Below are 60,993 nucleotides of genomic sequence, written 5' to 3'. Positions count from 1 at the left end.
TCCGTTTGAGTTACAGGGATCTTAATAATGTCAAGAGGAGATTTTCTAATCTTGAAACTCAAGATGGACTATCCATTAAAGGATTTCCATGGAGGACATTGCAATTACCCACTAGAGAATCGAAAAGCTGAAAATTTGTGGTTATCGAGTAAAACTGAAAAGAGGAGAAACAAAACTTTGATCTGTATTACTTAAAACTGATTTTACAGAAACTGTTTCTTGTTTATACAAAATCAGAAAAACACTTTCCAGTTCAGCTTCTCATCTTCATGTGAAGCTTCTGACTTGGCAACTACTAACTTGACTCCAGAATTACTTACGACAGAGTTTGCCATTCTATCACATTGCAATTACACACTCGATGATTCCAACTTGCAATTTAATTAGTTCGTATTAAGTTTTAATTCAAATATATATAATTCTGTTTATGAGAAAATTAAGAATTTGAATAGTGAACAATCTAAAGAGTAATCAAAACCAAACAAGTAAACGCTCACACACTGAATCCTTTATAATCCTTTTATAACTTCATGAAATGTCAAAGTCTAATAAATTATTTCACATAAAACTTGAATTTATTTTTTATACAATTTGATTTTGTTGAAACGAGACAATTACTTTAGATTGTTAGCTATGATATCATGTAAAGTTACTACTTAATCTATAAATTTTAGCTACTATTTTGAGACTCTACATTAATATCTAAATCCAATATAAATTAATTTCTTCTACTCATCAGATACTTCTACAATGCATGATTATCCTTTCACTGGACAACCCATATTCCAGGAATTTTGATAACCTTTTATTCAATGGAAAAGTCTGAAATTTTTTTGAGAGGCTAATTAGACATTTAGACGATTTACCAGAAAAAAAATTCAGCTTAGAACAAGTCAAAAACCCTTTTAAAATATGAAGCTATTTTTCATATAATCTGAATCGTGTATCTTTTATGCATTGTCAACAACATATTTACAGTTTATCATGCAATAAAAAGCTATATACTTTGAGTCCGTGACCAGAAAATTTTTCAGATTTATCATATTGTATGTTAATAGTTCATATAAACTGATTTTTTTTTTTTATTGTATTTATTTATAACACAATTTTTTAACTATAGTTTAAGGAATAGTATGCTATATCCGGTAGAGTTCTATACTTTATATATATATATATATATATGTGTGTGTGTGTGTGTGTGTGTAATAACCCTACACATATCTCAATTCTTACCCAGCAAATGGAATCCAATCAAAAGGTAATAAATAAATTTTGTACTTACCAATTAAGATTGCCAATAGATATCTTCGCTGTTCACTGTTGAATTCTTCTCTTAAACACTAAACTTGACCTGGTTCGACTTCTGCCGCTCAAGAAAAAATAATGGTAAAGTTAGAGAGAGAAAAGTTATTTAATTATACGAAATAAAACAAACCCTAGGAAACCCTAAAAGACATAAGGAAAATATGACTTCGATATTCCTTTCCCAATTAATTTTTTTTAATCCAAGTCTATTACTCACCTTGTATATATTTGTATATGCCAGCAAGATTCAACTAAGAGAACAACTATTAATCTGGGAAATCAATTGCAAATTTCACATGTAATCCATTGAAATACAACAGAAATTAAAGACTAATTGCACGTTATATTTGGTAGATGTACCTTTTCTGTCTGGCCAAATCACCTATTTAAATGAAATCAATATAGTCGAGCTTACTACACAGCTCCATCTTATAAACCTCATAAGCACAAATGCAAATGATCGATGCTCCATTTAGATGAATACTGCTTCTCAAGGTTGTCTCTGCGTGAATTTGAGAAGAGATATTGCATAACAGAATTAGTGAGCAAATCTCCTTTGGCAAACAGTCTCTACTTCACAGAAATCATTGTCTTTATAAATACTGTAGAGCGGCGGTCTGCCAAAGGAGAAGTGCTCAGTAGTTCACTGCAGTGAGTGTGAATTGCAAATGCGGAGCTTCGATCAGAGTCCCAGATTTATAATTACTAAAAGGTGTACGTACATATCCCACTAAGCAGAGGTACAGATATTGTATAATCCCTGAAATTTCTAGATTTATTCTCTTATCTATAAAGCATCCTCGTACGTTCAAAATCTCACAAGGAGATCATCTCTGAAACCTTGCGTGGAAATAAAAAAAATCCGGAAATGTAACATCATTGAATAGTGAATTTCAACAAACAACATTTAGTGTAATGTTTTCGACATTTGTGCAACACAAGAGAGAAAGAAGATATAAATGAGAAGATGAAAAATTCCACAAAGGTAGTCCACATGTATGTAAATATGTGGTCCTTCCAATGAAAGGTAATTCCATATCATGCAAATTAAGGTGAAGACAGAGTTGGCTACCCACCCCTTTAAGATGAGAATCGAAACTGATGGTTCACTTTACAGGAGGATTATCTCGAAGCCAGCCTGAAGAAGGATAAAATGAAAGATGGACAGGACAATAAGGGAAGATATCCATCAGCATCTTCTAAAAAAATCACATCTTTCTAGCTGTATAATTAATTAATTAGCTTAATCCTATGACGCCTGTGACCACGTGGGCAAAGCTGATTCGGGAATTGTTCATGATCTTTACTCTCAAGCATATCCTAACGTTTTATGCCTGCTGGTGGAACTTGCATTTTACCAATGTGCATATCGAATGTGCTAAGTTTATAAATCTTATACCATATACTAATACAGATTGCGGTTAGTAATGAAAAAATATTCAACATTCTTATTTACTTCAACATTTAAAGGAAATTAAACAGTATTGATGGAAATTAAACTGAAATTGGGCTGTATTAAACCTGAAACATCACATCATCCATTTCCTATGCTTGTAATATGCCTTGAGCTATGAGAAAAAGAAGTTTCAGGAGGCCTTTTCTAAGGGAGGGCGGACCATGATGGCAACATAGAAATGAAGGGAAAGCTCAAAAAAGAATAATCCCTAGCATATACCAGTTAGTTTTCACCGAATATCCAGATTAATGTGCGAATCCGGCGACAATAAAAGTGGCAGAAGAAATTAATTCCGGCAATACATGAGTTGGCGTGGAAGTTCTAAGAGTAGAGAAGAATTACAGTGCAATTCTCCTTTGGCAGAAAATATTGCACTTGGTGAAGAGGTGCTATTTGCCGCCAAAGGAGAATTGCCCTGCCATTCAACTACACTACCATTGTTGTTTAGGAGTGCCAGTTTCAAATTATGCACTTTTCTTTTTCTTGGGGATATGTCATACGTGTTGATTAATTTCTGTTTTTTGTTGTATTTACTGACAGGTGAAGGACTGGAGAGGAAATGATGACTTAGTAGATGAAGAAATTCGATGCAAGAGTTGTGGCATGTTACATTGGAGCTACTCTAAAGCCAAACATAAAAAATTTTCAGAAACAAGAGGAGCTATTATCATCTGAGCTTTGTCAACCCAAATATAAAGACATATCTTGCTTTAGAGCTAAAGGCCTGCACCAATTGTGTAGCAATGGCACTGAAAAGAACACACTGAATTTCAACCCTTATTGAATATATACCAATTATCCTACGCTTCTCGTTTTCATTATCATAACTAAGTAAAATAAAACTCTAATACAAATATGTTAAGCAGTTTCAAATTTTCAATTAACTGCATTGGCGCTTAGCTATACGGCCAACAATCTAATCTGCCACCAAGATCTGCAATAATTCGGAACATCGTCTTTAATTACTTCCCAGGAAGTCTTAATTAAAGCAAGAAAATAAGATCATTATATAATTTGTAATGCTAGGGTTAGCAAATTAGCAGCCCTAGAAGAGACTTCTTGAGCTGGATAATTTCTTTGAAATTTCAAGAAACAATACCTTTTTTAAACTAATTAACTGGATTAATAAAACCTTATTAATTATGTGTATTCTTCTTTCGTATTTAATATATGAAATTCATTGACTTAATTTTGTCAGAGCACAGATTTTATACGACCAAAATGACAAAACTAGCTCAAAATCTTACATATAAAAAAATAGATACTGCGACTTTCAACATAACAAAAGAAATGATTTCATTGTTCTCACAAATTAGTGAACCAGAAGCCACTCATCTGAAGGATAACTTTGACTTATGTTTGTGATACCTACCACAACTATCGATCATTAAATTTGACTTATAGATCCTGGCTAATTATGTAGAAACTTCTCAAATCTCAATGCTTCAAATCCCTATTTAGGTAGATTTTGCTTTGAAAATTAAAAACTCCTAAAAATCACATTTATTACGGCAAATTAGGTCGATTCAATCCGATCGCAACTTACTAAAGCCTTGGTGTATGTTATTGAAAAATCAATGATGATAACAAATCTTCGTTTTGCGAATTGTGATAGTCTGAGCACAGTTGTTTAATCTAGCTTAGAATTGTGGGAATTCCATATGTCACAATCACTTCTCTTTGGTATGATAAGATATTACTTTCTCAAAACTTCTGTTAGAGATTATTTTTGCAATATTAATTACATACAATTAGTTAAATAGTTCAGAATTGAATAAAGATTTCGTGTGTCAATGTTTTGTTTGTTGGTTTTCTTATACGATGTAATAAAATCCTAATAAAAAGTTATACCATTGTAACCCAGAAAGATATATAAGTGTGTCAACTTTCTATTGTCAATGAAGAGCGACATTTATTTGAGGCTGTGTTTTGGCTGAAGCATATTGTTGATAAGGTAAATTGAAAAATGTAAAACGACCTTTTAAAGTGAAAGAGAATAGGCCATGATATATGCTTTATTAAAATGGAAGATTCGGGAGAATGTTCATCTTATCTTCTATTTGTATCTTCTTTTCATGGTGGTAAAGAGCGGCGCAACTGGTGATCCAACAGATGTTTTTTGTTGGCAAAGCTGGATGATATTTTTATGCGATAAATTCTTGTATTATTCCTTTTGTACTGTTCAAAATGTGCTTAATCTGAGGGTAAACGCATCCAAGACAGACATATATAGAACACACAGTATTTAGCCTACAATTAGTAAACAAATGCAATCTAAAATCTTATATTGTGGAAGGAAGAAAAATCTTTTTACCAGTAAGTGCAAAGTCCATTAAAGAAGGTGTATGCATCTTTAAGGTCTCTGAGTTTCTGGCAAGTGCAGTTAATATGGTTCCAATTCCTGCTGGACACTGCTAGGGAAGAAAAAGTACCATGCAAAGTTGTATTGATATGAAACGATAAGATGTATTAATACGATTCAAACTAGTTGTTCAACTTTAAATGACTCTGTTTATTTATTTGATGGAAATGAAAAGATTTACGAGAAACCACCTACATGAATTCTTCCACTATCTACCCATATTCACTCAATCGCCCAAAATATCCTTTTCTTAACACCTTCTTCGTCACTGATATAGGGATTGATACTTAACACGCTTCATAACATGATCGTGGAATATGATGTGTAGAACAACACATGACAAGAAGCTATCAAATCGTAAAGAAGGTATAAATATTGAGATGAGTAGTTTCTTAAAAGTCCCCAAAATTGCAGTTATTACCATTTTTTGTCTTATTTCTTTAGATTAAGTTTAAGTAGAGCGAAGTAGCCCCATTGTGTAGTAAGAATAAATAATCCTCATACCATTTATTATCTATTTAACTAATTAATATCATACTTTTCTAGTTACATGTTGGAAATTTCTTAATATTAGAATTCACTGTAATATATTGTAATTGAACTATATATTCTCAATATTTTTAAAAAATTCAAATCAATACTTTGACTAAATTTTTTATTAAATAGAGATATCATATTTAACCTCTTTCAGATGTTTATTTGGGATAGGAAATCAGAAGTTAGAAAATTCAACTATTATCAAATAGAAAGTATGTGGAAGGTCACATTGATGCCTTGAGATGGAAGATCAACGAGACACAAATTATGTTGGTCCAATAATAAAAATAGTGACCTCTCCCATTGTAGTTGGAGGGAAAACCTTTTAACCTCAGTGATTAGATATACTCAAAGGATCTTGTTTCCTATCATGGGAAAAACACCTAAGATATAAATCCACATTTTAGTTGGTACGTAAAATTTCACATGTGCACTGACATCTCACACAAATTGAAGGTGCATATATATGCTGTCGTACATCGATAAAAGACACCGCAAGCACAAGATCTTATTGTCTAGCCGGAATGATTGTCATATTTAATTCTATATCGACTCTAAAATGTTGAGTAAGTTAATGAAGAACCAAATTAACGTATTAATTGCGGGAATTCTTTTAATTATAAAAGCTTTTAGGAAATATAATTATAAGTTTTAAGGAAGTTATCAAGTGATTAAAACTTATGCAGAATGAGTTGCTTGTTCATTTTTAGTGCAAATGAGTTTTGAGAGACATAAATCAAAGCAAGTAAAGAACACATTCATTTTTACATGATTTGACATCATGCCTACATCATGGGATCAAGTTCAGAGGAAGCAAATTCACTATGAAATACTTATAAGTTTAAATACAAAGTAAGATAATCAAAGTTGCAAAACATTCCCTATTTTCCATGTAACAACTATATCTATCTTGGTTGAACTTAAAGGCCTCACAGTAAGCTTTACGCACACAACATCACCATGATGAAATTGAGTTCCTCTCAAGTTTCAACTACGAAGACCAATCTTCATAACAACAGCCTGCACACAAGCACTCATCAACAAGGAATCAAGTTCCAAAGTCATCACACAAGAAGAAGAATTGAGGATAATTTTAAGTTTACCAAAACAAAATGAAGACCTCAAAGAATGTTTAGAAAGGAAAACAGTGGTAATTAGATTTCTTGAAGAAGACGCCAGAAAAGTATGAATATATAGAGTTCAATACGTCAAGGGTAGGGGGGAAAAAAATTAAATATCAACTTTTGTGTTTTTCTTTTTGTAAAAGAAACTTGAGACCACAAACAAAAGCAAGACACATTTTCTTACACAACGAATAAAAGGTGGACAAATGAAAAAACACCATAACAAAATATCATCAAGGAATATAATTGTCGAAAAAGTAAAACGAGTGCAAGATGTGTTTATAGAATAATATTTGCCAGGTGTACTGTGACCACACAGACTTTAAAGTGTCCAAACTGGTAAAGATTGTCACCTTTAGAGAGAGTAGCCACACTGACAGATAAGGCAAAAGATTGTGGAAGACTCAAAACAGAATCATAAGAGACAAAAACACTTATAATAGTAAAAGATTATAAGCTGCCTCCTCAGGGAGACATCGAACACAGAATTGCACTGCTGATTAGAAAGTCACATCATGTGAAGTTCCTTAGATCTATAATGCCCCTTTCAAGCATATAAATAAATTCAGATTTAATATTGCATAAAATAAAATAAATAAACATTAGAGCGAGGATACTTCTAGTTCAGGACTAGCGTAATATCAATTGAAAAAATAATTACAATAGACATCTTGGTTATTAATTTAAATATATCTATTGCATTCTTTGAGTACATTTTTAATTATGATAGGCTCACGTGTGAAACAGCCCAGGCTTTCAAGTATAGAAAACAGTTAACAGTACCAAACCTCCCAATTGTTTGGTATGAATCAATCTTCCAATTAATAAATGAATTAGCATTAGTGCAAAACTGCAACTTCCATGCACATAGCATTAGTGCAAAACTGCAACTTCCAAGTGCATGCTATGGATAACATTTCTTTGGTAGAAACCTAACTGAAAGTCCACTGCGTTGGCTTCTTCCAATAATGTAACTTTGCACCCGGCCATCCATCTCAAATTAATTAATTAACGAGTTTCACATGTTTAAGCACCAATATAATTAACTTCTCTCCCCTGATGATCAGTAGTTTATATGCGTACTGGCAGTGGGCTTGGACTCCAGGTGAAAAAAAAAAAAAATCAGTTGAAAGTGATAACATTAAAGTATGTTAGAAGATCTTAGAAGTGATTATGATACTTTACGTGTCTAATTGAAACGACACTACTATATATAACTGCAAATGCATACTTAACAGGCCTGGAAATATATGCAAAAATGGTTTTCAATGGCAATGCCTTATAATTAAAATTCTCCCTTGATAAAGAGTTAATGCTGTAAATTATTTACAAAGAGCCAAGCCTGATGATACAAGGAGCAAGAAGAAAGGGCATTAAAACGAGAAAGAAACAGAAGTAATGATAGCTACCTGGTTTAAGCTTTACTCATGTCGAGTAATTAATAGTGAAACTTCCCTGGAGTAACTGTTCGTCAAAATGTGCATTTGAATTGACACACTGTGCACTAACCTTAATTATATATGCTAGAAAGTAAAACAATAAATTTTGACGGATGAATCTCGATATTGCGTCCAGTAATGGTGGGAATTTTCCCACATATCAGTTTCTTTGTATCGTGGGAAGTGATGATGCAGAGGAATTGCCGGGCAAATCTTCTTTGGCAGAGGGCACACTAGATTGAATGCATTAATGCATGTCTAGCGGCTGCCTGCCAATGGAGATCTTGCCCTGTAATGCAACTGCACCTGGTTCCGGTTGCAGAGACACCTGGTTCTGGTTGCAGATAGACGTCAAAGAGCCCAGCTATTTATGCCATCTTACACCCGGCATATCCTTGGAACAATGCTTTCTGTTTGTCTCTCATTACTTTATTCGGTCAATATCTATATCTTATTTACCCCTTCAGCGTACTCAAATTAATTTGTTATGTAGAAATATTTAGTCAGAAATTAATGTCCACGAATAAAAATCTTCAGAATATAGATTAGCTTTTCAACTTTTTACCACGAGTATAGGTTCACAAAACTTATTATAAAGCAAAGTAGACTTAAAATTAGCTTTGTAAAGTATGAAAAGAAATAATACATGAATATCTTTCCTCACGTTTCTACCTCAACTAGTTTAAGCCTCTAAGGGCATCATTCATCAAGTTAGAGCTATCATTTCAGCATAATATAAGTCTTAACTAAATTTTATTAGGACTTAATTAATGCAATTGGCAAATTTTTTTATAGAAAAATAAAAAAGAAAGAATAAAGAGAACCAGCTGTAATGGATGCTTTGGTATGGAAGATCCGGAGAAAGTTCCCACAGTCTTTAAGTGGTAACCCCAGGACCATTCAAATGGACCCAAAAGTTGATATATGCAGAAACTCGAGGTTGCATGTAGACAAAAGGCTTGATTATTACTGTATTATTAACAGATGAATTGAATGGATTATTCCTTTCTTTTGCTTTATGTTAGTCCATGTACGGATGTACCATATATATAAACTGGCTCTTCACAAATATGAATGGACGTTTTGGCATCTCATGCTACAAGAAGACGTTAAATTATTATTGTTTAAATAATGTCGGGCGGAGGCCAGTTCAGATTTGGGGTGGCCATGTGTGTTCTTATGGTGTTTCCCCGTTACACATTGACATTGTTGATTAGATGAAATTCTTGTGAAGTTTCATTTCATCTCACATTTATGCTAGTAATGATATATATGGTGCAACTAATCAATGTATGATTTATGAAATTGTAATCCATCTTTTTAATTTTAGATTTTAATAATGTTATGGTCTGTACAGGAAAATATATAATGAAGTTGATTTAATATGAATTTCAACTATTATTACAAATATGATTGATTATAATGCCTTAGATAAATAAATAAATATATTGTTTATTCTTTAGATAATTTTTTTTTTTTCCAAATTGGCAAATATCATCTTATTATCTATCTCTGGGTAGCCGAGCAGTTCGATAGAAACTCTTAGATATAGGGTCAAACCCAACTCCTTTGTGGGTAGGCCCACGCCTACCCTCATATTTAAAAAAAAAAAAAAAAAATTCGTTAATATATAGGCCTCTAAAAAAATTACTATTAATATATATACTTAGGCTTATCCTAAGATTTTAAAAAAATGGGAACTATTATACATATATCCAGGCCCACAAAAAACTTGTTATTGATATATATATTCCAGACCCACATAATATTAAAAGTTTAAAACTCTCTCCACTCTTCTCCACCGCTCCACCTACTTTTTATGGTTTTATCTCTAAAATTATTTACTCTCTCATTCTATTTCTCATGTTATTCTCTCTTAAAACTTTTGAAGACTAAAATTGTTGAAGCTTTCACTACTCAAGGTGTCATAATTAGCTCCGTTTTCTATTTTATCAGTTTTAGGTATGTGTATTACTCTTTTCAATTTAGTTTATTTTAAGAATGAATCATGCTAGTTTTTTGGAAGTTTTTGGTTCTAATTTGATGAAAAAAGGCATAGATCTTGTGAGTTTGTTTTGTGTTTTGTGTCTAATAATGTTCCTGCTTCCCCAAATTAAATATTAACTATATTTTACTGGACGTTACTCTTCACCCTTCACACACCACTTTCCTACATTTCAAACGTTACCATTTAGCTGATCAAAATTATTAAAAAAATAGAGTTATTGTCTATGATTATACCAAGAAAATTCCCTTTTTTAATTAATTCATATTAAAAGTCAACGCAACATTGACTTGATTTAAGTTTTAGTTGAGTTTACCTTAGATTAGGTCTGATCAAAGTCATGAAAATTTATATTATAATCTTTAAAAGCCAAAAATAAAAAAGGAAAAAAGGAAAAATAAGAAATTTGTGTGGAATATTTTTGGTGGATTTCCTTTGTTTAAGGTTTAGTGATTTTTTAAAAGTTTTCACTAGTTGTTTGACAAACATTCACATGTGCACTGACATCTCACACAAATTGAAGGTGCATATATATGCTGTCGTACATCAATAAAGGACACCACAAACACAAGATCTTATTGTCTAGCCGGAATGATTGTCATATTTAATTCTATATCTGCTCTAAAATGTTGAGTAAGTTAATGAAGAACCAAATTAATGTGTTAATTGCGGGAATTCTTTAATTATAAAAGCTTTTAGGAAATATAATTGTAAGTTTTAAGGAAGTTACCAAGTGATTAAAACTTATGCGAAATTGGTTGCTTGTTCATTTTTAGTGCAAATGAGTTGTGAGAGACATAAACAAAACATACATCAAAGTAAGTAAAGAACACATTTATTTTTACATGATTTGGCATCATGCATACATCCATGGGATCAAGTTCAGAGGAAGCAAATTCACTATGAAATACTTATGAGTTTAAATACAAAGCAAAATAATCAATGTTGCAAAACATTTCCTATTTTCTACATAACAACTATATCTATCTTGGTTGAACTTAAAGTCCTCACAGCAAGCTTTACGTATACAACATCAACATGATGAAATTGAGTTCCTCTCAAGTTTCAACTACAAAGACCAATCTTCAAAACAACAGCCTACACACAAGAACTCATCAACAAGGAATCAAGCTCCAAAGTCATCACACAAGAACAAGAATTAAGGGTAATTTTAAGTCTACCAAAGCATAGTAAGAAACCTTAAACAAAACGAAGACCTCCAAGAAGACACGTTTTCTTACACAACGAATAAAAGGTGGACAAATGGAAAAGCACCATAACAGAATATCATCAAGGAATATAATTATCCAAAAAGACGTGTTTATAGAATAATATCTGCCAGATGCACTGTGACCACACAGACTTTAAAGTGCCCACACTGGTGAAAGATTGTCACCTTTAGAGAGAGTGGCCACACTGAGAGATAAGACAAAAGATTGTACAAGATCATAAGATAGACAAAAACATTTACAATAGTAAAAGATTATAAGCTGCCTCCTCAGGGAGACATCCAACACAGAATTGCACTGCTGATTAGAAAATCACATCATGTGAAGTTTCTTAGATCTATAATGCCTCTTTCAAGCATGCATATAAATAAATTCAGATTTAATATTGCATAAAATAAAAAAAATAAACATTAGAGCGAGGATACTTCTAGTTCAGGACCAATGTAATATCAATTGAAAAAATAATTACAATAGACATCTTGGTTATTAAATATATCTATTGCATTCTTTGAGTACATTTTTAATTATGATAGGCTCACGTGTGAAACAGCCCAGGCTTTCAAGTATAGAAAACAGTTAACAGTACCAAAACTCCCAATTGTTTGGTATGAATCAGTCTTCTAATTAATAAATGAATTAGCATTAGTGCAAAACTGCAACTTCCATGCACTTAGCATTAATTAGTGCAAAACTGCAACTTCCAAGTGCATGCTATGGATAACATTTCTTTGGTGGAAACCTAACTGAAAGTCCACTGCGTTGGCTTCTTCCAATAATGTAACTTTGCACACGGCCATCCATCTCAAATTAATTAATTAACTAGTTTCACATGTTTAAGCACCAATATAATTAACTTCTCTCCCCTGATGATCAGTAGTTTATATGCGTACTGGCAGTGGGCTTGGACTTACAGACAGCTGGATCCATCAACCTTCATCGACTCCAGGGGAAAAAACAAAAAAAAAAATCAGTCGAAAGTGATAACATTAAAGTATGTTAGAAGATCTTAGAAGTGATTATGATAATACGTGTCTAATTGAAACGACACTACTATATATAACTGCAACTGCATACTTAACAGGCCGGGAAATATATGCAAAAATGGTTTTCAATGGCAATGCCTTATAATTAAAACTCTCCCTTGATAAAGAGTTAATGCTGTAAATTATTTACAAAGAGCCAAGCCTGATGATACAAGGAGCAAGAAGAAAGGGCATTAAAACGAGAAAGAAACAGAAGTAATGATAGCTACCTGGTTTAAGCTTTACTCATGTCGAGTAATTAATAGTGAAACTTCCCTGGAGTAACTGTTCGTCAAAATGTGCATTTGAATTGACACACTGTGCACTAACCTTAATTATATATGCTAGAAAGTAAAACAATAAATTTTGACGGATGAATCTCGATATTGCGTCCAGTAAAGGTGGGAATTTTCCCACATATCAGTTTCTTTGTATCGTGGGAAGTGATGATGCAGAGGAATTGCCGGGCAAATCTCCTTTGGCAGAGGGAACACTAGATTGAATGCATTAATGCATGTCTAGCGGCTGCCTGCCAAAGGAGATCTTGCCCTGTAATGCAACTGCACCTGGTTCCGGTTGCAGAGACACCTGGTTCTGGTTTCAGATAGACGTCAAAGAGCCCAGCTATTTATGCCATCTTACACCCGGCATATCCTTGGAACAATGCTTTCTGTTTGTCTCTCATTACTTTATTCGGTCAATATCTATATCTTATTTACCCCTTCAGCGTACTCAAATTAATTTGTTATGTAGAAATATTTAGTCAGAAATTAATGTCCACGAATAAAAATCTTCAGAATATAGATTAGCTTTTCAACTTTTTACCACGAGTATAGATTCACTAAACCTATTATAAAAGCAAAGTGGACTTAAAATTAGCTTTGTAAAGTATGAAAAGAAATAATACATGAATATCTTTCCTCACGTTTCTACCTCAACTAGTTTAAGCCTCTAAGGGCATCATTCATCAAGTTAGAGCTATCATTTCAGCATAATATAAGTCTTAACTAAATTTTATTAGGACTTAATTAATGCAATTGGCAAATTTTTTTGTAGAAAAATAAAAAAGAAAGAATAAAGAGAACCAGCTGTAATGGATGCTTTGGTATGGAAGATCCGGAGAAAGTTCCCACAGTCTTTAAGTGGTAACCTCAGGACCATTCAAATGGCCCCAAAAGTTGATATATGCAGAAACTCGACGTTGCATGTAGACAAAAGGCTTGATTATTATTGTATTATTAACATATGAATTGAATGGATTATTCCTTTCTTTTGCTTTATGTTAGTCCATGTACGGATGTACCATATATATAAACTGGCTCTTCACAAATATGAATGGACGTTTTGGCATCTCATGCTACAAGAAGACGTTACATTATTATTGTTTAAATAATGTCGGGCGGAGGCCAGTTCAGATTTGGGGTGGCCATGTGTATTCTTATGGTGTTTCCCCGTTACACATTGACATTGTTGATTGGATGAAACTCTTATGAAGTTTCATTTCATCTCACATTTATGCTAGTAATGATATATATGGTGCAACTAATCAATGTATGATTTATGAACTTGTAATCCATCTTTTTAATTTTAGATTTTAATAATGTTATGGTCTGTACAGGAAAGTATATAATGAAGTTGATTTAATATGAATTCCAAATATTAATTGATTATAATGCCTTAGATAAATAAATAAATATATTGTTTATTCTTTAGATAATTTTTTTTTTCCAGATTGGCAAATATCATTTTATTAACTATCTCTGGGTGGCCGAGCAGTTCGATAGGAACTCTTAGATATAGGGCCGAACCCAACCCCTTTGTGAGTAAGGCCACGCCTACCCTCATATTTGAAAAAAAAAAAAAAAAAACGTTACGATATAAGGCCCCTAAAAAATTACTATTAATATATATACTTAGGCATCCTAAGATTTTAAGAAATAAGAACTATGATACATATATCCAGACCCCACAAAAACTTGTTATTGATTATATATTCCGACCCACATAATATTAAAAGTTTAAAACTATCTTCACTTTCTCCCACCGCTCCGCCTACTTTTTATGGTTTTATCTCTAAAATTCTTTACTCTCTCATCTCGTATTTCTTTCTCATGTAATTCTCTCTTAAAACTTTTGAAAACTAAAATTGTTGAGCTTTCATTACTCAAGGGTCATAAATAGCTCTGTTTCTATTTTATCAGTTTTAGGTATGTGTATGCTCATTTCAATTTAGTTTATTTAAGGTTGAATCATGTAGTTTGGGAGGTTTTTGGTTCTAATTTGATGGAAAAAGGCATGGATCTTGTGAGTTTATGTTGTGTCTAATAATGTTCCTGCTTCCCCAAATTAAAGATTAATATTTTACTGGACGTTACTCTTTACCCTTAGTCAACGTAACGTGACTTATTTAAATTTTGGTTGACTTTAGCTTAGGATTATCTGATCAAAGTCATGAAAATATATATTATAATCTTTGGAAGCCAAAAATAAAAAGGAAAATAAGAAATTTATGTGGAATATATTTGGTGGGATTTCCTTTGTTGTTAGTGATTTTTTTAAAGTTTTCACTATGTTTGACAAACAATTGGGGGCAAAAATCCAGGTCCGCCCACTGCTTAAATGTATTACTCAAGAAGTCTTAAATTTGAGTCCCTTTCGGGTGCTAACAGGGGTAACCACTAAGTCTTATCCAGTCTGTAGTTTCAGGATCTAAGAGATTAGTTAAAGTAAGCATAAATGGCTTGGACAACTATGGTCATCAAAAAAAATAAAAATACCACTTTATACTTTTAATTACCCCACACTGGCACTCAAATTTTTACTTGAAAACACTAAATTCACATTTTGTTCTTATTTTCCTTTTATTCAAACATGTTACTCTACATAATTTTTTAGATGAAATGCTTTAAAATAAAAATTTTTTTTTTTTTTAGTGAATCTTGTTATATATTATTAGCATATGTATCTATATTATATTATGAAGACTAAAAACTGTTACCTTTTTTTTTTTTCATAATAATGCATTGTTTATTAGTATAAATTAATATTTGGCCGAACGACTTCCAACTACCCAAAGTTTGGCATAAAGACAGAGTGATACCCAAAAGATTTGGAAAGGACAACTAATACTTCTGTCATATTCTATTAGGGATTTCTATTGCTAAAAGACAGTATAATAATTCATTCTTACCCCAAGCCTGTTGCTCAGCCCTCTCACGTCACGATAGACTTTTTGATGGAGTTAGCATTTTTTTTTTGCTAAGTTCGGTGATAAACAGTGGCACTGGCCTTGCTAACGCCCGTTGGGAATGGAGATTGATAGATTCCAGTCTTTTTACCATTTTTATCTTTTAGCAGACGGAAATTTCTAACAGAACATGACAAAAGGGGTGTATCATTTCCAAACTTTGGGTGCCACTTTATCTTTACAATAAACTTTGGTATGTGCAAGCATCCACCTTAATATTTTCTTTTATCTCTCACCTCTAGGCCAAGATGGGGCTTGCAAAGCTTTAACAGCTTGATAGTAACAGTGGTGGCAGCTTTAGTTTCCAGAACCTAGGAAAATACTATTTTTTCACTAATCCTCAGGGGCGACAAGTAATTATAGCTTAGTTTGTAAGTATATTTTAAATTAATATACTAAATGTTGTTACAAAAACTCACAACTGAAAATACCCAATCAACTTTGGTGGGATTGGGTATGACGCGTGCACAATTAAGAATAACCAGTTTGGGATAGATTAGAAAAAAATGATAAAAGAATATATACTATTTTTAAAGTAGTTCGGCGGGTTAGAATCAAATCTTCGTCTACTGTTATCTTATTGCTTTATATTTACTTTACACAAAGTGATTGCAGAGAAAAAACGAAAAAACAATATTAAACTTTCTCTAAGTGGATTTCCTGTTCTTGTGTGAATAATCGATCCCCCAAAACGAATGTTATTCCTTTTTATACACTGTTTGACGGCGATTGGGAGTTGTTGTTATTGGGTGGATTACACGTATAATTCTCCATAATCCGAATCTGAGTCAAGTCCACCCATGCTTAAATCTGAAGACTCATGCTTAAGATCGATAACTTGAGGTGAAATTATCTCCTGTAAGATCGACATGTGGGACAAGTTTGACTATTAGATCTCGACATGATGTAGAGGACAGATGGCACAAATCTGATTATCAAAAAGACTGCATGACACTAATAATTATTACATTATTCACATTATTGATTTAAAAACTTTATCAATAATGACAATTACATTAAAAGAAAAAGTTACTTAAAATTTATTAATGATCATATCCCGTTGAGATTGTAATTCTAACTTTGGAAGCCAAAAATAAAAAAGGAAAAAAAAGAAATTTTGTGGAATATTTTGGTGGATTTCCTTTGTTAGGTTTAGTGATTTTTTAAAGTTTTCACTAGTGTTTGACAAACATTTGGGGGCAGGAAATCCAGGTCCCCACTGCTTAAGTGTATTACTCAAGAAGTCTGAATTTGAGTCCCTCTTCGGATGCTAACAGGGGTTATTAGAGTTTTACCAGTCTGTAGTTTCAAGATCCTAAGAGATTAGTTAAGTACGCATAAGTTGACTGGACAACTATGGTCATCAAAAAAAATAAAAATACCACTTTATACTTTAATTTCCCTCACACTGTCACTCAAATTTTAACTTGTAAAAACTAAATTCACATTTTTGTCTTATTTTCCTTTATTCAAACATGTTCTCTACATAATTTTTTTAGATGAAATGCTTTAAAATAATAAATTTTTTTTTTTTTTATGTGAATCTGTGTGATATATTATTACCATATGTAGTTTCATATATTTATATTATGAAGACTAAAAACTGTTACCTTTTTTTTTTTTTTTAAATATGCATTGTTTATTAGTATAAATTAATATTTGGTCCGAACGACTTCCACCTACCCAAGTTTGGCATAAAGACAGAGTGATACCCAAGATTTGGAAAGGACAACATAAATACTTCTGTCATTTCTATAGGGATTTCTATTGCTAAAAGACAGTATAATAATTTATTCTTACCCCAACGCTGTTTGCTCAGCCCTCTCACGTCATCGATGACTTTTTGACTGGAGTTAGCATTTTTTTTTGCTAAGTTCGGTGATAAACAGTGGCACTGGCCTTGCTAACGCCCGTTGGAATGGAGATTGATAGGTATTCCAGTCTTTTTACCATTTTTATCTTTTAGCAGACGGAAATTTCTAACAGAACATGACAAAAAGTGGGTGTTTATCATTTCCAAACTTTGGGTGCCACTTTATTTACAATAAACTTTGGGTATGTGCAGTCATCCCCTAGTCTAATTGAAACGACACTACTATATATAACTGCAAATGCATACTTAACAGGCCTGGAAATATATGCAAAAATGGTTTTCAATGGCAATGCCTTATAATTAAAATTCTCCCTTGATAAAGAGTTAATGCTGTAAATTATTTACAAAGAGCCAAGCCTGATGATACAAGGAGCAAGAAGAGAGAGCATTAAAACGAGAAAGAAATAGAAGTAATGATAGATACCTGGTTTAAGCTTTACTCATGTCAAGTAATTAGTAGTGAAACTTCCCTGGAGTAACTGTTCGTCAAAATGTGCATTTGAATGGACACACTGTGCACTAACCTTAATTATATATGCTAGAAAGTAAAACAATAAATTTTGACGGATGAATCTCGATATTGCGTCCAGTAATGGTGGGAATTTTCCCACATATCAGTTTCTTTGTATCGTGGGAAGTGATGATGCAGAGGAATTGCCGGGCAAATCTTCTTTGGCAGAGGGCACACTAGATTGAATGCATTAATGCATGTCTAGCGGCTGCCTGCCAAAGGAGATCTTGCCCTGTAATGCAACTGCACCTGGTTCCGGTTGCAGAGACACCTGGTTCTGGTTTCAGATAGACGTCAAAGAGCCCAGCTATTTATGCCATCTTACACCCGGCATATCCTTGGAACAATGCTTTCTGTTTGTCTCTCATTACTTTATTCGGTCAATATCTATATCTTATTTACCCCTTCAGCGTACTCAAATTAATTTGTTATGTAGAAATATTTAGTCAGAAATTAATGTCCACGAATAAAAATCTTCAGAATATAGATTAGCTTTTCAACTTTTTACCACGAGTATAGGTTCACAAAACTTATTATAAAGCAAAGTAGACTTAAAATTAGCTTTGTAAAGTATGAAAAGAAATAATACATGAATATCTTTCCTCACGTTTCTACCTCAACTAGTTTAAGCCTCTAAGGGCATCATTCATCAAGTTAGAGCTATCATTTCAGCATAATATAAGTCTTAACTAAATTTTATTAGGACTTAATTAATGCAATTGGCAAATTTTTTTATAGAAAAATAAAAAAGAAAGAATAAAGAGAACCAGCTGTAATGGATGCTTTGGTATGGAAGATCCGGAGAAAGTTCCCACAGTCTTTAAGTGGTAACCTCAGGACCATTCAAATGGACCCAAAAGTTGATATATGCAGAAACTCGAGGTTGCATGTAGACAAAAGGCTTGATTATTACTGTATTATTAACAGATGAATTGAATGGATTATTCCTTTCTTTTGCTTTATGTTAGTCCATGTACGGATGTACCATATATATAAACTGGCTCTTCACAAATATGAATGGACGTTTTGGCATCTCATGCTACAAGAAGACGTTAAATTATTATTGTTTAAATAATGTCGGGCGGAGGCCAGTTCAGATTTGGGGTGGCCATGTGTGTTCTTATGGTGTTTCCCCGTTACACATTGACATTGTTGATTGGATGAAACTCTTATGAAGTTTCATTTCATCTCACATTTATGCTAGTAATGATATATATGGTGCAACTAATCAATGTATGATTTATGAACTTGTAATCCATCTTTTTAATTTTAGATTTTAATAATGTTATGGTCTGTACAGGAAAGTATATAATGAAGTTGATTTAATATGAATTCCAAATATTAATTGATTATAATGCCTTAGATAAATAAATAAATATATTGTTTATTCTTTAGATAATTTTTTTTTTCCAGATTGGCAAATATCATTTTATTAACTATCTCTGGGTGGCCGAGCAGTTCGATAGGAACTCTTAGATATAGGGCCGAACCCAACCCCTTTGTGAGTAAGGCCACGCCTACCCTCATATTTGAAAAAAAAAAAAAAAAAATCGTTACTATATAGGCCCCTAAAAAAATTACTATTAATATATATACTTAGGCTTATCCTAAGATTTTAAGAAAATAAGAACTATGATACATATATCCAGACCCACAAAAAACTTGTTATTGATATATATATTCCAGACCCACATAATATTAAAAGTTTAAAACTATCTTCACTCTTCTCCACCGCTCCGCCTACTTTTTATGGTTTTATCTCTAAAATTCTTTACTCTCTCATTCTCGTATTCTCTTTCTCATGTAATTCTCTCTTAAAACTTTTGAAAACTAAAATTGTTGAGCTTTCATTACTCAAGGTGTCATAACTAGCTCTGTTTTCTATTTTATCAGTTTTAGGTATGTGTATTGCTCATTTCAATTTAGTTTATTTTAAGGTTGAATCATGCTAGTTTTTGGGAGGTTTTTGGTTCTAATTTGATGGAAAAAGGCATGGATCTTGTGAGTTTATTTTGTGTCTAATAATGTTCCTGCTTCCCCAAATTAAATATTAACTATATTTTACTGGACGTTACTCTTTACCCTTAGTCAACGTAACGTTGACTTAATTTAAATTTTGGTTGACTTTAGCTTAGGCTATATCTGATCAAAGTCATGAAAATTTATATTATAATCTTTGGAAGCCAAAAATAAAAAAGGAAAAATAAGAAATTTATGTGGAATATTTTTGGTGGATTTCCTTTGTTTGGTTTAGTGATTTTTTTAAAGTTTTCACTAGTTGTTTGACAAACAATATGGGGGCAAAAATCCAAGGTCCGCCACTGCTTAAATGTATTACTCAAGAAGTCTTAAATTTGAGTCCCTCTTCGGGTGCTAACAGGGGTAACCACTAGAGTTCTTATCCAGTCTGTAGTTTCAGGATCCTAAGAGATTAGTTAAAGTACGCATAAATTGGCTTGGACAACTATGGTCATCAAAAAAATAAAAATACCACTTTATTACTTTTAATTTCCCCTCACACTGTCACTCAAATTTTTAACTTGTAAAACACTAAATTCACATTTTTGTTCTTATTTTCCTTTTATTCAAACATGTTCTCTCTACATAATTTTTTTAGATGAAATGCTTTAAAATAATAAATTTTTTTTTTTTTTTTATGTGAATCTTGTTGATATATTATTAGCATATGTAGTTTCATATATTTATATTATGAAGACTAAAAACTGTTACCTTTTTTTTTTTTTAATAATGCATTGTTTATTAGTATAAATTAATATTTTCTTTTATCTCTCACCTCTACGCCAAGAGGCGGCTTGCAAAGAGTTAAGAGCTTGGTAGTAACAGTGGTGGCAGCTTTAGTTTCCAGAACCTAGGAAAATACTATTTTTTCACTAAACCTCAGGGGCGACAAGTAATTGTAGCTTAGTTTGTAAGTATATTTTGAATTAATATACTAAATGTAGTTACAAAAACTCACCACTGAAAATACCCAATCAACTTTGTCGGGATTGGTATGATGCGTGCATAGTTAGGAATAACCAGTTAAGGATAGATTAGAAAAAAGATGATAAAAGAATATATATAATTTTTAAAGTAGTTCAACGGGTTAGAATCAAATTTATGTCCATCGTTATCTTATTGCTTTATATTTACTTTACACAAAGTGATTGCATAGAAAAAACGTAAAAACAATATTAAACTCTCTCTAAGTGGATTTTCTGTTCTTGTGTGAATAATCAATCCCCTAAAACAAAGGTTGTTATTCCTTTTTATACACCGTTTGACGGTGATTGGGAGTTGTTGTTATTGGATGGATTGCACGTATAATTCTTCGTAATCCGAATCTAGTCAGGTACACCCATGCTCAAATCTAAATACTCATGCTTAAGATTGATAACTTGAGGTGAAATCATCAAATGTAGGAACGACATGTGGGACAAGTTTGAGTATTAGATCTTGACATGATGTAGTGGACAAGTGTCACAGATCTGATTGTCAAAAAGACTGCACAACACTAATAATTATTACATTATTCACATTATTGATTTAAAAACTTTATCAATAATGACAATTACATTAAAAGAAAAAGTTACTTAAAATTTATTAATGATCATATCCCGTTGAGATTGTAATTCTTGAGGATATATCTTTCATCTTTTTGAGAAGTGGATGCAACTAAAAGAAAGAAAAGAAAAGAAAAGCAAAAGAAGGAAAAATCAGGTTCAGATTGAGATTCGTGAGAGAGAGAGATAGAAAGAAGAAGACAATTACAAAGTGAAAATGAAATATGGATTGTGCCATAGCATATGCAGAAGCATATTCAATAATATGCTATATCTGAAGTCTGAAGTTGTATATTGGAAGTTTTAGAAATGCACTAGCAGGTGGAAAGCAAAACACTTAATTAGGTGGAGATAGAAATAATTCCAAGGAAATTTTGGTACAAGATGAATGGATGGACCACAAGATTAAAAACTCGTGCGTTGAATTAGGTATGTGTTTGTGATCACTGTAGGTTGTAAATTGAATGCATCTGGGCTTCGAATTCCAAAGGCTAAGGCCATATAGAACTCCAGGAAAGATTTCTTCCCGGCCTATAGGAGATATATATACTGGTTCAATAGTTTTATGATTACACTAGTAAATCATGAACATTTGATGATGTATATATACCATTTATTTCTCTACTTAATCTACTGGTAAATATTAAAGTTCGTTGTTCATTAAGAAAATCCCAACTGAAATAAGGGTATCATACATACATATATACATATATAAATATTAAGCTTTTTTTTTTTTTTCATTCTGAGGTTGGATCAATGCATTCAGATAAAAAAATAAAATAAAATAAAAGTATATGAAGTTTGCTTAATCACAATAAGATTTAAATTAGTTTGGAGTAATATTACATATACAACATTTTTATGCAACATTATGTGGTAAAATATGATTAACTGATTTTAAATTAAAATTAAATTTTCACTCAATTATTTTTTATCATATAATGTTATATGAAAATATTGTATATGTAGTATTATTCATTAGTTTATGCGGAAAAAAATTGTGATGATTTTACAAAATTTACTGACAATAAGAAAATTATCAAAACACATTTAAAGTATCATTAGTTTTAAGAGGTTTTGATAGTTATCATATCAAATAATTTTTCGATATTTTCTATCATAGTTTCTTCGCAGATATCATGTTAATTAGCTCAATCTTTTGAAACATTTGATACTATGTTTTGGGGTACTGGTATTGTTGCTATTTTTGTCAAATTAAATTTTACATTGATTAATTATATGATTTGTATCAGATTATTGATTTTGAAGTATTTCCCCAATTTCAACATAAAATTAAAATAAATAAATAAATAACTCATCGATTCAATGAGAAAAACAAATCGACAATGTATGTGAATAGTTGAATTTATACATGATTGAACAATAACACATAAACCCGTAAGGGTTTCAATTTCATACAAATAAATCAAAACCTGGATGCATGTATGGTTCATTGTCTTATATTTTACACACTCATTTGATTACAAGCTAGTGTAAATTAAGTAATCGTAAAGTTACATCGGTAACAACTAATAATAAAAAGATAGATCTGTTGGAATTAGGAGTGACAATTCTAATTCACACAGCACAAAAACATGATGAACTTTCAAGGAAAAACTGAATTTTATTTTTATTGATCTGAATGACTCAATTACAAAGAAAATTATCCATCTCTTTTATAACAAGAGACCAAATCTAAAACAAATTCTATTTCTAATTTTAGTCAAAGTAAAAAGGAAAATATATAGCTCAAACTCTTCTTATTCCTAAAACAAGTAATTAACTAAAGCATAACATCTAAAAACAGGAATTAAACTCAAAGCCGTCACCCTCCAATTCACTGTCACGCCGCGATGGAATTCTTCCCATGCCACGTGGGCTTTTTTCTTCTGCCGCGGTGAGATCTTCATTGACCACACTTTGTCTTCTTCCATTTCAATTCTGCAGCCCTTTGATTCTTCGACCATTGCCACATTTGCTTTCACCAAAAAAAGGTTCACACTTCAACAAGATCAAACTCTTCTCTGACAAAATCCCTATTAAATTGGTAAGCACTAAACATTGAAGCATTCACAAAATATATAATTAATTTCATAAACAGATGTTAATATCTTGTGTCTCTCGACCTGTTACTGTTAGTAGGTTGTCATTCTTGTATCCAATTGGAATGTAATGTACGATCGATTTTTGAAACGAATTATTTAAGATGATATAGTTATTGACAGTATATCTGTATAAGAGTTGAGTCCCAACAGCTTGTTGAAGTCATCAGTAATGGCTTGGAAGTATCTGTAGAGACATGTATATACGTTATTCAAAATAGACAAATTAGACATCTTAGTAACGCAATTGACTCACGCAAATTATATGAAATTTGATGTTCTAAAGCAAGTCGATCTTGATAGCATATATGAAGCTGTAGTACTCTGAATTTAGTTTATGGAAGATATATATATCAACTGTTAAAATTAATAGAGAACTAACAATTAACTAATTAGTTGTTATAATGACTAGCTTCAGTGCTTACCCTCTAGCCAATTTCAAATGATGTGCTGAAGTTGGACACTGCAGGTGTGTGCTTTCTCTGTGGAAGGAATTCTCTCTTACAACATTTGTAATTTAAAGAATTACTGATTTGTAACTGTGTCATAGATCAATGAAGAAATTACAGAAGAATTGCAGGACAAATCACATTTGGCATTGCGCACACCAGGAGTGCAACACGATGACTCTCATTGCATCGTGTGTCTGTTGTAAAATTTGCTCAAACACTTAAAATAGTGGTTCGTGCTTATATTTCACTTTGCTTAGTTAACAAAAGGCTTTTGTTAGCTATATATAGGGATGTTAGGCTTTTGCTTGAGTATCCAAATCCATTTTTGGATCCCCACATGTTTGGGAGTTTGTATTTGAGAGTTTCTCTTTGTTTTAGGTAAATTGTTTCTGTGCTCATATAGTTTAGGTATTTGTTGTATTGTTCAAATGTTTATAATGTTCTTCTTTGGAGATAGTGAAGTTTTTTTTGCAGTGCCCGAAAACGTAAGTTACAATATCGAACCTTGTTAATTCTTGATATTTTTTATTTTTGTATTTATTTTAACCATTTACTTCTGCTTTACTGGTTGTTATTATTATATTCAATAGCTAGCATTAGAGTTTGTGTTTCCGTTGCACACCAGTTTCAATGGCCACATGCCAAAGGAGGCAAAGGAGGTTTGTCCTGTAATGCAACTGAATCCTGAATTAAGCCGCTGGGAAATAACATAGCCACACCTTGTACAAAAGCTAGGGTGAAACTGGATATTATAGACCCTCTCTTCCTATCAACAAAGTAGTATATCCAAAGGAACAATGCCTTCCTGGTAGGGATAACCGGATAAGGCTTCCCCTAGCTTTATTCCCTCCACTTTCTAGAATTCCTAGTGTAAACAACATTCGGTACTTGCACTCGTACCAATTCATGATTTTATGACCACGTTGATTTTTTACTTTTTTTTCTCGACAAGTGGCTTCCTCTCTCTCAATCTCATGCTCCGAAAATACAAAACTATATTTCTTTAGTTCTCTTTTTTCTTTTTTTCTTTTGGGCTTGTACAGGCAAAAATTAGTGGACTCAAAAGTTATTTTCTGGTGTGCATAGCTGGATTATAGGCTGCACTCATAAATTATTACAATTGTCAGAATTAAGAGGACAAAAAAGATAACTGAAGAAGAGTTACAGTATACCCAAGAGAAGAGATATATTTGAGCAAGCACGAGAAACAATTGAATAGAGTGAGTGTATGTCCAAGAGATATATTGAGAAGAAAGAATTATATTATATTGATTTGTATTGAATTGTGTTTTACATGTATTCATACCATTTATTTATACTAATGTGCAGTGATTATTTAAGGAAAAATAATCTCATAATAATATTTATAATCTCTCTAAACAAAGAAATATAATCTCACAATAATGTTTATAATCTCTCTAAGTAAGGAAATATAATCCCACAATAATGTTTGTAATCTCTCTAGGTAAGGAAAAAGAATATCAACATCTCATATTTGAATGTCAACAACAATTGTTCTCTTTTACATGAAGTTTATTATATACGTACTATAAATCAATTCTGTCTTAATCCAATAAGAAAACTCACGAACCTATTGAAAGAGAAAATTAGTATATGATATATGTGATCTAAGTTAAACCACGGTAGTTTTGTACATTCATAAAAATTTGTAGAAAAGTTTTCAATGTGCATTAAGGAAAGAGCTGGTCGGAAGAGGGTTGTACTGTTTACATCGAGATGATCATAGCGAGTAATATCATTGTGATTTTATGGAAGAGGGGAAATGTTAAAGAATCTTTAGGGATGCAGGTTCAAACAAGCAAGTGAATATCAAGAAAATAATGATGGATTTTCAGATCAAATTTGCAGGGCTATACTGTATACGTGAGTGGGATGAATAACAAGACTTGATTTCTTCAACAGATGACAGATATGTAAAAAGTAGATAGCAACAAAGTTTAATTGTTTGTATGCTGATTGCAGCTTTATATTTCAATTATATCACTTTACTTCTTAACCATTATCGATCTTAACTACAACTTCTTGTGTATTCTGGGATTCGCTATATTTTGACACTTGTTCTTTTTTATGGGAAAAAGAAGACTAGCTTTTACTGTTTTACATGTAACCAGTGTAAAATTACCCCAAAAGAGTTGGTATGGCAGTCAAGGGGGTTTGCTCCCTTTTTTAAGTATCTGGGTTCAAACATTGGGTCATCTATTATAATAATACTATGATTTACTTAGTTCTTTAGGTTTGTAGGATATTTAATAGATCCTAAAGGTTAGTTGAAATACAGGTAAACTAACCCGGGCACCCGGTTATAAAAAAAAAGAGTGTAAAATTGTGATAATTTAAATCCTACATGAATCAGCCCTAAAAGAAATCTCGGACGTGTAAGTAAGCTCGCAGATGTTTCTGTGAATTAAACAAAAAAGATCTATGTTTAAACGCTTCGTGTTCCTTTAATATTAGTGATAGAAAATTATTTGTTAGTATCCTACATGCTATATAGCCTATACGGCCAGCAATCTGCATACATGAAACACTCTTTCTCAGTTGAATTATGTTGAAGATTTGTCCATCATTCTCGTGACAGGACCCCGACCATAATACATATTTTGTGTCTTTCAAGACCCACAACCTGGACGAGTCCCCATCCTTGTAATTCTAGAAAATTCCTAAAATTACCCTAGTCATTCTCATGTTCAACTAATCGGGAAATTAATCACCACAAAAACTGATAGAGACTATGCTTAGGACATGATTTTGATTAAACAAGATTAGCTTTTTTCATCAGTAAAAAGCTTTGTGCCTGCAAGCACCAGTAATAAGTAGCTCATGTGACTCCTGATTCCATGGACGAGAGCAGATAAAAAGGAAAGAGCCCCAAGGTGAAGACAATAATTTGATAGAAAGTTGAGCCTCCTCTCCCCATATGAGTGAGAGATGTCAAGAAGAAAGGGACAAAAGAAAAATGGACTTTAAACATTGAAATATCAGAAAATAAGGAGACAGAAAAGAACCCTTAATTACCCTCAAAAGAAAGGCTACTATACATAACAAAACAAACTTATCAAGAGTGATTTGAGGAGGTATGCATTATGCAAGTACTAAAATCCAAAGTACTTTTAAGTTTTTTTTATTACCTTTACTCGTTTGTGCGCATGCATGCATGCCTACCTGTGAAGAAGAACGACAATTTTTTATAAGTGGACAAGTCTTGTCATTTTATAAGCTAAGTACGGTGCTACATCCTTGGCTTCTTATAGCCAAAGGAACGAACAAAATTAAACCTCCAACGGTTTTGATATCAATTATTTTAAGAGTTTTTAGTTTATTTTTGTGGCGTGAGATTCGCATTCTAGAGGTTATGAACCCATTGCCCGAGGGAATGAACAAGAATATAGATAAGGAAATCAAACCACTCAGTGGTTTTGATAATGAGACATGAGAAGGAATAAGAGACAGCTTTTTTTTAATTGGTGAAAATGATACATATTGATCTTAAAATAATTGAAGGGATGAAACATCTGTTTATATATTTAATTATCTGTACTTTTCTTGGATCAATTTAGAACAGAAGAAAACAAGAATTTGCATTACAGAACATCAGGGTTCTGGATAAGCATTACAACATACATTTAAAAACTAATATTTTTCATTACTTCATGAAATGAGATCAAAATTGTCGTTTTATAATAAATTCAATAAACCCCTCTCGATCCTTAAGAGTCAAATGGTCTGTTTGTAACAAAGAATGAATTAAATTTAAAATAGAATCTGAAATTAATTATATAAGTTAATGGTAAAACATATATTTTCACCTTGATAGAGATGTATAAATATGTAAATGTACATGGAGAAAGAGCTGAATAGAAGATAGATGGATTGGTTTGTCTTAAGTGCAAGAGTGAGGGGCATCAAGGGAGGAAAGAACGATAAAGAATAAAACAGAAGTGATAGTGTCAGAGCATGTGACCTACGGACACTTACAATATTACAGATTGCACAATGCTGTATTGGGAGACAAAGTGAAACCAAACGAGAGGCCCGTGAATTCTCTGCAAATCTAAGCCCTCTTCACTGACCCACTGATTACACTTTCGCCATTATTACTTCATTCCCTTTCCCAGATCCCTTCCGTTCCTATATGACAAAACTCATACTATTTTATTATTATTATTATTATTTAACAGTAGTTACGTTTCTTTTTTCCTTATTATATTATGTGGGTTAATCCTAACATTATTAATTGAGAACAATATTATCTCGAATGCCAAAGCAATAGGCAACAGCATTCTCTTTCCATTGTCCTTTCTTATTTTTTTCATTTAATAAGAAAAATTCCTCTTTTTGGTGCCAGTAATTTCATATAGGATAGGACAAGGGGATATAAAGTAGGTCTAGTTAGCTATTGGCAATCCAAGATCCCGAGAAATATCTATTCAACACTCCCCCAATTTCCCATGCTATAAAAGCCAGGTCACTCATGTCAAATCTTACTTACCAGTTACCACTACATGAAACAGGCAAGTGAAATTAAAGAAAGAGAAAGATGGTTTCCAACCTACAAAGGAGGATTGCACTGCGTAGAAAGCTTCACATTCTGCGAACTCTCACCAACTCCAAATCTGTAATATAATCAAACACGTTCATATACATATATGTTCTGATATATATTATATATTCCCTTCTCTTCTTAGCTTCTTTTCTTTACATTTGTTGGTTACATCTCTGGTGTTGTATTTCTTCAGGTGAAAAAGAGTTCCATAATCATGGACAGTCTTCTCTACATTTACAAGTTAAAACTCAAACTGGAAGAAATCAAAAGAGAGTACTCAAACCTCATGGCAATCAAAAAGGAATACTTAAACTTAATGAAACACATTCAAGTCCCCAAGGTCAGTATCATCTCTCTCTTTCTGCAGCCAGTGTTAATTACTTCTTTAAAGTATTTATTAACCTTTTTCTGCACGAAACTCACAGGAGGTGAAAGTGGAGCAGGTTGGGGAAAAGTTTTTAGTAAGGGTGATATGCAAGAAAGGAGAGAGCAGTCTGGTTTCAGTTTTAGAAGTGTTGGATGAAGTGGGTCTGAATGTTCTACAAGCTAGTGTTTCATGCAAGTATTTTTTTGCCATGGAAGCAATTGCTGTTGCACAAAACCAACAGGCTGTGGATGTCAGGGAAGTCACTCAACTTATTCTCAAGGCTATTGAAAAGCAAGATGTTCCTGGTTTAGTTAATGACTCAAAGTAGTCTATTTTGTAATTAATAACGAAGATATTATTACTACTTTTATCGTTTCCTGGAACCATGTACTTAATGTATCTCTTCCATTTCTGAATGCAAAAGAATGAACGAACAGAGATGAGATGGTATTCAGAAATTTCACATGGCTTTTTCTTATATTATCTTTTTATTAACTGATACAACTGTCATTCTTAAAGCTGGAACCCAGAAAAAATATCATAAAATTTTGTGCTTTATTTCCTTTTTGCCACACACGGGTTTACTTGAGTACCTAAAGGTTAAAATATGAAAATCCTGTGAGAAAACAGTAAATAGAAGAAGACTAAGAATATGGTAGTAAGCCAAACCGGCACTATCCTGATTTGATTTAACTCTTTGCCATTTTTTGTTCATTTCATTCTCTTTTTACGCTGCAGCTGAGATATGATATGACACTATTTCAGAAAGACAAAATAATAGAAGAAATAAATAAGCGAGACAGAGAGAGAGAGAGAGAATCATGTACTGTAGAGCTAATTGGAGTTATTAAAATAGAAAAGATTGTCACGGGTCCTGCCCATCTGCTTTGTGACACGGGGCTGCCGGCTGATTGGTTTTCCTTTTTAAACACACTCTGAATATTACTGTTACAGCTACATTATATTATACATTGTGTATGAACCAAAAGAAATAGTGGAACCAGTATTTGCCACTGTTTCATAACTCGTTCTATTTACGTCTGTGAAATTGACTGGAAAACTTCAAATATGATACACTTTAAATAAAATATATTGAGCTTGTTGCACTTTAACTATACATTTTATATATATATATATGGGTATGAATTATGATGGAGTACTTATATTTTGTGCGGGCCAAACTTAATATATAAAAAATAATATTGATTGGCCAGGGGTTCAGACTAAGTGGTTAATCAGTTATATAGTTTCACTGGAAAAAGGGAAAAGGAGGCCACGTAACTAAGCTGAATGGTGTCATTTTCCACAAGTTTAGGTAGAGTTTCGCTTTGATAGCGCTTCAATTTCAAACCATTCGGTAGTAGTACCATGTGGATATCATCATAAAAGTCTAACATAGCTCTACAAATTTGACCAAATTCGATAGAGAATGGGTGGAATTAATGTAAGCGTATTAAGTGATGCAGTGCTAAACTTTTTTTTTTTTTTTTTTAATAATTAGAGTGTCCAGACCAGTTTGTACACACCTCAACTAATTTTCAAAATCCATTAAACACTTTAAAAGCCCAAATGACCAAATAAGTCACAATGTGGTTAATAATCCTAAGATTTGAACCTAAAAACTCAAAAAATGGAATAAACCTCATTAATCGTCAAACTAACCCCTTCGGGTTCAGTGCTAAATTTTTAGTTTAAGAGAAAAATAATTTTTACAACCAACTTATAATTATAATTACAATAGCAATGTCTTCTTGCGGCACCCTAATTATACACTGGAAACTATATATTGTTACATCTCTTGCAATGAAGTAAAAATTTAGTATTAATCTCTTCACTTAGATCTTGAAAAGAATGATCAGTTTGATTAATGCATAGAAGTCTGTTAAAAACAAAAAATTACTCATTTACGACAATACAACAAGGGTATCTCTTTTTTTTCCTTTTTTCTTTTTTGAATTTTTTTAAAACTAGGAGCGGTAAAATGGGCTGATGGGTTGTATTTTTATCATGTAAATAAATTATAAAAAGGTCTTAATCAACCCGAATATATAACCCGTTTAATTGTAAATTATGAATGAATATTGTTATGAATAGGTCGACATGAACCATTGTATGATGTATCTAATCGTGTCACTATTTATCGATTCTAGTTTGTTGAATTGAACTAAGCTTAACCTTGAAAACAGATTGTATTAGTATAGTATTGACAGATCATGTCAACGTCTTATCACCCTTGCATAAAACCTTTTTTTAGATCAGCATATAACGTTATGGGCATTAATGTATAAGTCAAAGGAACTTTCATAAAACCATTGTAAAAGCGAAGGCTATCTAGTTTCAATTGGCTGATACTTTCGTCAGGCCTGGCCTGCAGCCATCTTATTAGCAAGGACTGGGCGGTGAAATTAATTTAAATTATTAAATTGAATGACAAAGGGATAGGGTAATTAATCAGGAGAGTAAACGGCTTTTGCCCACCCCAAGGTTTGCCTAATAAAATTTTCTCATCCAATATTTATATTATTTTAATATTTACCAAGAGCCAGAGTTAGAACTTTTTTTGTAAAGTGGAGGTCAGTAAATTGAACGGTGGTAACCAATTGAACATTCATTATCAGAATTAACTGAAAATTAGTTAAGAATAAGAAATTTTAATTTTGCGATGGCCAATAATCAACGAGAAATCAGATACTGAAATAAGAAAAATTTTATAGAAAAGAGACTAGAAGTTCAAATGGTGGTAACAGAGAAAATTTTTATCACTAAAATTGACTTTAGATAATAACATAATATTAACTTTGGGTGAAAATATAGTATTTTGAAATTTTTTAGATGAAAAAAAAATAAAATTTGATTACACTTAATCAAGATTCAAGGCGGTGATGGTCAATGCATGTATATAAATTAAAGAGCAAAAATCCTAAAGATAAATTGAAGTCTAGATTAGATGTCGTAATCATCTTGACCGTCTATTATTAGTTTAATCCACTGATGTTACTCACAAATTTGTCAGATTAAGACAATAATTACAGTTTTAATAAAAAAATTTCCTTTAATTTCGGAATATGGTAAGTTTACATTGACCCCACCATCGTGTTAATTGTCTTTTACAAGCTGTCTGATCAGAGTATCGCCTAGATAATTTATTAATGTTGCGATACCATTTATCATACATTAAATTTTTCGATTGTCTTCATTTAATTAAAGAGTAAATTTGTAGCAACTAAAGCAATTTTGATGCTAAGAATTGGGGAAATTAAATGCATTTTGGGCTGATACTGATCTTCTTTTTTTTTTTTTTTTTTTTTTCCAACAATCATGCTTCCTGATATATAATTAATTACCATATTAATCCTTCTGCCTTCATTGAATTGGCTTGACAGATAGTTGGTGTCGTAGTTTCTAAATCATCTCTTCTAAAGTCCGATATTTTTTATGCAGAGTAAACTACCTTTCTCACCCACATAATGGTTTAATGACACTTTTCCACTCCTAGATTTTTAAGATATCATTTTACTGTTTAAATATATTCTGTTTTCAATTTTGGCATCATTGCGACCCTACACCACTACCATTATCTTTTCTGATTATCACTTAGCAAAACTCTTCAAATCCTATTTTTGTTGACCTCGCCAATCTTCAATAATCAAGCAATTAGGGTTAACACAATCGTCCTTCTCAAGTCAAATTTTGATCAATTTCAATTACTAAAATCCAACCTTCTACCACTAAAAAACTCATCGATCTCCTCTTTTTAAAAGTTTCAAGAGCCTGAACTGAGTTGGCTCTTTATTCACCGTCATAATATAAATTTAGGTAATAAAATAATATTTTAAAAATTTATAAGTGAAAAAGTGTGTTTAAACCATTATTTGGGTGGAAAAAGATGCTTTTAGGTAACATAAATGATAGATCAATATAATTATATAAGCAAGTACATAAATATATACCACTCCACCTCGAGCCCGCCCCAGGATTAATTGGTGTAGTTTGAAATCCCAGATTACACGGATCAGGACAACATGTGAACTACATTCCACTGGGGTGATAGAAAATTAGCGTTAATCTGATAATGTTAGAATGTGTATTATCATTCATCAAAACTAAATTAAGTTAAAAAGTAGGTTTATGTCGTGTAGGAAAAGCATATGTTGGGTGTTAGGAGGGAGTTCCAAGAGATTGAGATTCAATTGTGAGAAAGGAAGCAATGAGGAAGTTTCTGTTCCTTGAAAATGTAATAATATTGACTGGTTTGAATATAATTTAATTTTGTATTAGAGAGCATGAAAGATGCCGTAGGTGAAGGGAAAGTCAGAAATTGCTTTATTATTATTTGAAGTCATTCATGACTGATTTTTTTTAATAATAGAAAAATCATCCCCAGTTGTAGAAATTTTTAATATAACTCAGTCACATTGCTTCACGCATCAATGAACCCTAGAAAACTCAATTTTTTATGTTGGAATAAAATTTACCCAATTGGCTATTCAATCGTTTTCCCACTAGAGAGAGACAGAAAGATCAATGACTGACTTAGTCAATTGTATTTTTATATTCTTGAACAATGCCAAACTTCAAGAATTCTGGATTCTACAGAAATGATCTTTTCACGAAGAGTAGATTGACTTTTTTCACACTTTTTTAGCTATAAAATTTTAAAATACCATTCCATTATCTAAATTTATATTTTATTTCTGATTCCGACATTATGATCCTATATTACCACAATTTTCTTCCATTATCATCATTCACTAAAAACTCTCAAACCTTACTCTTGTCGATCTCATCAATTGCTTACAATTGAGTGATTGGGATTTATGTAGCCGTCCCTCCCAAATCAAATTTCGATCAATTCTAACCACTAAAATCTAATATTTTACTATCAAAATACTCATTAGCCTCTCATTTTCAAAAGGCCTAATAATCTGGACGAGTTTGCTTTCTGTTTGCTACTAAAATATAAATTAGAGTAATAAAATGATATTTTAAAAGTATGTAGATACAAAAGTGTCATTAAATCATTATTTGAGTGAGAAAATACCGTTAACTCTATTATGATTTCTGTTGGCATCCGATATTTAATTTATAGATTCCTTAATTTTGTTTAATCAATTTTTAAAATTATCTCACCTTAAATTTAATATTTAAATGGGAAGTTGAAACGTTTCTTTCATGATTGATTAAAAGTTCAATGCATCCGCCATTCATAGCCAGCCAAAGCATTATTTTGTCTCTTTTGTTTGATCAGTCTTGGTTTCTGAGATTAAGGATCCTCAAAACGAGATGGATTCAATTATTATTATTATTATTATTATTTATTTTGATCACATTATCAAATAATCTAACGGTACTGTGGCAGCATATTATAATCCCAGGAACCAACAAATAATAGTCGATGATATCATGGTGGTATTGGTAAGGCTAACCATTATTCTTCATTATAATTATCAATTTTAAAATACGATCCAAACTTTTGCAATACTGTTCTTTTTGATCACGAAGTTCAGTCTTATCTATTTTGTATGCTGAAATATAATTAAATTATTTCCTATAATTTTAAGTGACGATTCCAGGAAATTTTCAAGATAGCATCCTTATAATAAAATTTGTGCCTGTGTTGTTGATTGCCGGTTGATTTGGACACAAGGATTTAATTAACTTAAAGTGTTTGACAATCAGAAGTTCATTAATTGACCTATGATTAGATAGGTATTAACTAACTAGCAGGAAGAAACAACCCGGAAAATTTCTCAGAAAAATAAAAGAGATCAATACAAAAAATTCATCACAAGATATTAATTAAGTTGTTAATTACTCGACTCATCCAACAAATTAAAAAAGGCAAAAATGGTATTATGGTTGAAGCATTCTAGCTAAACCCTCTCCAACAAAAAATTACTAAAGATTTATTCAAGGTATGAAAAGATTTTCATAAAGAGACATGAAGATAATTATCTCTAAATGATCGAGTGATTTGATAAAAATTCTTATGGTATATTATTTAAGAGGTTTTGATTTTATATTCACTTTTATTGCTAATATGATATAATTAGTTGAGATGTACGTAAGTTGACTCAAATAAAAAATAAAAGTAAGGATGGAAGGGTGTGTAATTTATTTACCCGTTGAAGGAAAAATTAAGTAGATGAGTGCGGAGATCATGACAGCTAGCATCGTCAAAAATATTTAATTGACAAGTAATTAATAAAGTAATTAATGGATAACATTAGCAAACTTCATTTATATTCGAAGTGAAAGGACCACAAGAACAATTATAATTGGGTATTCGATGTGTTCATTGAAGAATGAGTCAAGCTTATTAATTTTGGTTTCGTTTGGTTTTGGATAAATAGAGACAGTTGATAAGGGCACTCCAATATTATGATATTCATTTCATTGTCATTTAGCATCCGACTTGTAGCTAATTATATTGTATATAAAGCCAAATTTCTGGCTTTGGTTTCAGATTTTTGAATAGGAACAACACCTAATCCCTATCTTAACTAGATAATATTACATATCCTTGTTCGTAACACAATCAATATTTTAGTTTTCTTTTTTGATGAGCAAGAATGTCTGGACTAGCTTATGGACATCTCGACTGATCCTCTGGATCTGAAACTACCAATCGGATAAGAGTTTCATTGGCTATTTTTATTAACACCCAAGAAGAGATTCAAACGTATTATCTCTTAAGTAATACACACAAGAATCCTTATCGAACAGTTCAACCACCCAGAGATAGTTAAAACAATCAATTTAACATCATAAACATTGGAATACTTGGAAATCATGTAATGTTTGCATCCCAATTAACACAAATATAGTATAAATTAAAGGTAAAATTATAACATGAGAAACAAAAATTGAATTGTTGGCATATATGATACACAAAAGAAAAACAATTAAACATTAAAAATCCCAGTATTTATTTTTTTATAATTTGACACAAATTTATGTTTTTTTTTTATGATTAGGGGTATCTGAGCCAACTAACACGTACCTCAACTAATATCCTAAGACCTTGAACTACCGACTGGATAAGAGCTTCAGTAGTTTCCTTATTAGCAATCGAGGATTGACGTAAACTTATGACTTCTTGAATAATATATCTAAGAGTCTTTATCATATAGTTCGATCACCTAAAGGTAGTTGATATTTAATTTGCAAAGAAAAAAGATGAGAAATCTAATGAACATAAAAGAAAAAAGAAATGAAAAAGAATATTGGAATGTGAGGGCGGCATGGTGGGGTTATTGAGTAGTGGTTGGGGTTGGGCTATTATTATCAAGTATAAACAAAAAACGAGGAGAAGTGGTAAATGGAAACTCAATCAATCAATGGGGGATTAAAATAAAAAGAAAGGGGTTGTTTTCAAGTTGATTAATAATATATAATAATAATAATATATAATAATAATAATAATTGTAGGGTTTTATATCACATTTGCTTGCACGTCCTTTATAAACTAATCCCTGAAAATTAACTATAATACTCTCTCTCTAACCTATCTGTCAACATGATGCCTCATTTTTAAACCACCTCCTTCCTCCCTTCATCACCTTCTCCCGATCTCTTCTTCTTCTTCTCTCTCTCTTTCTCTTCAATCACTTTTTCATATTCTAACGTTACAAACGAACTGAAGACATTTATCAGTAAGAGTTTTTATTAATCATGGACGCCAGGTTTAGCTCCAACAACCCCTTTATCAGTGAACAAGAGGAAGATACTATACCGGAGAGTGGCTCGGAATCTCCTCCTTCTTCTACGTTCAACGACATGAAGACCACCTCTACTTCCTCCCCCAAGAAAAAGTCAGCTCTAATTCTCTCTCTCTCCCCCTCTATATGTATATATAAATATATTCAGCTTAATTAAGCAGAATTAGTGATATGATTGTTAACTAATAATATGAAGAATTTGTTGTTTAATTCAGCAGGCGAGCCATGCAAAAGAGAGTTGTATCAGTACCCATCAAGGACGTTGAAGGTTCAAGACTCAAAGGCGACAGCGCTCCGCCGTCTGATTCCTGGGCATGGCGGAAGTACGGCCAGAAACCCATCAAAGGTTCCCCTTATCCCAGGTCAGTACTAACATTAACACAAACAATTCTTCAACTTCAAATTAAAATCTGTTAATTAATCAAAGTATTAACTTTTACTAATTAATTAATTAAAGTTTGCTTTTACCTTTCATTACAGAGGATACTATAGATGTAGTAGCTCAAAAGGATGTCCAGCAAGAAAACAAGTAGAGAGAAGCAGTGTGGATCCCACCATGCTAGTCATCACCTACTCTTGTGAACACAACCATCCTTGGCCGTTACCTTCTAGAAGCCACCACCACCACAACAACAGTTCCAAGCACGCCAAACCGGAGCCCCAGCCCGATCCTGAACCCGAGCCCGAGCCCGAGCCCGAGCCTGAGCCTGAGCCCGAGGAGAAGTTCTCAGATCTTGCTGATGATCACACGCTTATATCAACTAGCGCCGACGAATTCAGTTGGTTTGGCGAGATGGAAACCACGACGTCCACCATTTTAGAGAGTCCGATTTTTACGGAGTCCTGTGTCGGCGATTCGTCTGACGTGGCGATGTTTTTCCCTATGAGAGAAGAAGATGAGTCGTTGTTCGCCGATCTTGGCGAGTTACCGGAGTGTTCGACGGTGTTTCGTCATAGGAATTTTGGACCGGAGGTCCAGATCTGCTGACACGTGTCCGCTGGTAAATTTTNATTAATCAAAGTATTAACTTTTACTAATTAATTAATTAAAGTTTGCTTTTACCTTTCATTACAGAGGATACTATAGATGTAGTAGCTCAAAAGGATGTCCAGCAAGAAAACAAGTAGAGAGAAGCAGTGTGGATCCCACCATGCTAGTCATCACCTACTCTTGCGAACACAACCATCCTTGGCCGTTACCTTCTAGAAGCCACCACCACCACAACAACAGTTCCAAGCACGCCAAACCGGAGCCCCAGCCCGATCCTGAACCCGAGCCCGAGCCCGAGCCCGAGCCTGAGCCTGAGCCCGAGGAGAAGTTCTCAGATCTTGCTGATGATCACACGCTTATATCAACTAGCGCCGACGAATTCACGTGGTTTGGCGAGATGGAAACCACGACGTCCACCATTTTAGAGAGTCCGATTTTTACGGAGTCCTGTGTTGGCGATTCGTCTGACGTGGCGATGTTTTTCCCTATGAGAGAAGAAGATGAGTCGTTGTTCGCCGATCTTGGCGAGTTACCGGAGTGTTCGACGGTGTTTCGTCATAGGAATTTTGGACCGGAGGTCCAGATCTGCTGACACGTGTCCGCTGGTAAATTTTTCAACGGTGTGCGTATCGTGCACTACAAGATAACAGGAAAAAAACAATCGGGAAACATTTTTTTTCTCTTGATTTTTATAATTTTTAAGTTGTTTTTATATTAAATATATCTCTTGGCTTTGATTTCAGTGTAGTAAATGAATAAAAATAAAGCCTCCGATTCCAAATTATGTCGTGATGTTGTTGTAGTTTGCATCATAGCCGTCCATTGTCAAATTCTCAAGTGTCTCCATTCATATTTTCATCAAAATCTCAAACTGACATAACTAAAATTGAAATTAATGGTAATATGTTTTATTTTTTATGAAAAAAAATCTTGCATTATAATTTACAAAAGGAAAGCTTATTTTTTATTTTCTTATAATTCTCTGGTATCAACCATGATGTGAGACTCAAAGTCTCCCCTGTTCGTGTTACATGAGTTTGAATGATTGGTATATAATGATTGAAAAAATATTATTGGATTATGTGGTTTGATATAGATTATTGGATTTATCAATCAAGAGATATTAAGTTTAATTAACTCTTATTAGGTTAAAGAAAAAAAAATACCACGATTGAAACAATTAAGAAAAAACCTTGGCGTTCAAAGAAGAGGAGCCATAGTGTAAAACAAGATCCTGGAAAACGAGACCTGGGGCTGGGAGTCTGAAATGAGTTGGGCGATGAATATTATTTGGTGGGCGTCTGGATTTTTGTCAGTTTCAGAATAATACCATGTTGGACTCTCAAATGTTATTATACAAGATTCTAATTACTTGATTGGATGTGATTCATATGATTCGCCCACCCACACCTGTAAAAGGTCAAATCAATCCAAAACTTTGACTTTTAGTTGATGATTAAATAAATTTTCCACCACGTTCTTTACTGCACCGCTGTTTTCATTTAATGTGAGATGTATTCATTTATTATATACTTGAAGAAGAGAGAAAAATCTTATCATAATTTACTCAACTTATCTTCTCTTAAATCTTTGGCTAACTTGCTAAGGAAAATATATAAAATATTAAAATCCAGGGAGTGGTTGCAGCAGGAGATATTAAAGTTGAAGTTTTCTTATTATATTATAATTTAATAATCGAAGAAAAAGTCTTCTGTCTTATCCATTATTGCATAGGGATACATAAATTAAGATTAATGCCAGCTAAACCATCTGCGTTAACTGTTTGTGAAAGCTAACTGCCTCAGGCTCAGCTACCATGTGTGAACATTTAAGACAGCCATTAACCATCCAAAGAGTTTGAAGCGAAATTGAAGAAATGGAACTTAAACGTGTAACTAAAATCCAAGACCACAATGATTGAATTTGACAAAAGCTTCGTGTCTTTAATCTTTTAGGTTTTTGGTTAGTTTAACGGTCAATTCCAAACTCAGATTCAGGAATATCCATAGTCAAATTCTTGCTTAGTTTTACAGAACACTTCACCTCTGCAATGCCCACTGCTTCGTCAAATATAGATAGGTAAATAAACTTGGTCTTGTAATTTTTTTTTTTCATTTTGGGCATGCAATAACACTGCTAAGAAGTAATGTAAAAGAAGAGTCAGTTATGAGACAAACAGATATGCTGTTCAAAACGAATGGAAAATCATGTTCAATATTCATAAGTACGATGACCCAGAAAGGCAAACATTGATACTTTTGCTTAGTGTTTTAAAACCAAACCAGAGGTGAAACCTGGCAAAGTGGCCGGATCCCGGTTTGACTGGTGTCTAAAAGTTTTAACTCTAATAAAAATACCCCTAAAAATTATTGTAAGTTTCTATAAGTTTAAAATCTTACAAAAACACCCCCAAACACCATCGTCGCCATCAACAAATAAAGTCTGTTTTCAATGATAACACTCTCCATCACTATGAAAACACTCCCCTCAACCTCTTAACCAAAACCCATCTCACCCTTCCCTCATTCGCCTCCCCGATCGTCAACATAGTTTTACGATTTCTAGTCGATTCACTCACTCGAAATCACTGTCATAACGACCATTGCACTCACAGACAATTCCTCTTCAAAAGCCCTAACATTCTAACCTTCAATTGTTAATGGATTGATGTACTAATTTTCAAGGTTTTTAATGAATAAGAAAATTTGTAACCTAATCTCATGAAAGCCGTGTGTCCCAGTTCAACCAGCCGGGTCAGACTAGGTTTTAAAACCCTGCTTTTGCTTACTAAACAGTAAACATTAGAAACATGCATACTCAGAAATCAGATTCCACTTTGAGCCTGCAGTGAACACTGAATACTACTTTGATATTCACAGATTCTACTTTGAGCATCAAGATTCAAGAACCAAAGTCAGTAATCTGCAACACTCAAATCATTTTTCCGAATATAAATAAAATACCCAATAAACTAACTTTTAATAAGAATCAAGATAAACATGATTCATATAGTATAGACATTAGAAATTCAAAAGGTTCTTAAAAACAATTGCTCCCAGTCAAACCAGATATCGTTCACCTTTTAACACACATAGGTAGCAGAGTTCAGAAGATATGCTGTCTGCTTAAGTTCACAAGTAACATAATAAGAGTTTCCGAACGACACTAAAAAGATTTAAATAACGACTGAATCTGAATCTTAATCTAAATCAACAATTTCTTAGTGCAATTTTTTTTGTAATATCCACTTAATACCTAACCAAAAGCAACTATAATTCGCTGCTCCTACTTAAGCTCTTAGTCAGCCAAAAACAACAATCATCGGGAAAAATTTTGAATATGAATGAAAAATAATCCATGCCTTCTCTCCTACTATCGGCATCTTTTAGAAAATTTTACACAATGATGCTGTAGAGAGAACAGATGCAGCCAGACAAAGCAGCCACACCCATTCAAAATAATTCAAAATCCTAGCTTGAGCAGCAGCCACCTTTCTTCACAGCAGAAACATCTTTACTGACATCAATTTTCTCACCTTTCGACGGTACAGCGGATGCAGCTCCATCATCACCAGTCTCCATAGCCTTCTTGCTCACAATACGATAGATTTGAGTCAGAACTTCAGCAAATGCATTGTCCACATTAGTAGCCTCAAGGGCAGATGTTTCCATGAAGAAGAGAGATTCCTTTTCAGCAAAAGATTTTCCATCCTCAGTTGAGACAGCAACAAGATGGCGGAGATCTGATTTATTACCAATGAGCATGACCACAATGTTGGGATCTGTGTGATCTCTCAACTCCCTTAACCACCTCTCTACATTTTCGAAAGTAGAGTGCCGGGTGACATCATACACCAGAAGGGCACCAACAGCTCCCCGGTAGTAAGCACTGGTAATGGCACGGTACCTGTGAAACCCAAGAGATGAGTTCACATGACAGAGATTGGCAATGAAGACACTGACTTCAAAGTCAAACTCAACAATTGAAACCAAGGTAAACATAACAACAAAAACAAAGAGCTTCATTGATAAGCAAGAACAAATCTGCAAACCCAAATGGGTATCACAAGCCAATCAACCCATATATTGAGTTCATATCAAACCCAATCTTCTCATCGTTATCAACGAAAGAAATACTATTTGGGATACCATTATTAATTTGCAAAAGCATTATTAGTTGTTGACTTATTGAATCTAACTCAATATCAAATCAGAGATATTGTCTCTTTGACATCCAATATGATTTAATACACACAAATCAATAATAAGATAACTGCATCTAATTTGTAATCCCCACTGAATGTCAGCAATTTCCCTATAGATAACAATTCCTGTCAGTTCCCATAGAAACAACTGCACATGATTAACACTGATACTTGAAATACCAGTCAAGTAACTGGAGAACATTTACGTTGATTGAAGACAAAAATTGAGACATTACAAAGTCATAGCAATAGAATTTCTCTGAACTGCCTTTCGCTAACATGTCTTTTGTCTGTAAATTTAAAGCATTAATTCGTAACAAAAACTTATAACATGACCTGCATACAAGTGAAAGTCCAAAAGAAAAAAGTAATTATTTGAAAGAAAATGAAGGTTTACTAATTAGTAGTCCAGCAATTCCAGGAAAAGTTGAAAGGGAGCACAAGTTATAAGGGATGTAAAACCTAAAGTACAGGCATAGAAATTCCTCAAGAAAGTCATCTTTTTTGCCCTCCTAGTACTCCAAATAAAAAATAAGGTCATGGCAAGCTACAAACTCTGGTTTTCAAGGCCATGACTTTGCTTCAGAAAATGTGTGAGCAATGGTGATGGTAAAGGTAATAGAAGGGGGTTGGAAAGGAAACAATAGGTTAATGGTGATGCTAAAAGCTGCAAATGGAGGCATATGATTTTGGGTACTACAGTCTGGATGGCGGCGGTGTTGATGCAGAATTGTGTGGCAGAATGGTAGCATCAGTCATATGATACTCAATTGAGGAATGACAATTGAATTGAAGGTGGAATAGATCCGAAATTGTAAACGGAGGTGATGGTTGTCACTGAAGTCAAAACACAGGTTGTGGCAGTGCAAGAGGTTACAATGCATTTGGTAGGTTACAGTAGGGTGGTGTGGTCATAGTGATCGCAATTACAGCAGGCTTACGCGGGGCAAAGATGAGACCAGCAATAATTCCTCAGCTGAAGTTTTAAGACAGAAAATGATATGTGAACAGAATTTGAAGGAGAATTCAAGCCTCCAAATTCCTACACCGTTTCCAAAACAATTCTAGAAACGAGCGAAGTAGAGAAGGTAAGGTTTCTAATTTGAGTTTAATTGAAAAATATATTTTCTTTGGGCATGCCCAGAGTTCTGTAGAAAAAAATGGAATTTGCAATCAAGGAAAACAAAGTTAATCTCACTAAAGTGTGTACAAGGTTATATCTAAAAATTAACTCGTCAATCAAGTTAGAAGCCTCCCTAAACTTCACCAATCTTAAATTGCCACATGCACTCCAACTTTTGAGGACATTATTGACAATTTTTTGCTGTACACAACACAAGAAAAATAGGACGTCGATACAGACTTTCTTGAATCAATTATGCATTAGACCGAAATTTCATCAGTCTCACAGGTGAAAATGCCATAAAGCTCTGTCTCCAGTAAAACAAAATCGTGATCCAAATAGTGTGACACTGAATTCTGTGACTATAAACTTTCATTCATTCTAAAATACTAAAATTCCCAATCTGCAGTCATTCTTCTCATCCTTCAACTCATTTTCTTTTTCAGCAAATAGAAGTATTAATAATGATGAATTGAAACCTAAATCAAAAGAAAATTCAAGTTTTTCCCACCAATCCTCCATGAAAAAAAGATAAATTTTCTAATAATGATGAATCTCACATTTAACTCTTGCAAACCAATTCTAACAAAGTCACTTACCAAGCACTTAGTTCAATGCATCAAGAGTATTCAGAGTGAAAATCCATTCTCTTTCACATGCCAGAATAATCACTCTTTTACCTATGTGTGCAATAAACATAATGCAAAATGAAGACATTAACTACAAAACTATACCTACAGAAAGACTCCAAAAGCCAAGAATCTAACCACACAGAATCAAACCCAAGAAGCCAATTTGACTTAGCACCATCAACAAATAGACATGAACTTGAAATTGAGCAACAATAATTGGGTATTGAGTCATGCAACATCAAAGTTATAGATACGTAAACGTAGAGGAAATAAATCAGCTTACATGAACTACTGACCACAAACTACGCAACTGCAGGTGAAATATATGACTCAAGTTTCTAACCAGTATCGCATAAATCAGCCTCTGCAACTGAGGCACATAGAGTAAAACAAATGCAAACCAGCTTCTGCACAAAGACATCCCCATCTAATAAGAACTTAAACATTACCATCATCACGGTAATAATACAGAGTACACAGAGATCAAGCAACCAATCCAGTCAACCAAAAAATAGAACTCTGATCTGCCCAAAACGATGAATATTACAAAAACTCTAACTAAAGATCGCAATTTAACCGCAACAAAAGCAGGACCTTTCAGATCAGCTAAAATCAAATGCATCACTATAACACCAAACTTGAAATCTAACTCGAGATGTGTTTTTTAAATCTTAGATGCCAGCACCACATACCGTCAAATGTTTAAAATTCTAATGTTGAATTTCTCTCCTTATGACAGTTATCTCAAGATTCTCAACTAATCAAAAGACCAAAACTTTGAAAAAACATAACAGAAACAACCCAGATCATAAAAAACTAAAACATAAAAAACCCAAAAGATCTAAAACTAAGCATCATTCAACTCAAATCGAGATCACAACCTAAATTAAAAAACCCAAATTTTGACATGCTAAAAGGACAGAGGATACCCAGATCAGAAAAAGCAGAATTAGAGTGAAAAAACAAGTAAAGGTCTAACCTTTCTTGGCCAGCAGTATCCCAAATCTGAGCCTTGATGACCTTGCCATCAACATTCAAACTACGAGTAGCGAACTCAACACCTATAGTGGACTTAGACTCNTATCTCACCTTAAATTTAATATTTAAATGGGAAGTTGAAACGTTTCTTTCATGATTGATTAAAAGTTCAATGCATCCGCCATTCATAGCCAGCCAAAGCATTATTTTGTCTCTTTTGTTTGATCAGTCTTGGTTTCTGAGATTAAGGATCCTCAAAACGAGATGGATTCAATTATTATTATTATTATTATTATTTATTTTGATCACATTATCAAATAATCTAACGGTACTGTGGCAGCATATTATAATCCCAGGAACCAACAAATAATAGTCGATGATATCATGGTGGTATTGGTAAGGCTAACCATTATTCTTCATTATAATTATCAATTTTAAAATACGATCCAAACTTTTGTAATACTGTTCTTATTGACCACGAAGTTCAGTCTTATCTATTTTGTATGGTGAAATATAATTAAATTATTTCCTATAATTTTAAGTGACGATTCCAGGAAATTTTCAAGATAGCATCCTTATGATAAAATTTGTGCCTGTGTTGTTGATTGCCGGTGGATTTGGACACAAGGATTTAATTAACTTAAAGTGTTTGACAATCAGAAGTTCATTAATTGACCTATGATTAGATAGGTATTAACTAACTAGCAGGAAGAAACAACCCGGAAAATTTCTCTAAAAAATAAAAGAAATCAATACAAAAAATTTATCACAAGATATTAATTAAGTTGTTAGTTGCATCCAACAAATTAAAAAAGACAAAACTAGTTTCATGGTTGAAGCATTATAGCTAAAACCTCTCCAAAAAAAATTACTAAAGATTTATTCAAGCTATGAAAAGATTTTCATAAAGAGACGTGAACGTAACTATCTCTAAATGATCGAGTGATTTGATAAAACCTCTTAAAGTATATTATTCAAGAGGTCTTGATTTTGAACTCTCCTCAGTTGTTAATAGGATAACCACAAGAGTTCTTACATGACTGATAATTTTAGAAAGATTAGCTAAAGTTTTAAATGATTAGTTAAGGTGTATATAAGTTGACTTAAACAAAAAATAAAAATAGGGAAGGAAGGGTGTGTAATTTATTTATCCGTTGAAGGAAGGAAAAATTAAGTTGATGAGCGAGGAGATCATGATAGCTAGCATCGTCAAAAATATTTAATTGACAAGTAATTAATAAAATACTTAATGGATAACATTAGCAAACTTCATTATATTCGAAGTGAAAGGACCACAAGAACAATTATAATTGGGTATTCGATATGTTCATCGAAGAGTGAGTCAAGCTTATTAATTTTGGTTTGGTTTTGGACAAATAGAGACAGTTGATAAGGGCACTCCAATATTATGATATTCATTTCATTGTCATTTAGCATCCGACTTGTAGCTAATTATATTGTATATAAAGCCAAATTTCTGGTTTTGGTTTCAGATTTTTGAATAGGAACAACACCTAATCCCTATCTTAACTAGATAATATTACATATCCTTGTTCGTAACACAATCAATATTTTAGTTTTCTTTTTTGATGAGCAAGAATGTCTGGACTAGCTTATGGACATCTCGACTGATCCTCTGGATCTGAAACTACCAATCGGATAAGAGTTTCATTGGCTATTTTTATTAACACCCAAGAAGAGATTCAAACGTATTATCTCTTAAGTAATACACACAAGAATCCTTATCGAACAGTTCAACCACCCAGAGATAGTTAAAACAATCAATTTAACATCATAAACATTGGAATACTTGGAAATCATGTAATGTTTGCATCCCAATTAACACAAATATAGTATAAATTAAAGGTAAAATTATAACATGAGAAACAAAAATTGAATTGTTGGCATATATGATACACAAAAGAAAAACAATTAAACATTAAAAATCCCAGTATTTATTTTTTTATAATTTGACACAAATTTATGTTTTTTTTTTTATGATTAGGGGTATCTGAGCCAACTAACACGTACCTCAACTAATATCCTAAGACCTTGAACTACCGACTGGATAAGAGCTTCAGTAGTTTCCTTATTAGCAATCGAGGATTGACGTAAACTTATGACTTCTTGAATAATATATCTAAGAGTCTTTATCATATAGTTCGATCACCTAAAGGTAGTTGATATTTAATTTGCAAAGAAAAAAGATGAGAAATCTAATGAACATAAAAGAAAAAAGAAATGAAAAAGAGGTGTGCTTAGAATATTGGAATGTGAGGGCGGCATGGTGGGGTTATAGAGTAGTGGTTGGGGTTGGGTATTATTATCAAGTATAAAACAAAAACGAGGAGAAGTGGAAATGGAAACTCACAATCATGGGGGATTAAATAAAAAAGAAAGGGGTGTTTTCAAGTTGATTAATAATATATAATAATATATAATAATAATAATAATTGTAGGGTTTTATATCACATTGCTTGCACGTCCTTTATAAACTAATCCCTGAAAATTAACTATAATACTCTCTCTAACCATCTGTCAACATGAGCCTCATTTTTAAACCACCTCCTTCCTCCCTTCATCACCTTCTCCCGATCTCTTCTTCTTCTTCTCTCTCTCTTCTCTTCAATCACTTTTTCATATTCTAACGTTACAAACGAACTGAAGCATTTATCAGTAAGAGTTTTTATTAATCATGGACGCCAGGTTTACTCCAACAACCCTTTATCAGTGAACAAGAGGAAGATACTACCGGAGAGTGGCCGGAATCTCCTCCTTCTTCTACGTTCAACGACATGAGAGACCACCTCTCTTCCTCCCCCAAGAAAAAGTCAGCTCTAATTCTCTCTCTCTCTGCCTCTATATGAATAATATAAATATTCAGCTTAATTAAGCAGAATTAGTGATATGTTGTTAACTAATAATATGAAGAATTGTGTGTTTAATTCAGCAGGCGAGCCATGCAAAAGAGAGTTGTATCAGTACCCATCAAGGACGTTGAAGGTTCAAGATCAAAGGCGACAGCGCTCCGCCGCTGATTCCTGGGCATGGCGGAAGTACGGCCAGAAACCCATCAAAGGTTCCCTTATCCCGGTCAGTAACATTAACACAAACAATTCTTCAATTCAAATTAAAATCTTAATTAATCAAAGTATTAACTTTTACTAATTAATTAATTAAAGTTTGCTTTACCTTCATTACAGAGGATACTATAGATGTAGTAGCTCAAAAGGATGTCCAGCAAGAAAACAAGTAGAGAGAAGCAGTGTGGATCCCACCATGCTAGTCATACCTACTCTTGGAACACAACCATCTTGGCCGTTACCTTCTAGAAGCCACCACCACCACAACAACAGTCCAAGCACGCCAACGGAGCCCCAGCCCGATCCTGAACCCGAGCCCGAGCCTGAGCCGAGCCCGAGGAGAAGTTCTCAGATCTTGCTGATGATCACAAGCTTATATCAACTAGCGCCGACGAATTCACGTGGTTTGGCGAGATGGAAACCACGAGTCCACCATTTTAGAGAGTCCGATTTTTACGGAGTCCTGTGTTGGGATTCGTCTGACGTGGCGAGTTTTTCTATGAGAGAAGAAGATGAGTCGTTGTTCGCCGATCTTGGCGAGTTACCGGAGTGTTCGACGGTGTTTCGTCATAGGAATTTGGACCGGAGGTCCAAGCTGTGACACGTGTCCGCTGGTAAATTTCAACTGTGTGCGTATCGTGCACTACAGATAACAGGAAAAAAAAATCGGGAAATATTTTTTTTCTCTTGATTTTTATAATTTTTAAGTTTTTATATTAATATATCTCTTGGCCTTGATTTCAGTGTAGTAAATGAATAAAAATAAAGCCTCCGATTCCAAATTATGTCGTGATGTTTTGTAGTTTGCACATAGCCGTCCATTGTCAAATTCTCAAGTGTCTCCATTCATATTCATCAAAATCTCAAAAGACAAATTAAAATTGAAATTAATGGTAATATGTTTATTTTTTATGAAAAAAATCTTGCATTATATTTATAAAGGAAAGCTATTTTTTTCTTATAATTCTTGGTATCAACCATGATGTGAGACTCAGAGTCTCCCTGTTCGTGTTACATGAGTTTGAATGATGGTACATAAGATTGAAAAAAAAATAGTAGATCGGATGGTTTGATATAGATTTTTTGTACATCAATTAAGAGTTTTGAGTTTTAATTTTTCTCATTAGAAAGGAAAAAAAAAAAAAAAAGTATATGATTGAAACAAATATGAAAAAACCTTGGCGTTCAAAGAAGAGGAGCCATGGTGTAAAACAAGATCCTGGAAAACGAGACCTGGGGCTGGGAGTCTGAAATGGGTTGGGCGATGAATATTATTTGGTGGGCGTCTGGATTTTTGTCAGTTTCAGAATAATACCAAGTTGGACTCAAATTTTTTATACAAGATTCTAATTACTTGATTGGATGTGATTCATACGATTCGCCCACCCACACCTGTAAAAGTCAAATCAATCCAAAAATTTGACTTTAGTTGATGATTAAATAAATTTTCCACCACGTTCTTTACTGCACCGCTGTTTTCATTTAAGTGAGATGTATTCATTTATTATATACTTGAAGAAGAGAGAAAATCTTATCATAATTACTCAACTTATCTTCTCTTAAATCTTTGGCTAACTTGCTAAGGAAAATATTAAAATATTAAAATCGAGGGAGTGGTTGCAGCAGGAGATATTAAAGTTGAAGTTTCTTTATATTATAATTTAATAATCGAAGAAAAAGTTGATTGTCTCTTTTATCCATTATTGCATAAATTAAAATAATGCCAGCTAAACCATCTGCCGAACTGTTTGTGAAAGCTACCTCTCAGGCTCAGTACCATGTGTGAAATTAGAATTAAGACAGCCATAGATCATAACCATCCAAAGAGTTGAAGCGAAATTGAAGAAATGGAACTTAACGTGTAACTAAATCCAAAACCACAATGATTGAATTTGACAAAAGCTCGTGTCTTTAATCTTTTAGGTTTTTGGTTAGTTTAACGTCAATTCCAAACTCAGATTCAGGAATATCATAGTCAAATTCTGCTTAGTTTTACAGAACACTTCACCTCTGCAATGCCCACTGCTTCGTCAAATATAGAAAGGTAAATAACTTGGTCTTGTAAATTTTTTTCATTTTGGGCATACAATAACACTGCCAGAAGTAATGTAAAGAAGAGTCAGTTATGAGACAAACAGATATGCTGTTCAAAACGAATGGAAATCTGTTCAATATTCATAATACGATGACCCAGAAAGGCAAACATGATACTTTTGCTTAGTGTTTTAAAACCCAACCGAGATGAAACCCGTAAGTGGCGGATCCCAGTGTGACTGGTGTCAAAGTAAGTCTCTATAGTTTAAAATCTTACAAAAACACCCCAAACACCACCATCACCGTCAACAAATAAACTCTGTTTTCAATGAAACACTCTCCATCACATGAAAACACTCCCCTAACCTCTTAACAAAACCATCTCACTATTCCCTCTTCGCCTCCCCGATTGTTGAAATAGTTTTACGATTCACTCACTCGAAACCACGCTGTAGCGACCATTGCACTCACAGTCATTCTCTTCAAAAGCCCAACATTTACCTTCAATTGTTATGGATTGATGTCTAATTTTCAAGTTTTTAATAAATAAGAAAATTTGTAACCACTCATGAAAGCGTGAGTCCCAGTTCAACCAGCCGGTCGACACGTTTTAAAACGCTGTTTTGCTTGCTAAAACATTAGAAACATACATACTCAGAAATCAATTCACTTTGAGCCTGCAGGGAACACTGAATACTACTTTGATATTCACAGATTCTACTTTGAGCATCAAGATTCAGAACCAAAGTCAGTAATCCGCAACACTCAAATCATTTTTCCGAATATAAATAAATACCCAATAAACTACTTTTAATAAGAATCAAGATAAACATGATTCATATAGTATAGACATTAGAAATCAAAAGGTTCTTAAAACAATTGCTCCCAGTCACGTTCACCTTTTAACACACATAGATAGCAGAGTTCAGAAGATAGCTGTCTGCTTAAGTTCATAGTAACATAATAAGAGTTTCCGCACGACACTAAAAAGATTTAAATAACGAATGAATCTGAATCTTAATCTAAATCAACAATTTCTTATGCAATTTTTTTTGTGATATCCACTTAATACCTAACCAAAAGCAATAAATTTGCTCTCCTACTTAAGCTCTAGTCAGCCAAAAACAACAATCATCGGGAAAAATTTTGAATATGAATGAAAAATAATCCATGCCTTCTCTCCTACTGTCGGCTCTTTTAGAAAATTTTACACAATGATGCTGTTGAGAGAACAGATGCAGCCAGACAAAGCAGCCGCACCATTCAAAATAATTCAAACCTAGCTTGAGCAGCAGCCACCTTTCTTCACCGCAGAAACATCTTACTGACATCAATTTTCTCACCTTTGACGGTACAGCGGATGCAGCTCCATCATCACCAGTCTCCATAGCCTTCTTGCCACAAATCGATAGATTTGAGTCAGAACTTCAGCAAAGCATTTCCACATTAGTAGCCTCAGGGCAGATGTTTCCATGAAGAAGAGAGATTCCTTTCAGCAAAAGATTTTCCATCCTCAGTTGAGACAGCAACAAGATGGCGGAGATCTGATTATTACCAATGAGCATGAACACAATGTTGGGATCTGTGTGATCTCTCAACTCCCTTAACCACCTCTCTACATTTTCGAAAGTAGAGTGCGGGTGACATCTACACCAGAAGGGCACCAACAGCTCCCGGTAGTAAGCACTGGGAATGGCACGGTACCTGTGAGACCCAAGAGATGAGTTCACATGACAGAGATTGGCAATGAAGCACTGACTTCAAAGTCAAACTCAACAATTGAAACCAAGGTAAACATAACAACAAAAACAAAGAGCTTCATTGATAAGCAAGAACAAATCTGCAAACCCAAATGGGTATCACAAGCAATCAACCCATATATTGAGTTCATATCAAACCCAATCTTCTCTCGTTATCAACGAAGAAATACTATTTGGGATACCATTATTAATTTGAAAAGCATTATTAGTTGTTGACTTATGAATCTAACTCAATATCAAATCAGAGATATTGTCTCTTTGACATCCAATAGATTTAATACACACAAATCAATAATAAGATAACTGCATCTAATTTGTATCCCCACTGAATGTCAGCAATTTCCCTATAGATAACAATTCCTGTCAGTTCCCATAGAAACAACTGCACATGATTAACATGATACTTGAAATACCAGTCAAGTAACTGGAGAACATTACGTTGTTGAAGACAAAAATTGAGACATTACAAAGTCATAGCAATAGAATTTCTCTGAACTGCCTTTCGCAACATGTCTTGTCTGTAAATTTAAAGCATTAATTCGTAACAAAAACTTATAACATAAACTGCACAGTGAAAGTCCAAGAAAAAGTAATTATTTGAAAGAAAATGAAGGTTTACTAATTAGTAGTCCAGCAATTCCAGGAAAAGTTGAAAGGGAGCACAAGTATAAGGGATGTAAAACCTAAAGTACCGGCATAGAAATTCCTCAAGAAAGTCATCTTTTTTGCCCTCTAGTACTCCAAATAAAAAATAAGGTCATGGCAAGCTACAAACTCTGGTTTCAAGGCCATGACTTTGCTTCAGAAAATGTGTGAGCAATGTGATAGTAAAGGTAATAGAAGGGGGTTGGAAGGAAACAAAGGTTAGGTGATGCTAAAAGTGCAAATGGAGGCATATGATTTTGGGTTACAGTCTGGATGGCGGCGGTGTTGATGCAGAATTGTGTGGCAGAATGGTAGCATCAGTCATATGATACTCGATTGAGGAATGACAATTGAATGAAGGTGGGAATAGATCCGAAATTGTAAACGGAGGTGATGGTTGTCACTGAATCAAAACACAGGTTGTGGCAGTGCAAGAGGTTACAATGCATTTGGTGGTTACAGTAGGGTGGTGTGGTCATAGTGATCGCAATTACAGCAGCGTACGGGGGCAAAGATGAGAACGCATAATTCCTCAGCTGAAGTTTAAGACAGAAAATGATATGTGAACAGAATTTGAAGGAGAATTCAAGCCTCCAAATTCCTACACCGTTTCCAAAACAATTCTAGAAACGAGCGAAGTAGAGAAGGTAAGGTTTCTAATTTGAGTTTAATTGAAAAAATATTTCTTTGGGCATGCCCAGAGTTCTGTAAAAAAATGGAATTTGCAATCAAGGAAAACAAAGTTAATCTCACATAAGTGTGTACGAGGTTATATCTAAAAATTAACTCGTCAATCAAGTTAGAAGCCTCCCTAAACTTCACCAATCTTAAATGCACATGCACTCCAACTTTTGAGGACATTATTGACATTTTTGCTGTACACAACACAAGAAAAATAGGACGTCGATACAAGACTTTCTTGAATCAATTATGCATTAGACCGAAATTTCATCAGTCTCACAGGTGAAAATCCATAAAGCTCTGTCTCAGTAAAACAAAATCGTGATCCAAATAGTGTGACACTGAATTCTGGACTATAAACTTTCATTCATTCAAAATACTAAAATTCCCAATTGCAGCATTTTCTCATCCTTCAACTCATTTTTTTTCAGCAAATAGAAGTATTAATAATGATGAATTGAAACCTAAATCAAAAGAAAATTCAAGTTTTTCCCACCAATCCTCCATGAAAAAAAGAAAATTTTCTAATAATGATGAATCTCACATTTAACTCTTGCAAACCAATTCTAACAAAGTCACTTACCAAGCACTTATTCAATGCATCAAGAGTATTCAGGTGAAAATCCATCTCTTTCACATGCCAGAATAATCACTTTTACCTATGTGTGCAATAAACATAATGCAAAATGAAGACTAACTACAAAACTATACCTACGAAAAGACTCCAAAAGCCAAGAATCTAACCACACAGAATCAAACCCAAGAGGCCAATTTGACTTAGCACCATCAACAAATAGACATGAACTTGAAATTGAGCAACAATAAGGGTATTGAGTCATGCAACATCAAAGTTATAGATACGTACGTAGAGGAAATAAATCTGCTTACATGAACTACTGACACAAACTACGCAACGCAGGTGAAATATATGACTCAAGTTTCTAAACAGTATCGCATAAATCAGCCTCTGCAACTAAGGCAAATAGAGAAAACAAATGCAAACCAGCTTCTGCACAAAGACATCCCCATCTAATAAGAACTAAACATTACCATCATCACGGTAATAATACACACAGAGACCAGCAACCAATCCAGTCAACCAAAAAATAGAACTCTGATCTGCCCAAAACGATGAATATACAAAAACTCTAACTAAAGATCGCAATTTAACCGCAACAAAAGCAGGACCTTTCAGATCAGCTAAATCAAATGCATCCACTAACCCAAACTTGAAATCTAACTCGAGATGTGTTTTTAAATCTTAGATGCCAGCACACATAACGTCAATTTTAAAATTTAAGTTAAATTCCTCTTTGACAGTTATCTCAAGATCTCAACTAACAAAAGACCAAAACTTTGAAAAAACATAACAGAAACAACCCAGATTATAAAAACTAAAACATAAAAACCCAAAAGATCTAAAACTAAGATCATTCCACTCAAATCGAGATCACAACCTAAATTAAAAAACCCAAATTTTGACATGCTAAAAGGACAGAGGATACCCAGATCAGAAAAAGCGAATTAGAGTGAAAAAAACAAGTAAAGGTCTAACTTTCTTGGCCAGCAGTATCCCAAATCTGAGCCTTGATGACCTTGCCATCAACATTCAAACTACGAGTAGCGAACTCAACACCTATAGTGGACTTAGATCGAGACTAAACTCGTTCCTAGTGAACCTGGAAAGCAGATTAGATTGCCAACACCAGAGTCACCAATCAACACCACCTTGAAGAGGTAATCATAGTCATCTCAGCTCTGTAGCCAGCCATAGATGAAGAAGAAGTGCTTTAGAACAACAAACAACAAACAACAAAATACAGTTGTTCAGAGTAGTTAAGTGAGATCTGTTGTGTAAAAAAAAAAAAAAACACAAAAAAGGGTAAAGTAAGATGTAGAGAAGCGTGTGTGTTTTTTTTTTTGACAGTTTACAAAGAAATGTTTTATGTTAGAGGCTGACTGGTGGTCTGGTTGGTTGCTCGGCTGGACTCCAAACCAAACAATTTAAGGAGAAGTGGAGGATGTCTTTTTTGGTTTATGGGATTGAGAATTTACTGTAATACCCACCTTTTGCTTTTCTTTTTTTTATTCCTTCTGTCTTTTTGGTTTTGGGAAGTTTTGGGAAGGCTATAAAGATATATTTGACTTTTCATGAGGGGTTTTAATCGACATTTTGAGTGGTCCTCGGGTGATTATTATGGCCAATGTGAGTGATTAAAGCCTTGAAAGGACAGGATCCTTGATAATAGAGGAAATATATACTTGTATTAGGAATTTTCTTTTTAATTAAAATTTTAAATATATTTCTTATCCAATTTTAACAGAATTTTCTGTTTTGATTTAGTATTAATTTATTGATTTTGTATTGAAAAAATGGTAATATTTGAAATAAGAATTTATTTTTTTATTTTTTATTTTTAACCATAAGTATGTTTAAAATATAATTTTTTATTAGTTTAGCGATCAATTAAGACTCTTAGATGTATTATCTAAAAGTTCTTGAATTCAATTCACTTGAGTTGTTAATAAGGGTGGTTACTGAGAAGATTTACTCGGTTGTTAACTTTAAGGTCTCGAAAAATTAGTTGAGGTATCCATAAACTGATCGAGATAGCATTGGTTAAAAAAAAAAAAAACTCCAAAATATTAAAAAAAAAATCCAAATATCACGTGAAGTATTTCATGAGTTTAAATTTTGTCTTTTGTGGAGCCAAAGATACGTGTGTTGTTTTTCTTATATTTTTGGAAATGGATTAATGGGTGTTTAAAGAGTTGTAATACTTTTCTTACAAGTTACAAATAGATAGATACCTTTTGTCTAACTTTTATGGTCATTTACTGATTTTGGGTACTAAAATCATGACCCCACTTTAGCAATAAAATGTGGCTACTACTTCTATTTATATTTGTTGATGGCCTTTACTAAAGTACGAATCCCCCATTTGTTGATTTGGATTTTTCTTTTTCTTTTTTTTCTTTTTTGGTGACTAGGGTGTTTGGACTAGCTTACAGACGTCTCGATTAATTCTTCGAAACTATGAAGTTAACAACCGGGTAAATCTTCCAATGGCCACCCTTATTAACAACCAAAGGGAATCGAACTCAAATCTCTTAAAATAATATATCTAAGAGTCTCTATCGACCCACTTGACCACCTAAAGATGGTTAACCTTGCTTTTGCATTTCTTAGAGAATTTCTTCTAAATGTTCTCAGAATGGTATGCCTGTTGAGCAATTTTGTGCATTTATAAGGTTAAGCATTTAAGTATTAATCCCTAAGTATTAGAAGATTGATTTGAATTCCTTATTAATATTGACTTCAAAAAATGTCCTACTTGTAATATATTTCCTATTGGAATGCCACTTAATTTACCACTCATTTATGCCTCTTTCTCTTTTGGACCAAACCCGGGGCATGTTCAATAATTAAAGCTGGATTGCATCAGCCCAGCTTATATTGAACCATTTAAAGGCCTAGTTATAGCCCAATATTTCTCCGATACTCTTGGGTTTTAGTCGTCGGCCTTCTAATCAGATTCAAAATGTTTTTACATTTTCTAGTCTCCATTTGACTTGCAAAACGAATATTAACTTCATAGATAAAGATCGGCTTATAACTTAATCTTATAAATTTTTTCTTATAATTTTGATATAACAGTTTGTTATTGATCAATTTACAGAATTCACAGCTAGCAGATAAGACCTAGTTACGAACTGATTAATTGTAAGTTATCACGTCGGGATTATGAGAAAAAAATTATAAAATTGGATTGTAAGTGTAATATTGCTTAATTTGACACTATTTCAAAACATTAGAATGAACTCCTATTGATTGATTGATTCAACTCATGGATAACTGAACTTGATAATAATTTTTTTTTTTTCTTTTTTCTAGTGGGCACATGTGGATGTGGTAGCTAGCTGGTGCCCACAATCTCTGTAACTATACATTTCTTCCTTTTTTATTTTATTTAATGATATTAATGATTTACCATAGTGACATGCTGATTCATCCATGAAATTCTGGTAAAGTTGTGAAAAATATGATACTTTAATTTTGCTCCAAGTATGGAAGCTCTAACATCTTCTACTTTTGTGCAGAAGAAATCATCATCCAACCCTTGAAATAAATTCAAATCATAACTCAATAAAGCAAGCATCTCCAAATTGAAATCATAACTCAATAAAGCAAGCATTCTTAGTCATCAAAACTGTAGCAAATCCTTCAAATTTTACACCCATTTAAAGAAATTACAGCCACTCAAATTATCAGAATCCAATGATATAAAAAGAACTAAAACTCAAGACTTCTTCAATAATACACTCAAAAGTCTTTATCGAGCTACTTAATCATCTAGAGATAGTTAAACTTCTCTAATGTTATGCAATCAAACTGTCCAAAGCCATTATTTTTTTTCTTCCTTTTAGGTTGGATAACAAGTCCCTACAAGAAGTTGTACTTGTGCATAGTGGAAATAAAAAAAAAAGGCTGGAATTCTGATAGATTCTGCTGTCTTAATGTACATGAAAGGTGTCTAAGATGAGGGCAAATAGAGACAGGTTATTACACCTTTGATTCTTCCATATATGTACAGAATCTGCCAACGCCGGCCAGCATTATCAAGATATGGATAAGTTTCTACACTTCCCCACCAAATGGGTCAACTCAATTATTTATATCATAGACCAATAATTTTCATGTTATCAACAAGCCAGCATAATCAAATTCATAACTTTTTCAACGGGCTCAAAACCAAATTTTATAAACTTTCTCTTATAATCTTGATGTGACAGTTTATAATTGGGTATATAAGACTCATTATTAGACAGACATAATCTATTACAAATTGATCTATTATGAGTTATCATATTAGAATCGTGAGAAAAAGTTTGTGAGAATTAATTGTAAGTATAGTATTACTCTAACATTTTTTACCATTAATTGATAATTTTGAAAAGAGATGATGATATATAGTATATAAATATTATACATATTATATACGGTGTTCGGATGAACTTATATATACTCGACGTATCATTCTTTTGACATTCGCAAAGCTTTAATGGTTGGTATAGATCAATCATTGATGTTGGGTGTATAGATTGTTACAGGGAAGATGCTGCCTAAACCAATCGATTAAACCCTTCAACTAGAATTATGGAGCCCATGAATTTGAAGGGTCCACATTAGATTTTTATGCTCTCTAACAGATAAAAGAGCATGTTAAGCAGAAAAAGGGATCTGTTCTCTGTTAACTTACATATATTTTACGACACTGTCAATATATGTGGTCTGAAAAGACTCACGATTTAAAGTAGGAGGATTGGTTAGCCAAAAACGTTGGGAGATTCAATTCCTCAGATATCTAAACTCACCTTAAATTCAATTCAAAACAGCGAGTAATAGAAACCATTAGTTATGCTACCCACGATCTCTCTCTCTCTCTCTCTCTATATGATTGCATACAGCCATACACGTCTTTATCTCAATTGATCCCACTAATCTGTCACATTTTCTCTCCGTAAATAAAAACCTTGTCTTCCCAATTTCAATATATCGTTATCTTCTTGTTCTGTCCTAATTTTCTTGTCAATGTCAAACTCTGAAATCTCTTCATCTTCTACGCCTTCACTCCTCGAGTGTTCTTCTCATCAAAACAAGATTCAACTAGTTTCGAAGTCTGTATCCGACCGACTCCTCCAGAAGTTCTTTGATGCATCTGAATTTGACTTCGATTATGAGCAAAGTGGGCTGTGGTCTCCTCCCGTTAGAAGAAGCGTATTCATGAGCTCCCCCGGTAGAATATTTACTGAACAAGAAATGCTTGCAAAACTTAGAAGTGTTATGGATAATTCTCGTAGCAGAAGAAGACATAAAGCTTGCTTCAACATGGTAAGTTAAGACTATAACTCTTAGTCTTCCTAAATTGGGATTAATTCAATCTTTTTAATTTCTGAATTACTTTCTTTCTTTGGCAGGCATTTTCTTGCTGTTAGTTATTAAACTGAGAGAGAAAGTTGAAGTACAATACAGAGATTTCCCTAACTTTTCTTTTCTTTGCGCTGCTGGATAATGTAAATATCCATCTTTTTGTACGATACATATATATTGGAAATACTTATATTAATTGTCATCTTTCATTCGCTTTCTTTTCCAGTCTCTTTCCAAATTTGTTCTTTTTCCTGATAGATGAATTATGAATATTGGTTCAGATGGGTTAGTTATAATCATTATGTCAGCTGGGAACTGTTCCATTATAATCTGTCATGCCATGAAAATACAGAGAAATAAAAATGAATCGGTTGTTTGTTGATATATAAAATTCAAGATCCGATGAGATGAGTTTTTCATTTGGTTCATCTCTGGTCCACCCATAATTTTTTAATGACATTTATTATTTAATTACTATATATTAAGTTAATTAATGTGGTTCTTCAGTCCAGATCCAAGTTAAGGTGATGCAAATAATTTGATTCAAGTTAGTACAGCACATGGTTTTACATACTAATATATAGTTTTATACTTCCTTGAAAATTGAAATCATTCTAGAAAATGTCTATCACACTAAATTAATTTAAAATAAAGTAAATCGAGATGATGAATATTCCACATTCCATGCAAAAAGCAACCCTAGATGGTTTCGAGGGATCTGTAAAGAAGGTTGGTTTTATTGGTTTTGATGCATTGCTAAATCATTATGTTTAGCAATTGATTAAATTCACTTTACAAAGTTAATTAGGTATGTGATTGATGATATATAAGTAATTATAGAGTCTATACTATAATAAACTTTTTAAGTATCAAATGGATGATAAAACCACCATTATTGGGTACTTGATAGTAAAAAAGTAAAAGAGGATTAAACTTGGTTTTTTAAGTTTAAGTTTCCTTGATGATAAAAGAGTAAAAGGAAGATCTAATATGGTCTCTCTAGTTCGAGTCTCATGACCCCTAATAGGGGTGGCCAATGAAACTCTTACTCGGTTGATAGTTTCAAAGTCCTGAAAAATTAACGAATAATTCTAGAATCTCAAGAGATTAATTGAGATGTGCACAAGTTGGTGGAGTTCTTACCTGATCAGTAGTCCTAAGGCGCTCAACCTAGCTAGCTCAGAAACTCCGAATCAGTAAAAAAAAAAAAAAAGTATCTAATAACATGATATTAATTAATCAAATATTATTGGATGATGAAATACTATGTTAAATGATAGTAACTGGAAGGGGCTGTGGTGTGCTCCATATAGCATTGATTTCATTTCGACAAGACAAATTAAAATCATCCCCTTTGGACAATGTTCTTCTTTGTTTTGTGGTGGTTGTTCAGAATTCATCATTCTATTTTATGGTCATACCAAATCATATCATATCATCTAGACCTAAAAGTTGAGACAAATTACAAACCTGGAATTTAAATCATAATTTACAATTACCACAAACATGCAACAATAATTAGTGTTTGCCCTATTCTTAAGAACTGAGTATAAACTGAATTTGGCTAAAATGAGATAACAATTTAAAGAGGACAGTAAGAATGGTATCGTATTTCATGAAGTAATAAATGGTGTTTTTGTTTTACTTGCAGTAAAGCCGTACAGAAACAGGCTGTCATCCAGAAAACAATCTGGAGAATCAGACATGGAAATTTTCTCTCGTTGCTTGAAGATCTCTCATTTTTCTACAATATTAATCTCCCCAAGTGTTTTCATGGAAATGAATAGGAATATATAAGATGGGTCCTACGAGAGGGGAAAGTATGCATGCAAGAAATACGAGTAGCCAACAAAACGTAGCAATCAGGTTTGGGGAATCCAAGAATTTGTGTAGCCATCTCCATCTGTCACAAACTCATCACCTTCAAAACACCCAGCTGGGACACTTTGCTTTTATGATGAATGCAGGCTTTTTAATTATCCAAATTGTACCTTCATCGATGTATCTTGGACCTTCACGGCCTGCAGATTCCCTATTCATTTAGTATAACA

At 33.2% G+C, this 60,993-nt stretch overlaps 5 protein-coding genes and 2 pseudogenes across 6 annotated transcripts; 5 read left to right on the top strand and 2 right to left on the bottom strand.

Annotated features, from left to right (window-relative positions):
• The first annotated feature begins 28,667 nt into the window (after positions 1 to 28,667).
• On the top strand, positions 28,668 to 29,621 carry LOC116130479. Its single transcript, XM_031416224.1, has 3 exons — positions 28,668 to 28,863; positions 28,985 to 29,131; positions 29,217 to 29,621. The coding sequence occupies exons 1-3, from the start codon at positions 28,786 to 28,788 to the stop codon at positions 29,484 to 29,486; spliced, it is 495 nt and encodes a 164-aa protein (XP_031272084.1). The 5' UTR covers positions 28,668 to 28,785; the 3' UTR covers positions 29,487 to 29,621.
• Positions 29,622 to 36,617: 6,996 nt separating this feature from the next.
• On the top strand, positions 36,618 to 38,715 carry LOC116130716 (probable WRKY transcription factor 65). Of its 2 annotated transcripts, none has more exons than XM_031416438.1 (4): positions 36,618 to 36,972; positions 37,098 to 37,241; positions 37,360 to 37,880; positions 38,476 to 38,715. In XM_031416438.1, exons 1-3 carry the CDS (start codon positions 36,833 to 36,835, stop codon positions 37,865 to 37,867), a joined length of 792 nt encoding a protein of 263 aa, XP_031272298.1. In that variant the 5' UTR covers positions 36,618 to 36,832; the 3' UTR covers positions 37,868 to 37,880; positions 38,476 to 38,715. The 2 variants fall into 2 exon arrangements, with proteins under 2 accessions (XP_031272298.1, XP_031272293.1); XM_031416433.1 differs by having other exon boundaries at positions 36,621 to 36,972; positions 37,095 to 37,241; positions 38,476 to 38,709.
• LOC116130591 (probable WRKY transcription factor 65) lies at positions 37,926 to 38,496 on the top strand (the record flags this gene model as incomplete). The annotated part of the gene is made up of 1 exon (XM_031416314.1): positions 37,926 to 38,496. A coding segment is annotated over one exon (537 nt), but the record flags the coding sequence as incomplete, so codon positions are not given.
• Positions 38,716 to 41,340: 2,625 nt separating the features above from the next.
• On the bottom strand, positions 41,341 to 41,895 carry LOC116130584 (ras-related protein RABA1c-like). Its single transcript, XM_031416303.1, has one exon. It carries the CDS (start codon positions 41,893 to 41,895, stop codon positions 41,341 to 41,343), a length of 555 nt encoding a protein of 184 aa, XP_031272163.1.
• A 779-nt stretch (positions 41,896 to 42,674) lies between these two features.
• LOC116130576 lies at positions 42,675 to 48,491 on the top strand (annotated as a pseudogene).
• Positions 48,492 to 51,203: 2,712 nt separating this feature from the next.
• Positions 51,204 to 54,782, bottom strand: LOC116130744 (annotated as a pseudogene).
• Positions 54,783 to 58,450: 3,668 nt separating this feature from the next.
• On the top strand, positions 58,451 to 59,137 carry LOC116130470. The gene is made up of 2 exons (XM_031416218.1): positions 58,451 to 58,903; positions 58,990 to 59,137. Exons 1-2 carry the CDS (start codon positions 58,604 to 58,606, stop codon positions 59,005 to 59,007), a joined length of 318 nt encoding a protein of 105 aa, XP_031272078.1. The 5' UTR covers positions 58,451 to 58,603; the 3' UTR covers positions 59,008 to 59,137.
• The last annotated feature ends 1,856 nt before the right edge of the window (positions 59,138 to 60,993 follow it).

This window comes from Pistacia vera, unplaced genomic scaffold (genome assembly GCF_008641045.1).
Source record: "Pistacia vera cultivar Batoury unplaced genomic scaffold, PisVer_v2 Contig1060, whole genome shotgun sequence".
NCBI lineage: Eukaryota > Viridiplantae > Streptophyta > Magnoliopsida > Sapindales > Anacardiaceae > Pistacia > Pistacia vera.
Note: the sequence above shows the minus strand (reverse complement) of the source record. Positions and strands in the feature narration are given on the sequence as shown.

What these genes read in the sequence shown, in the direction of transcription:
- LOC116130479 (XM_031416224.1), top strand. Translation starts at nt 28,786, where the DNA reads ATGGTTTCCAACCTACAAAGGAGGATTGCACTGCGTAGAAAGCTTCAC. An exon ending in CTCTCACCAACTCCAAATCT is followed by an intron (nt 28,864 to 28,984) that starts GTAATATAATCA and finishes GTATTTCTTCAG; the next exon opens with GTGAAAAAGAGTTCCATAAT. An exon ending in AACACATTCAAGTCCCCAAG is followed by an intron (nt 29,132 to 29,216) that starts GTCAGTATCATC and finishes CGAAACTCACAG; the next exon opens with GAGGTGAAAGTGGAGCAGGT.
- LOC116130716 (XM_031416433.1), top strand. Translation starts at nt 36,833, where the DNA reads ATGGACGCCAGGTTTAGCTCCAACAACCCCTTTATCAGTGAACAAGAG. An exon ending in ACTTCCTCCCCCAAGAAAAA is followed by an intron (nt 36,973 to 37,094) that starts GTCAGCTCTAAT and finishes TGTTTAATTCAG; the next exon opens with CAGGCGAGCCATGCAAAAGA. An exon ending in AAAGGTTCCCCTTATCCCAG is followed by an intron (nt 37,242 to 37,359) that starts GTCAGTACTAAC and finishes CTTTCATTACAG; the next exon opens with AGGATACTATAGATGTAGTA.
- LOC116130584 (XM_031416303.1), bottom strand. Translation starts at nt 41,895, where the DNA reads ATGAAGCTCTTTGTTTTTGTTGTTATGTTTACCTTGGTTTCAATTGTT.
- LOC116130470 (XM_031416218.1), top strand. Translation starts at nt 58,604, where the DNA reads ATGTCAAACTCTGAAATCTCTTCATCTTCTACGCCTTCACTCCTCGAG.